This window comes from Ruditapes philippinarum, unplaced genomic scaffold, assembly GCF_026571515.1.
Source record: "Ruditapes philippinarum isolate M1 unplaced genomic scaffold, ASM2657151v2 ctg114_1_1_1_1, whole genome shotgun sequence".
In the NCBI taxonomy this organism is placed as follows: Eukaryota; Metazoa; Mollusca; class Bivalvia; order Venerida; family Veneridae; genus Ruditapes; species Ruditapes philippinarum.
In genome coordinates this window covers 570,196-641,467 of record NW_026859562.1, presented here as the reverse complement: position 1 = coordinate 641,467, position 71,272 = coordinate 570,196, and the positions used below count along the sequence as shown (strand labels likewise).

At 31.0% G+C, this 71,272-nt stretch overlaps 2 protein-coding genes across 2 annotated transcripts; both read right to left on the bottom strand.

The window, feature by feature from the left end:
* Positions 1–32,854: 32,854 nt before the first annotated feature.
* On the bottom strand, positions 32,855–52,300 carry LOC132757029 (uncharacterized). Its single transcript, XM_060748213.1, has 16 exons — positions 52,223–52,300; positions 49,818–50,238; positions 49,557–49,630; positions 48,271–48,396; positions 47,640–47,762; positions 46,780–46,857; positions 45,989–46,113; positions 45,467–45,556; positions 45,067–45,156; positions 44,121–44,192; positions 42,386–42,554; positions 37,695–37,874; positions 36,511–36,581; positions 36,186–36,264; positions 36,008–36,049; positions 32,855–35,809 (listed from the first exon to the last, which is right to left on the bottom strand). The coding sequence occupies exons 2-16, from the start codon at positions 50,231–50,233 to the stop codon at positions 35,496–35,498; spliced, it is 2,049 nt and encodes a 682-aa protein (XP_060604196.1). The 5' UTR covers positions 50,234–50,238; positions 52,223–52,300; the 3' UTR covers positions 32,855–35,495.
* A 2,432-nt stretch (positions 52,301–54,732) lies between these two features.
* Positions 54,733–70,929, bottom strand: LOC132757030 (cadherin-87A-like). The gene is made up of 5 exons (XM_060748214.1): positions 70,908–70,929; positions 60,814–60,936; positions 60,328–60,447; positions 58,732–58,800; positions 54,733–57,699 (listed from the first exon to the last, which is right to left on the bottom strand). Exons 1-5 carry the CDS (start codon positions 70,927–70,929, stop codon positions 57,455–57,457), a joined length of 579 nt encoding a protein of 192 aa, XP_060604197.1. The 3' UTR covers positions 54,733–57,454.
* Positions 70,930–71,272: the final 343 nt, after the last annotated feature.

The following is a 71,272-nucleotide window of genomic DNA, read 5'->3' as shown; positions in this document are numbered from 1 at the left end:
TTTTTCTTAAATTTATGATAATACAATTATTTTTCTATTCGGTGATGTTTTAGTATCAAAACTTCTACTTAATTGAAACAGAGCTCATATTTATTTCTTAATAGACATAAACACCATAGTATTCTTATGTAAAATGACTTGGTAGTACAAAGAATGTACGACCAGCAACGGTTGCTATAGTCAGTGCTTATCAGCAATTCTATTTTTAGAATATTTGCCACCTGTAAATCTCTCCTATAGTATAGTTTCTCAACATTTTTTTCAGTACATGCCATACAATATCAGGCTGCCACATTAATTAATGATCCCTTCCAGTTTCAGATCAATTTGATCTTAATTACCCGATATCTCTCAAACTCTCGGATTACGCAGTTAATTACAGGTCACAGTGTCATAAGTTCAATTACAACTGAAACTCACTCAATGCAGACTTTTAGTAAACTTCTGCCTATTTTGAATTAAAAGAAACTGTTCATCATTTCTCTCTGTGGCAAAAGAAGTTTTTTCTTTAATACTATGCATTTTCTTTTTTATGCATGACTCCATTTTAATAACGAACAGCATGTACAAAAAAGCTTTGACGATAGTTTTTATCACTGGTATCATTGTAATTACAGAAAGGCTTTATGCATCGTATCAACCATATATTGCATGTTATACACCAAACAATATAAAAAACAACGATCCTACGCGAGTAGTTGTCTTAACTACACTCGCGGTTGGTACTTTTAAAAACGATAAGACCAATTAAATGTGAAGAAAGAAACATATTTTATCTTTTGTGAACCTTGATTTGAACATTCCTCAAGCTTTAAGATTTATGACTGATTTATCGTATGTGTATATAGCTATATCTTATAAAAACGTCTTTTATAATTTGTATACAAGTTCTCAAAGGCTTGTGATTTCTTTTTCGCAAATGACCCTCTGATGATTTACTTAAACTGCGTTAATTGTGGCAATATCTCGTTTTGCTATCACTTAGCCATTTTGACCCTCTTTTACCCTAGTTTATACCCTACAGTCTATCCTTATACCTAGATTATTTTCAAAAACGTATTTGTTTTAATATAAATGAAAAGTCACATTAAAAAACAATAGCTTTTTGACCATAAAGATATGAATATTTTTATATATTAATGTCATTTTTTATTTCAAAGTTACAAAATATTTGTGCATTTTTATTCATACTTTATTTAATCACAAAACGTTCAACAACAAAGTATTTTTTCTCTTCAACACTTATTGACGCGTTTCGTTAAATAGAGTAGCTTTAGACGGCAAAATAAAACGTTTAGTTTATTCAATACATTTAACATTATAATTATTTTGAAAATGTATAATAACATGCAACACTTACAGTTATTTATTTTTAAACTAAACTTTAAAACATCCCTTAGGTTAAAATATTTTAAAAAGTCGTTAAGGAAATCAAGATAAGAGCGATGAATGATAACCTTTGTAATGAAATAAATAATCAAGTACCGAAAATGAGTGCATAAAATGTGGAGAGGAAAACATATGTCATGTGATTTGTTTTTGTTATAATTATATAACAAATCAACTAATTTTGTTGGACAAAAAGTTTCACTGCACAATCGGTACATGTTTTGGCCCGAAGAGCCCGTAAAACTTTCCCAAATTATGATGCTGTCCCAACATTGATACATACACGAGTACAGGATGTCACTTCGTCAAGGTAAAGGATAACTTGTCCCTAAATTAAAAGATGTTTCCATGCGCGTACGACAAAATTGGAGACATGAGCTCCACGCCCATCATGTTCCATACCAGGCATTTCTGCCAAAGTATTTTTCTTCTTTAACTGTTCAATATTCCAGGTAAATAAGAGAATCAAAGTAAGGCATAATAGAAACATTTTGTCTTTATGTTGTGTGTGTAATCATTTAAGGCGAGCGTTAATGCTACACCTTAACATTTTCATAAAGTTGGAAATCTCTTACTTAGTGCCAAGTGTAAAAGTAGCAACTCGCCTATTATATACGTGACAGCGTTGTACTCATACTTCATAAATCAGTATTGTACTTAGTAATTATAACTATCACAAACATGACGGAAAGCTATAAGTTATATTTTTTATCAAGAAAAATATCTAAATTACTACATTGAGGAAACATTGAGGATTTAAGAAATAATATGGCTTGACTTTCAACGACCGTGAAAATATGTCATATGTGCAATTTAACATTTTAAAGATCATGATATTTTGTAGAAATATAATAACAATATATTAAGCGAGGAACTTTTCATCAGTATCCAATGTCATTGTTATGTAAACACATTTGTATCACTTATCTTCTTATTAGAATGATAAATAGAAATAGAAATAGATAGTTTTGTGACATTATACAATAAGTGACTAGTGTGCCATTGAATATGATGTGATATTCACCGGCAGATGGTCAATAATTGTTTTATTATTTTAAAAGCACGTTTAATTAACAGTCTACGATATATGGTCATTGAATCATTCTCAATCTATTTTAGACTGGGAAAATCCAATTCAGCCAGTGAATATGACACTACACCCAGTGATTATGATTCTATAAAAGGTTTTGTCGACTACTTTTTGGACCAATGAGACTGCAGCTATATTAAGATCATATAATAAAATATAATAATGCACGATTTATCGTAAGTAATCCCTCTGGTATATCGGCTTATAGTACGGTTCCTCTCACCAAAATTAAAGTTTAAGATATTAAAATTTATTATTTGCTACATATCACCCTTGAATTTTATAAAAGTGTAAGTAAAGTAAATAGAAATTAAAGTAATAATGACATATATATATGTTTTTATGTCTGATACAAATAACACCGACACAATTAATTGTATTACAGACCTTTCAATATTAGATCAATTCACTTACATAAGGTGCTTTACAAAACAGCACTACTTCTAATTATCATAGGCAGGGCTTACTGCTGGTGATACTATAAATAAGTCTATGACAATAAACGTTATAAATATGTCAAATAATCATTATTTTTAGGGCTGCGTATTTTAATTTGCATAATGCTATCCAGTAACCTGTCAGAAGTCAACGGAACGTGATATGTGATGGTTGTGGAATATGCATTTACAACCAAAATGTCGCAGACATACATGAAGGTATGTAAAAAGTAATAAACATGTGTACATTTATCAAACAAAAAAATGGTGACTCGCACAGGAGAACTTCATGTATGTATACTTACAGAAAAAAATCAGTTATCATTCTCAAATTAGATTAAATTTATTAAGATTCAATTATATAATTATTAACATAAGAATGGCTTATCAGTGATGTTCATATAATGTTAATCAGTCATTAAATATAAACGTTATATTAATAAAGCTCTAATTTAAAGGGCCACATAATACTCTCATTGATATAATTCGACCCCCACATATGTTAGACGAGTTAAATTATTGGCACATATAATACACAGACTTTTTTGCAATATGTGTGTCAGAAGTCACCAGTGCGCAAATTGGCACGTGCATATTGATCTTACATTGATAACGTGCTCTCTTATAGGTCAACACATGATAATAATTATGAAGAATATATAAAATAAATGAATTTCTCTGTCACATATTCTGTTTATGATGAATACAGATTTGGAAAGTAAATAAAAATAGATCTGCAGCACACTTTTTTTCTCTGGACAACATTAATAGAAATACATAGCCATCAAACATGATGATTAATGTTACTTTGTTTCAATAAGTTTTATATATTTCAGAAAGGGGTAATTATAACATGATATTTGCATATTGGGTCACGTATTCTTAAAATGGCTTTTGATAAATTTATCTTTGAATTGTTTATTTCTGTTTTGAATTAGATACAACAAAAACCCTTAATACAATACATTGACATGTGATGTCCAAAGTATTCTAGTAATGTGGTTGTTCGTTTTGATAGTAAAGGTCTTTCTACTGGAGATCCGTTTTCGTCCTATTGATATTGTACATTACAATAAAAAAGTTGTTTTTCAGTTAATTTGCCAATGAGTAAATTAAGGATACTTAACGAGTTCAATAGTGATACACCATCAAGGCGTATTTTTCTTTTAGTTTTATAACTTGTCTTTTTTCTAATTATCGTACACGCATATATATTTGATTTTATTTAACTTTTCCGTATTGAAAGCATTTTTCATTCTACCTGTAGTTTTGCTGATTTTTTTTATATTTATGTACGCTTAAAGTCACTTGAACGATGGTAATTTAGTATGCTGTTCATTTCGTGTCAAAGTCTAAATTAGTAGAATGTGTTGTTTTGATTTTTATACTATAAAAATATACTTACTCCAATTTAAGATTAAATGACGTTCTTGTTCTTTAAGAACACAGAATGGGTAACTTTTGGCTATGTTTAGTCCATGCAATCACCCTTTAAAATTAATACTATATCAACATATATTTTTTACATAAATGATTCAAAGCTGACCTACGCTTTACACTTTATATCTCATAACTTCAGTCGAGTTAAAAATAAATTTTTACTTTTAAATGATTTGCATTAAATATTTTAGGCAAATCATTTTTTTAGAAAAAGACAAACTTTACAAGTGACAAAATATCTTTTTCAACTGTCAGAATATTTAGTATCTAAATTACTTTTGTGATATTGGAACATTTAGTTCTTTCATGCAACACACGATAATGACAGAGAGTGATCTTTATATGATAATTTCCACAGGTATAAGTTTAATGTCGAGTAGCCTGGTGCCATCCTAATACATTTGCACCCATATACATGTATGTGATTTCTTTCTAAAAACTGTTCATTTTGTAGAGACCATGAGCCTCGCTAAAATACTCCGGGGTATTCATGATATTCCGCTGCATGGCAGGCATAGTACATTCGAGGGGGATAGAGATATTTTTATGTATTTCTTTAGATAATTTGCATATGTTGCATAGTTAAAAATATGTATTTAGTTTAAAAATAATTATTTTATTGCATTTAATACATGTTAAAACATATTATACAACTAATATGAGTATATATCAAAATACAAATATGTATTTATTACGAGTTGTGTATTAGATTTATCTCGGGTAGCCTGATACCACCTTTATACATATTAACCTGTACCGGTATATGTTATTTCTTGCTGACAGGATTCATATTGTAAAGACCATAAGCCTCGTAATAAAACTTTGGGGTACCCTTTATATTCTGCTGCGTGGCCGACGAAACGTTTATGTCAAACAATTATACATGCGGACAGTTAAACGGGTTGCTCTGTTTCATGGTTACGGTTACAAGTATATTTGTATAGTTGATTAATGTTATGAATGTAAAAACGGCGGTACATACATATTTTCGTCAGCTATTTCTCGCGAAGGGTCAATTTGCATCTTTCTGTCTATAGCCGTAACGATTAATTTAAAGATGCGTGCCTCCATATCATTGCGGGGAACTGCATGTTGCAATGAAAACGCGTGCTTAAATGTTTCCGGTTGATTACAATCTTGGCAGTTCTTATTGCCCTCTTATGAATGACCTTAAAGTCTAGCATGATTTACTTATGAATATAGAATTGCACTATAAACAACCTGAATATGGTTCCATTATTATCAACATATTGTTCAAGTATCAGTTATTTTTAACAAACAATGGTCTTACTAATCTAAAAAGATTGTGTATAAGAAACTTTCATTTTGTAGAAATCTATAAAAAAAATGATGATAGAAAAAAGGTCTAATTATCTGTAATACTTTTTTCATTTAACGTTTGTGTAAGCAACTATTTATCTCATAGCGACTTGTATTGTATGTTTACTAAATAATAACATTTTAAAAAACAGAATTTGCGTTACATAAAATTTTATCTAGACATATACACATAAAAACATAATCTTTGCAATAATTTCTTGTTAAATGTCCATTTCTATCATTGAAATATTCTTATGTTATTGGACAGATGGAATAGCTACCTTTAGCACGTTTAGCGCAGTAATCGTATCGTATAATCGCTTCGGTGTAACTTCTATAATGAGATAATGAAACATTCCTGACGGGTTATTTACTATCTGGAACGAATTTAACGGGCTTTAACGTTATCTCCCTGGTATTGAAAAATTGGTGTTCAATATATTGTTAGAATGTGGTAGAGTCTTATAATCAAAAGGATTGCACTTTAATTGAGCGAAAGATTATGTGATCATCAGATGCAAATCCAAGGTATTTATTTCAATTTTTCAGTTAAGGTGAAAGAATATTTATCTTTACTTAGTAGTGATGTTATATTTGTATTAGTATTTGTAATAAGATTAAGAATATAATGTGAACATCTTAAAGCGTCGGCGGTTAATAAGTTTACTGTTTATACAATATATTGTTCCATATACATGTACATTTGTACATCACTTTTCTGTCGATTATCGATTATATTGAGACCAAAAAAAAGAAAAAGAATTGTACTTTCGTTTGGAGGAAGAAATAAAAAAAGGGCAAAAGCGGTATTATTTATTTAAAATAGAACATGATTAAGAAACATTTTCTTTATATGTGCACATTGTAAAAATCGATATTATACCCCTAAATACAAAAAAAAAACAAATAAAAAAAAAAAAAAAAAAATACGAATGAAATAATTATAACGAATGAAATAAATATAATGATATTATTAAAATATTTAGAATAAAAATTATCTAAATGCGTTTTGCTTGTGTCTATAATGAAACATTTAAAGAAAATAATGAATTTGTAAGCTGGAACTCGTATTTTTATATGCCATGTTGAAATGATACAAATTGCAGATTCGAACGAGGTCATGAACTTCAGGTTGCCATGAATGATTTCGCAGTTGACCGCATGTGGTATTCTCCGCTGTAATGGATCTTACTGAATTATCGGCTAGAAAAATTCAACTAGGCGGGGCTATTTCCTTGCTGCTTTGCTTTGTGTTATGCCATAACAGCGTGTTGTGAAATTTGTTCTTATAATCGATTCATTATAGTGCAGAAAATATATGAGCCGTGTCACGACAAAACCAACATAATGGGTTTGCGACCAGCATGGATCCAGACCTGATCAGGATCCATGCTGGTCGCTTTACAACCCTATTACAAATAGAGAAACTGATAGCGAACAGCATGGATCCTGATCAGACTGCGCGGATGCGCAGGCTGGTCTGGATCCATGCTGGTCGCAAACACACTATGTTGGTTTTGTCATGACCCGGCTCAGTTATAAAAACTATTTTAAGACAGGGAAAATTTGAAGAAGATATGTATTATACAAACCTTTTATATTATATGAATGCAAGATATAAGCTTTGAAATCATCTTATGAGAGTTATTTTATTATTGATCAAATTTCACGCTTCTTTTATTTCATTTTAATACTTGTGACTACTAAAACAAATGAAAATGATGAAGATAATACCAAGTTATTATAAAACAATTTTAATGTTGTTTCAATATGTTTTTTCAGATAAAGGATCTTTAATATGAAGAAAGAGACTTATAGAAGAAATCAACAAGATATCACACTATACCTAGATTATTTGATGTGAACGATAATGCTTTTGATTGCCTGACACACTTCATGTCATCGTGTTTTGCTTATTTATTTTTTGTTGTTTTATTTGTAGCAATTAACCTACATATATTGAACAATAGATTACACATGTATCGTACTAAAATAAATAATGAATTAGTGACATTTTTAAGATACACAAAGGAGAAAAAAGGGGAATTAATAGGCGATGTTAAAGTTCTTGTAGTATGAGAATAGATATTTCGCGACGTGTGAAATATCAGCATTTTCATGCCACAATTTGAAAATCAATTTCTGTATTTATAGAAAATAGACTTGAATTTTCTGTTGATCATTAAAATTTTCTTTTGTTCGACATTAAAATTTGAAATACTTTCCCTTTAATTTTGTAATTTGACTAAGTTTAGAAGAATGTAGTCCGAATAGACGCCAGTGAAAAAACAGAAATATGTTTCACTGTAGTCTTTAAATAAAAAAAGGAAAATAAACTCAATATTTCTCAATAAAGGGGAGCGGTGGCCTTGTTGTTAAAGTGTCTGCCTCTCAACCCAGAGATCATGGGTTCGAGCCCTACTCGTGTCACGACCATGTTTCTTCATATGACACCAGTACTGGTTGGTTCCAGGAAGCAGACTCGAAAGTGATTAATATAAGTTGCAAGAACTTGTTTTGCAATCGAGCATAAATAAATATGTTTAAACTAAATATTTCTCAATATTTCAGAATTTATATCAAGGATATTTAGGAATATAATGAAAAGGGATACCGGTACCAAGATTTTTTTGTCTTTTTTAATGTAATTACGTGATTTATTTCATCGAGTGACATGAACATAAATATTTCACCAGCTCTCTTTTTATTTATCTTTGATATGCATATTGACGACAGTAGTTGCGACACCAGTGAAATACGAAACATATGTTACACTGCAGTAAAAGAAAACTTAAACGGATAAAAATTTATTTATAAAATGTACAATGAATAAAACAGTTTTCTATTTAACTTGAAGAATCAACCGTGTATGCTTATTTGATAAACATATTTATGTTCTTATGAATACGATGAAAATATTAATAGATAAATATCATCAGTTTTATATAGCCATTATTATATTATTTTTTTATACGTACGATAATTAATATTTAATGTATTTTTGCACTTCTATATATTCTCGAACAAAAGTATGAAAACATGTAACGAAAAAAATTCAAATGTTTGCGTTAATTTTTAACCCTTCTATTTCATACTTAAAAGATATTGACCGACTGCTATTCATTTAAAAGGCTTTTTTAATCCGCATAAATGACAGTAATATTGACCCATTAAAAGTTAAAAAGTAAGAGAAATATTCTTCTATGTGTATTTGTGTATTCATCAAATAACTCCGAACAACAATTTCTAGCATTGTCCTTAGAAAATAAACTCATATAAAAAGACAGTGGTACATTATCCGCAGAACGGACAGGTACAATGCGTTTCGTCTGAGGTTTAAAAGATAGGAGAATTATTCCCCTATCTCTCTAGTCTCACTGTATGTAAATTTGTTGCTGAAAAAGTGCTTTTAGGTCGACCCCCGGAAAAAGGACATCTGGAATTTCCTTTTTTATTCTGGAACGCATTAATAATGCAATTATCATATGTATTAGCAAATCATACTGTAACAAATATCATATGTATTTAACAGAATAATTACACACTGCAGTACACTCCATGGTATTAAGTTTGAGAAAATTAATGAAGTAATGAATCAATAAATAACAATGATTATTAATAGTAACAACAACAACAACAACAACAAAATGACATGAAAAACATAGAGAAAAAGAAATGTAATTAAAAATAATTAAATGTCTATATATAAATATGATAAACACAAAATTATGCTGAAGCAATTGAAATCTTTTTATCATTTGTTTATAATTATGTTAGTTATGAAAAATTCCTTAATTTAGTGTTTTCATGTTAATATCCAAATATTTACATTAATTATATACTTATAAATGAAATATTGAGAAATATTGATGAAATAAAATGCGTATTTTCATTTTCCGTATTTTCACTGTAAAAATTTATTTTTCACTGCAGTGAAACATATTTTCCGTATTTTCACTGGTGTCTTGCCGGACTACTTTCTTTTAGATTCTGCCAGTACACAAAATTTAAGGGAAAGTCTTTCAAATTTTATCGCAAAAAAGGGAAAAATGTATATAATAAACAGAAAATTCAAGTTTTTTCTATAAATACATGATTTATTTTCATCTTGTGGCATGAAAATTACCATATTTCACTCGTGGCTACCGCCACTCGTGAAATATTTATTTTCATACCACTCGATGAAAATAAATCATGTATTTATAGAAAAAACTTGAATATCCTCTATAACTTGATATTTTCAATGTTTAATAATTAAAATTTTAATAATATTTGCATTCTTATAGTAATATTGTTTTATGAAATGTTTTCTATACTCCTTAAAATAATGACAGAACAGTTAATAATGGAATTCATCACCAATTTCATTAAGTTCACATAAACAACACTTCCTCTCATTTAGTGGTACACCTGTCGATCTACCTATTTCTACTGGTAATCTATGATTTCTAGTTCTCAATGTTTTAATAATTTCACAAAAGTAATTTGGTGCTATGTAAAAGTATTTATTCATGCCAAAATTGTCCTTAAATAATCTAAAATTAAGGCTGCTATTTGTTTTGCTTGCTAGATCATTCCATTTTTGTAAATACTGATCATTTAATATCTGTTTGAAAGCTAGAGGAAACCATTTTCTATTAATTTTAGTTTGTGTACTCAATATAAATCCAAATCCATTTTGCATTTTTCAGTTTTTAATATACATTAACCATTTAGATTTGAGTTTTCTTTGATCTTGTAGTCCATATAATATTATATACATATTATTGAATAATTTGTTGCTTGTAGGATCAGTAAGTTTACTCCAAAAATGTTTTTTTCTTGAAAAAATATAAATTTGTAGTGGCTTCACATCTAATTCTCAATAATTCTCCATATATCATTTATGATTGTGTTGATTTTTATGCTCCCCGAAAAATTTCCGGGGAGCATAGAGTCGGCGCCTTGTCCGCCTGTCCGTCTGTCCGTCCGTTGTCTTGTCTGGAGCATAACTTGAAAATCCTTGGAGATAATTTGTTTAAACTTCATACAGTGGTAGAGGGCATTAGGGGGGAGTGCAGTGTCAAAGAACCATAACTCTATTTTGCCCGGTTTTTTAATAATCTCCCCTTATAGAAAAATCTTGTCCTGGGCATAACTCTAAAACTATAAGAGATATCAACATGAAACTTTGTATGTGAATAGATATCAATGGGTAGATGTGCAGTGCATAAGAACAATAACTCTTTTTGTCCTAATTTTGGAGTTATTGCCCTTTATTAATTTCAACACTTTGAACTTTGTCCGGAACATAACTCTAAAACTGTAAGAGATATTAAGATGAAACATTGTAGGTAGATAGATCTTATTGAGTAGAAGTGCAGTGCAAAAGAACCATAACTCTGTTGAGCCTCATTTTTAATTATCTCCCCTTTTAGAAAAATCTTGTACTGGACATTGTTGTAAAACTATAAGAGATATCAACATGAAAATTTGTAGGTAGATATATCTTAATAGGTAGATGTGCAGTGCACAAGAATCATAACTCTGCCTTGCCTAATTCTGGAGATATTGCCCTTTGTTTATTTTTGAAGTTGTCCGGAACATAACTGGAAAACCATAAGCGATATCAACAAGAAACTGTGATTAGAAGTGCAGTGCAAAGAACAGTAACTCTGCCTTGCCCTATTTTGGAATTATTGCACTTTGAACTTTTTCAAGGGACATAACTCTGAAATTACAAGAGGTGTACTTTCCTGTGTCCAAAACCTATTCGGGGAGCATCACCCGGCTCAAACAGGGCTCTTGTTTTAAGTTGAGTATCATTTTAAGAAATTTCAGCTGTACTTTTTCTATATCTTGATTATTAGCAAAGCCCAATATCTAACATCTGAATAGTAATACTGGTTTATTTGTTTAATTAAATAAGTCAATTTGTAGATCAAATGTCAAATTCAGTGTCCTAATTTCTTTTAGTTAGGAAAACATAGCTTTGTCTGCTTGCTCTGTTATGTGTTTTTTGTTGTTGTTTTTTGTTTTTTTGTTGTTTTTTTTTGTTTTGTTTTTTTGACAAAGCTTTTGTTCTTGGTAGATATAATCCAAGATATTGATATTCATTTACAATTTCTAGTGTTTTATTTTTATATTTATTGCCCCTTGATCCAAACATTAGTACACTAGTTTTCTTGATATTTATTTCTAGTTTCCATTTTTGGCAGTATTCTTCAAATGTATTTATACATTTCTGGAGGTCTTCACTTATTTCTGCATAAAGTATTATAAATAGTTTAAAGAACATACCAGTATCATTTAGACTTATGTTACAAATAATCCATTTATGTCTTTATTACTTAAATAATGTTACTGGTCATTTAAATATATTGCAAATAGTAAAGGAGAAAGGTTTTCACCTTATATAACTCCTGATAAACATGGAAAAAATTTAGTGTACCCTTGATTTGTTTTTATTCTAGACTTTATTTTAGAACACATGTCTTTAATAACATTAAAACATTCACCATTTATATTATATTTTAGTAATTTTGTTCATAGTCCCTGTCGCAAAATTTTATCGAAGCTTGTTTAATATCAATAAATTCACAAAAAAAGTTTTTTTTCTTTTGGGCTCCAAGCATATCTAAAAGATTATGTAACACAAATAAATTATCAATTGTTGAATAGTTCTTTCTAAATCCTGCTTGGTTATTTTTTTTAAGATCATATTCATCTGCGTATTTAGTTAATCTATTATTTATAATTGCTGTAACAGCTCAACAGTGAAATTGGTCTGTAGTTTTCAGGCTTCTGTCCAACATTTAGGTATAATTCCAGTGTTTAGAATGAAGTTTTATAATTTATTAAATATTGGTATCATTATATCTAGAGTGCATTTGATATGCTCATTAAGAATATTTTCTACTCCAGGACTTTTTTGCTTTTTAGTGTTTTAACAGTATTTATTATCTCCATATCTGTCATTTTTGTATTTATTTCTTCATTTATTGCTTGATATGGTTTTGTTCAGAATTTAGGGTAGTATTGTCTATTTAATTTTTTTTAGTTTACTTCTTTAAAATATTCATATAAGGCATTTTGTTTTGCTTGATGCTCTTGTTTAACTTTATTTACACTGTTTATTACTTTCCAAAAATCCTTTGGGTTATTACTTTTTTAATTTTTTTTATCATGCTTGAGAAGTCATCGATTTGAAAATTCTTGATTATTTCAAAATAAAACCACAAAGTACAAATAAAATATTGTGCTTCTGCCTTTACATGTTGTATTGACATTTTCAAAATCTATACCAACTCTACCATTTACAATAAACAAATCATTACTTAAACAAAAATCAATTACCATATTGCTATATTCATTTGTTGCGTTATCAGCAACTTTTCTTACTAAAGGTACAGTATTTTGGTGCAGTGTACTAAGACTTAGTTTTTCCTTATTAGTAGATAAAATGTCATCATTACCCATAGACTCTAATATTTGTTTGTTTGTTTGTTTGTTTGTTTGTTTCATTTTACGCCTTTTCCCAACAATATTTCAGTCATATAGGCGGACTCTAATATAAACCTATCACATTATACAAAATATTTTTTGTTTCCAACTCTTGAATATAAGTCTCCAAAAAATAATATAGGTTCATTATAAAAATTGTCTTTTTCTCTTTCGAACTCTTGATATGGGTCCTGGTAGCATATTTAGTTCCAATTTAGTTTTAATATAACTCCACATATTAAATATTTATTCTGTAATTGGTGAACAAGATATAGTGTAAACCATAAAACTAATTTATTGTTTCTTTGTATAATCTTTACTTTTGATGATAATATATTTTTAACAATGAGACAAATTCCACCTGATCTGTACCTAGAATTTTTATTCCTATTATTTGTTAAGACTTGGTAACCCGCAATAACAATTGTATCCAGGTCATCTAGTTTCCTTTCTTGAATGCCAATTATGTCATTTTTGTTTATAAACTCAATCAATTCAGGATAATTAAGTCTTGATTTTAATCCACATACAATGATTAAACAAATTTTTATTTTTTCTTCTGAAATACAGTTTGTATTTGAGTGAGTCTGTTGGTTGCCCTCTTCGCGTCACTAGAAAGTATAATCTTGGTTTAATTTGGTCCCTTCTCCTTTTGCCAAGTCTATGTACCCTTTGAAATGGGATCCTTTTGTGTATTATTTTTTATTTCATTCATTGTTACTTCAATTTTTTCATTAGACCCTGTAGATGATCTAATTTACTTTTTGTATCATTTTGGTCAGAATTGATATTTTCATGTACGTAACTAATCACTTCAATCCTATTTTGGTATCCATGTATTTGTTTTGTTCAACATTGCACTTTTTCATCTAGCTTTTTTTCATTATGTTCAGATTTAGTCAGTGCATTTTCACTTAATTTATATCTTGCACCTGTTGTTTAGTAGAGGTTATTCTTGACTTTTGTGTTTTTATCAAAGTTTCTTGGGTTTGCCAGTGGACACCTTGGTGTTTCAATTGTCTGTTTATTCCACTCAGTCTCGTGTCAATTCCATTCATTGAAGTATATTGACCCAAGGGGGATTTCATTTAGATCTTGCTGATTTATTGGTGGTGCTTGCATACCAGGGGTATTAAAACGCTTGTTTTAACTTATAACTTAAAACGATTCTTTTTAATCAGGCAAAGTGTCAAAAAATTCTGTTTACAAGTATATACCGTCCTATTTTCTACGAAACTCGAGAAAGTGACTTTAACAGACACAATATGACCAAATAGTACTTGTTTGTTGTGTTGTTGTTGTTTCAAATTATTGGTGCCTTTTTTTAATTATTGTTTTTTATTTATTTATTTTTATGCCCCCGGGCATATAGTAATTGACCTGACCGTCCGTCTGTCCGTCCGTCCGCACTCACAGGAGAGTAATTATGTGGCTAGAGGGACAATAGGTAACTGTTCTTTCTCTTTGATGTCATTCATTCCGTAATGCTTTTATGTGGCTATTTTCTTTTGTGTGGTCAAAAAGAACAATAGAGAGAACAATAGAGTAGCCACATAATTACTCTCCTGTTAGAACGTCCGTCCGTCTGTCCGTACGAGGTTAACCTTGAATGGCAAGTTGGATTTTTCTTAAGTTCTACCTGTACCAATGGCTCCTTAGTTTTCACACTTACTAATCAATACAAAGTACATTATCTGGTCAAGTAACATAACTATGGCTTCCATATTTATCAAGTTATTGCCCTTTTCAGCACTTAAAAAATGAATAATGGTTAACCTAAAACGGCAAGTTGGAAATATCTTAAGTTCTATTTATACTAATGGCTTCATAATTTCCACACTTACTTATCAATACAAAGTACATGATATTGCCAAGTTATATAACTGTGTCATCCATATTTCCCTATTATTTCCCTCTTTGAAAATAGGGCCTTGTCTGATTAACCTATTCCAGCAAGTTGGATTTATCGTAAATTTCTCTTAATTGCTTAATTCATTTAATGATATTTTGCATATTAAGTGGTGGATACCTTTAATGGTCCTCTAATTTTTTTGTGGAGTAAGTGGTCTCTAGGGTCAAGGTCACTGGTTTAGAAAATAAATTTAAACAATTTTGCTCATACAGCCTTAATTTTTTGGTTGATGTCTTTCATGTTTAATACAAAACATGCCAAGGGAGGTCCTCCTTCTTTGGGTATAGTAAGGGGGGGTCATTTGGGTCAATGTCACCAATGTCAAGGTCACCAATGTTAAAAATAGATTTTTACAGGTATATTGACCATATTGTTTAGACAGATGTCATTTATAATTGATAGGAACATAAAAATTGATGGAGTTAGTAGTCAGTTGGGTCAAGGTCACCAGTGCTAAAAATAGATTTTTACACTTTTGCTCATACAGCCTTTATTAATTGACAGATATATTTCATATTTGGCAGGAAGATAACTTGCGTGATATTCCTCTTTTAAATTGGGTAGGGATCAGTGGGTCAATGTCACTTGTGCTAAAATAGATTTTTACACTTTTGCCCATACAGGCTTTATTTATTGACAGGTGTATTTCATATTTGCTGGGAAGATAACTTGCATGGTATTCTTCCTTTTGATTGAGATAGGGATCAGTGTGTCAAGGTCACTAGTGCTAAAAATAGATTTTTGCACTTTTGCCCCTACAGCCTTTATTTATTGACAGATATATTTCATACATTTGTATTTGGTAGGAAGATAACTTGCATGTAATTCTTACTTTGGATTGGGTCAAGGTCACTAGTGCTTAAAATAGATTTTTACACTTTTGCCCATACAGCCTTTATTTATTAACAAATTTATTTCATATTTGGTTGGAAGATAACTTGCATGGTATTCTTCCTTTGGATGTAGTTAGGGGTCAGTTTGATCAAGGTCATCAATGCTCAAACTAGATTTTAACATTTTGCCCATACAGCCTGTATTTATTGACAGGTGTGTTTCATATTTGATAGGAAGATAACTTGCATGATATTCTATAGGTGTCAGTGGGTCAAGGTCAAGTGTGCCAAGTATAGATTTCTTACATTTATATATATTTGATAAAGTTGAATATTTATCACTTCACAAGTCATAGCAATGACTTGGCAACTTATATTTTTCACAATTACAAAATGCCATGACTCTGTAAAGCTAAATAACTCGTGTTTACAATTTTTTGGCAATGTTTCTGTCCATTACTGACCGAATGGGTAAACATTTTGAAATATTGCTACTGACAAGAATCGGAGCCGGGGGCAATTGTGTTTAACAAACACGTTCTTGTTTGTTTGTTATTTTTTAATTGCCCTCGAAGGATTACTTAGATTATTTTCAAAACTTTTGGGTGAAATATATTCTATTACAGACTTACTAGTCTCTAATTTCATATATAAACAAATTACATGTGAGGAAAATGATGCCAAATAATTTCATAATGTCACTGGAAACATCCACAAAGATATACAACGTAACAATTGAATAACGTGGTCCCAACAATATTCTTAAATGAAACACATGCAAACGTATTTAGATGCAGATAAAAACAATTTGCTCCGCTCATAAGAAAAGGGCTTCGAGAGTTAAATGCACAATTTGAAGCGTAAACACGCATTCATTGAAAGAGAACAATCGTGAGATGGGAGCGTAAACACCAGCCGTACAATAAGTTACTTATTCATTCGATCTCTCTTCTGTAAAATAAACAAACAATCAATGATGCATTCAATTCATCAAAGTCAAATAGTCAAAACTTTTAAGGGTAAAACTAACTAGTTGTTCTGTGGAAATATGATAATTCAGAGACATGTTTTAACAATTTGTAAATAAGGTGAAAAATGCAAATCATAAAAAACTGGTTAAAAAGCACTTTATAAAATTTAATTGTCAAACACAATAATTATAAAAAGTATTTGCTTTCCGTGCAATTGGTATTCATTTTATGAATTACAGTTTACCATGGTTTTGCGCTTCAACATGCTTTTACAGTTTGTATTTGTATGATGTTAGTAGCACTTAAAGTCACCCGCTCAGGAGGGATATCTTTTTTCTTGTTTTTTCTAAAACTTGTAGTATATATGTTCCATTTCCCGTGCTTATAATAACTAGGGTAACCGAGTCTGCAATTCTCTTGTACTTTTTTTGTGATTAATGCTTCCGACGGATCACTGTGTTTTCAGATTTTTTTTCGAATCTTTACAAAATTGAACTGAACATGGATCAAGAGCGTGGTAACATTTAGAATATTTTTTTCCGAGCCAGTATCGCAGAAGAAATGAATATCAATGAGGTATTTGACCTGAAGAATCTCCAGAAAATGACATGAGAGCAGTTGCTTCATTCCAAATATAATGAAGCAGCAGGAATTCAAAAGATTTTGCGTGCAGTGACAGCCGAATTTTTTGTGATAGAACGAGGAACTAAAAGAGAACCGGTAGCCTCTGGGGTTGCTGATGCGTCCACCTCCTTTTTACCGACTTAGTTAAATTTTCGACATTAATGGTCAATGGTAGGTAGGTAGGAAATTTTCGTAACATTTTCCTCAGCAACTACTTATCAGATCCTCTTGATATTTGGTATACAGCGTTAACACGTGGTTCCATACCTTGGTATTCAATTTAACCACTTCCCTTTACCGACTTAGTTATTTTTTTCAGTATAAATGGTCAATAATAAAAAAAAATTTCGTAGCACCACAGCTTCAAATGCAACCTGACCATTTCTGTCACTGACCCATTATCTTAGACACTGCTTTGCTCAGTCATATCTAAAAAATAGTTCATGAAAAGAAGAATAAGGTGCTTAAAAATTAAGTACAAATCTGGAGTTGAACGAAAATCTGAACAAACCATGGATCCAACAATTTTATAATCAAATAGCAGAAAGATAAATAGTACAGATATAAGGGAAATGTGTTGTTTTATGAATTTAAGCCTGAACGGGCTGGTGCTTCCACACAATTAGCTAACATGTAAGGCTCAATACACTCTAATTGTACCCCGAAATGGCTATACAAATTTCACATTTTTTTCTGTATGTAAGCGAATGCATTCTTTTCAACAGTACATGACTAAGTCATTTTTTCTTTGTTTTGGGCCAACGTTGCATATCTTAAGCAGATAGGGTGTGTGTGTTTTTTAACCGACATATCACGGATAACGTAAACAATGCCGTATCTACAGAGATCGTTTCACGCAAACATTGTTTTTGTTGTTGTTTTTGTGCGTATATTGAACACATGCATTTACATTGCATGAGTTACACCGACCGCTGGTTTATTGGTAATGTGCCTACAGTGCATTAGTAAGCAAGAAGTGTGTTTTTATATAATTTGCCTACAACAAGCCTTCAGGACAAGTATTTTTGTGTTTGCAATTTATCATTTACATGTTTTATGAGTTTGTGTTCTATTGTAGATCTTTAATGTTATACAAGTGCTCTGAAAGTTGGAATTTGGGAGATACTTGGTAAAAACACATTCAAGAAAAACATAAACATTTCTAAAAGAGATCTTAAGAAATTCAAATTGAAATTTAAAAGAGATATGTCAATCAATAAACATAGAAGTTATTTCAACATTTTTGCAAATTGCATGATTTATATTCTTCAATTTTAGTAACTTGCATGTAGCTTTGTCATTTACCAGTAGTTCCAAATTCAAATTATTTAGAGTCTAAGATCATTCAAGTTCCATTTTACAGTCAATTAAATATGCTCGTAAGTTTGCAGATTTTAGTGATCCGTTTGATTTTGCTTTTGTTACTAATATGGAAATTGGATTTTTTTTAAAGATTTTTTGTACAGCCTAGATTACTAACTACGTGACAAGTGTAATTTTACTCGATATTTGTTACGTTTATGACTTATGATTAATAGTACAATGTGAAAACGGATTCACACTATTTATTCTAATAGTCTAACTCCGGAATAAATAATTTAGGTCTTTATCCCAGCTTATTCGTAGGTACCAAAAACAGCTTCGAAAATAAGCGCAACAGGGTGACGAATATATTGTGACGGGTAGTGCATCGTGAGGCTATAACGGTAAAGTGTGTAGAGCTGGGAAACATTCATGTTTGCGCGAGTTTGGGATAACATCTATTGAGCTATATATACCATATCAACGTATCAACGTACGAGTCTAAAATATGAACAAGTCATCGTTTGGAAAAATCTTAAAACAAATTGATCCCGGCCAGGGGATAATTTGATCTATAAACACTTAAATTCTATGAAAAACATATTTAAGTTTCAATGTGTGAAATAACAATGTCTAGAGACATTTAGCGTGTAACATTATCAATTCAAAAATAAACAATTCATCGTTTGGCAAGGTTTCGAATAAAAATATAATCTTCCAAATAATGTGATCTCATTGGGAATGTAATATACTTTGCAACAACTTTGATAAATATGTGTGCACTTGAGATAAAACTTCTTATCGGAGTATTTTACAAAATAATATATATGAACCAGTCATCGTTTGGCAAGAACTCAAATAAATAAATTGGCAGTTTGTCCACTTGTCAAGGTCATAAATGAATTGCTACAAATGTTGGTTTTATGATAGTTGGTGGTTAGCCTAATCAATATCAGCCTTTATTAACCACATTATACAATTTGTTTAACAAAATTCAATGATTTAGGCCATTTTAAAGCTCAACATGGCAATCTTATATTTATTAGAATTATGCATAGACTAAACTAAAAATAAAACCCCGATCAACGTTTCATGAGAATCAAAATTATGAAAAAGTACCCAAGTTAAACCCAGGGTAAAATCGGTATAAAGTTAGAAGAAAACATTTTACAGCCTGTACAAAAAGCATTCATAATTTTCAGAAATTTAACCGCGATCTTTGCGTTAAAATGAAAAAAATACTAAATCTCCGAACGGACATATTCTTCGTCTATTTATATTGAGAACATGTGTTTATAAATAAGGGCTAATTTAGCAAGAGTTATATACCTATCTAAAGCACCAATTACGTGTACCTTGACTTGAACCTAAATGATGGGGTTCTGTAAACAAAACTCAAGGATAACTCCATATGAGCCTGACATGATATTTCCAACATAGTGGTCAAATTTGATATTTTTATTCTTTCAAAGATTCTCAAATGCAATCTTTTCTAAACTATTTAAGACAAATTTTATTATTTTAGGACAAAAAAAACTTAAATTGATTTATTATGCATTTGAATAGAATATTGTTAGTGACGTCGTTTTATTTGACGATAGTGACGACGTCATTAAAAATACTACGTGATTAAACTGAATCATCGTTTTACTTGACATATACACTCCTATACACATGTATCTTTGTACGTAAAATTATTAGCAATGAAGCTCACATTTTTATTGTTCAAGAGTACCATGTCTATTGTAAGCCATCTTAAGAACATGTAACGACTTGTACCAAAACTTGTATTTTCAATAAACAAGTTTAACAGCAATAATTATTATAAAACAAGACAAAATTATTTTGGTTTATTTTTTCCCTTTAATTTCATATAAAGCAGGACAGGATTTCAGCAACTTCAAGTGTCGTACACACACATCCACCAAATAGAACAATTGTCACTTATTATTTAGTGTCCGTTAAATTTAACAATGATACCTACTTGATGTAATATCTTCCATATTCTATTTACATTTAAGTGTTTATTCTGATTTATATATTGTATATCAGCCCCCCTACATGTTACTATATATATGGATGAAGAGAAATACTTGGAAAACATCTTCACGCTGGAAATTAGATTTTTCAACTCATAAATTTTCTTGAAATTCTTATTCTTATGGTACTAAAATACGATTGAGCGAGTGCCAGGTGTTGAAGGATACCCGGAAAAGTTTATTAGTGCAGTTATTACTTACAAAACATTAGTGTGAAATAACGTCACACTTGCGGTAAAAAATATTATTTTAGTGCAGTAATTGTCATTGAATCGAGAAATTTGCTTTAAAGAACTTATTATTTTAATAATATAACATGAAAATAAATACTTTCAAATATATACCGTCAGACTTTGTCGACTATGTTCAGTTATAATTAATAAAGCATAATTATATAAACGGTTTAAAGCGAAAAATTCAAACAATAATCCTTTATGGCGGTATCACGGGAATACACATCGTGAGTAAAAATTACAGCTTTCAACGAAATAGTTTTAGCTACTTGTAGCTTTAATTTTTCTTCTGATGATATTAAAATAAATAAATAGTGTAAATTACCAATAAAAAAGCATCATGACATACCTGTAAGTCCATATACAGTATGACTTAAACTTCAAACACATGTACTACTCGTACTGGTAAGACGAGAGTGTAATGTTCTATCTCTGATTTAGACTGCGCACTAAATTAGCCAGGGAAACCAAATTTATTTCCGGACGATGACATCACCGTGTATATCTATCTTAAAAAACTCTTGACGACTGACAAAAGAATAATTGAGGAAACTAATAAAGATGACTAATTAACAAATACAATTTGTTAAGTATGGTGGCATATTTCTGCCACCAGATAACATGTTTACTAATTAGGTAATTAAGAGGTTAACTTGTAACGTAACTAGTTAACCTCTTAAATAACTAGTTAGTTTTTAGGTTAACTAGTTACGTAACTAGTTAATTTTTTCAATAAATGAAAGATCATAACGGGAAATAAATGCATGTTAGTGCCTACAACTGCCATCCTTTTATTATTTTACCAAAATTATAAAAGGATGGCAGTTGTAGGCACTAACATGCATTTATTTCCCGTTATGATCTTTTATTTATTGAAAAAATTAACTAGTTAACCTGATAACTAACTAGTTATTTAAGAGGTTAACCTCTTAATTAACTAGTTAGTTATCAGGTTATCTGGTGGCAGAAATATGCCACCATAGTTAAGAAAGACAGACTGATTAATGATACAAATGGTACATTGGTTTGTTTCATTTCTAACAGAAAGAGCATCGAAACACGAGGTTATCTGATTTGTACGAGGGGACGTAGCCCACGAGTATTAATCAGATTGCCGAGTGTTTTGATGTTCTTTCTCTTTTGTATCATAGTCAAACATAAAGACACGTTCCCTGTTGTCACAATATGAAACCCCAGAAAAAAAGTAACCAATGAACGAGCATCTGAATATGAAATTGCTATCGCTTTCTCTGTCGTCACAATAAGTAAACCCCAGCAAAAATGAGCCAATCAATTGGCCTGCTCTGCAGTGCGGGTAACTACTACAATCGACTGTGGAATTTGTATGCGCAGCTAATTATAGGAAGAGCTATTTATAGATTGTGTGGAAAACCGATATTACCTCATCAAAAACTTTTAAAAAAATATATTTATATAAATGGGAAACCAATAATTATATGACTTTACATAAGGTAGCACACCACAGTAATGAAAGCCATAGCTTCGAATGGCCAGGGGGGAGGATTTCTTTGATATAGTGAATATTCTGGATTTAAATGACTGGTTGTCTTTAAAGTGCATTTTCAGCATGGAGTTTGTTTTTGTGACTTCTAATATGATCACTGGCAAATTCGAAAACATGGCCAGAAATGATATGCTGTTGTTTATAGATGTCAGGGCCGCTATTTTTTGTAAACATTTCTTTTAAACAGCATGAACGGTAAAAACAAGTCATTTTACAGAGGGGGTACAAACTTTTAGCAACAGCAAAAAACAACAAGGTTGAGCACAAGTTTCTTTGTGATATATTGCATATATAGGGAGTTGCTAAAGCAAAGACGGTGTTACTTTAGCTTGTGTATTTGCAGGTGTTTTTTGCCAGAGGGACGAAATGTGTTGTTTTGGGTCTCGAGCCACTGTAGATTTTGGGCTTGAACGTAATGAATTGCAACTTTTTGACTGCCTGCCTATTGCAGATGCGATAATTTCTGTTTTAGATTTGCAATCTTATGTCATATATGTTCTCAACAACCCTTACTGGGTCAGACAAATTGTGTCATAAAATTGCAAGAAAATCATTCAGGTTTAACGGTAATGCTATTTAATTAATTATATCTTAGAGTTAACATTTTATTATTTAAATTTGTAAACACCTGAAGGAAGCCGTGTATGGACCGACTGTATGCATTCCCTATAAAAACACGCTATCCATGAAATAGCATATCATAAGGAAATTCTTAACAAAAAATGAATATTAAATATTGTCATGTACCAGAAACGTTATACCGAAACGAAATTAATAGAGTTGTCATACAATCATGCGGATAATTAAGTATTCATATTCATAACAGTGTGCCTCATATATACATGTATTTTTTATTGTATAGTTAAGACTTCTGTAAAGAATGTTTATTAGCTATCTATCTGTATTGCTGTAACTGGGTGAAATCGCAGCCATAGCTCAGTACGTAGTGACAAACCATATATGTACATAGTTAAAACATGTATATAATACACTATTGTTCATGATCATTGGTCTGAATTTTGAATTTATGTGTATCACATTATTTAAACAATATTACAGTTTTGTAAATTATTACAAATACAATGGTTATGATCTGGCAGAAGTATATACATAATGGACATATTTCAACAAAATGATGATATATTTCTGTAAATATAATAATGCAAATATCATATCTATTAGCTAATCATACTGTAACAAATATCATATGTATTTAACAGAATAATTACACACTGCAGTACACTCCATCGTATTAAGTTTGAGAAAAAATAATAAATTAATGAATAATAATAATTATTATTAATAGTAACAACAACAACAACAAAATGACATGAAAAACATAGAGAAAAAGAAATGTAATTAACAATAATTAAATGTCTACATATATATGTGATAAACATAAAATTATGCTGAAGCAATTGATATATTTTTATCATTTGTTTATAACTATATTGTTTATGACAAATTCCTTACGTTAGTGTTTTCATGTTAATATCCAAATATTTACATAACTTGATATTTAAATGTTAAACAGTTGAAATTTTAATAATTTTTGCATTCTTATAGTAATATTGTTTTATGAAATGTTTTCTATACTTCTATATTCCTTAAAATAATGACAGAACAGTAAATAATGGAATTCATCACCAATTTCATAAATTTCACATAAACAACACTTCCTCTCATCTGTCCATCTAACTATTTCTACTGGTAATCTATGATTTCTAGTTCTAAAAGTTTTAAAAATTTCACAAAAGTAATTTGGTGCTATGTAAAAGGATTTATTCATGCCAAAATTGTCTTTAAATAATCTAAAATTAAGGCTTCTAGTTTATTTCCTTGCTAGATCATTCCATTTTTGTAAATACTGATCATTTAGTATCTGTTTGAAAGCTAGAGGAAACCATTTTCTATTAATTTCAGTTTGTGTACTCCATATAAATCCAAATCCATTTTGCATTTTTAAGTTTTTAATATACATTAAGATTTGAGTTTTCTTTGTTCTTGTAGTCCATATAATATTATATACATATCATTGGATAATTTGTTGCTTGTAGGGTCATTAAGTTTATTCCAAAAATGTATTATTCTTGAATAAATATCAATTTGCAGAGGCTTCACACCTAATACTCAATATATCATTTATGATGGTGTTGATTTTTTTAAGTTGAGTGTCATTTTAAGAAATTTCAGCTGTACTTTTTCTATATCTTGATTATAAGCAAAGCCCAATATCTCACATCCATATAGTAATACTGGTTTGTTTGTTTTATTAAATAAGTCAATTTGCAGATCAAATGTCAAATTCAGGGTCCTAATTTTTTTTAGTGAGTAAAACATAGCTTTGTTTGCTTGCTCTGTTATGTTTTTTTTGTTTGTTTTTTGTTTTTTTTTGACAAAGCTTTTTGTTCTCGATAGATATAATCCAAGATATTTATATTCATTTACAATTTCGAGTGGTTTATTTTATATTTAAAATAGTTTTCAAATTTATTGCCCCTTGATCCAAACATTAGTACACTAGTTTTCTTGATATTTATTTCTAGTTTCCATTTTTGGCAGTATTCTTCAAATGTATTTATACATTTCTGGAGGTCTTCCCTAATTTCACTTAATAAGACTGTGTCATCTGCATAAAGTATTATGAATAGTTTAAAGTACATACCAGTATCATTTAAATTTATGTTACAATTAATCCATTTATGTCTTTATTACTTAAATAATGTTCTAGGTCATTTCAATATATTGCAAATAACTCCTGATAAACATAGAAAAAATTTCGTGTACCCTTTATTTGTTTTTATTCTAGACTTTATCTTAGAATACATGTTTTTAATAGCATTAAAACATTCACCATTTATATTATATTTTAGTAATTTTGTACATAGTCCTAGTCGCAAAACTGTTGTTAAAGCTTGTTATAATTAATAAATACACAAAAAAAAATTCTTTTGGGCTCCAAGCACATCTAAAAGAGTATGTAAAACAAACAAATTATCATATAATTGTGGAATGGTTCTTTCTTAATCCTACTTGGTTATCTTTATATGACCATATTCATCTGCATATTTAGTTAATCTATTATTTATAATTGCTGTAAACAGTTTTCCTTAACAGCTCAACTGTGTAATTGGTCTGTAGTTTTCAGAAATCTGTCCAACATTTAAGTATAATTCCAGTGTCTAGAATAAAGTTTTATGATTTATTATATATTGGTATCATTATATCTAGAGTGCATTTGATATGCTCATTAAGAATATTTTCTTCTCCAGAACTTTTATTGCTTTTTAGTGTTTTAACAGTATTTGTTATCTTCTTATCTGCTATTTTTGTATTTATTTCTTCATTTATTGCTTGATATGGTTCTTGTTCTGAGTTTAGGATATAATTGTCTATTTCATTTTTTTTAGTTTACTTCTTTAGAATATTCATATAAGTCATTTGGTTTTGCTTGTTGATCTTGTTTAACTTTATTTACACTGTTAATTACTTTCCAAAACTCTTTTTGGTTATTACCTTTTTATTTTTTTTAATCATGCTTGAGATGTCATCGATTTGAATATTCTTGATTATTTCAAAAATATTTGGAGTACAAATATAAAAACTATTGTGCTTCTACCTTTACATGTTGTATTGACATTTTCAAAATCTATACCAACTCTACCATTTACACTAAACAAATCATTACTTACACAAAAATCAATAAGCATAATTCCGTATTCATTTGTTGCGTTATCAGCAACTTTTCTTTTTAAAGGTACATTATATTGGTGTAGTGTACTAAGTATTTCCTTATTAGTAGATAGAAGGTCATCATTACCCATAGACTCTAATATAAACCTATCACATTATACAAAGTCATTTTTGTTTCCAACTCTTGAATTAAAGTCTCCAAAAATAATATAGGTTCATTATCAAAATTGTCTATTTCTCTTTCGAACTCTTGATATGGGTCAGGGTAGCATATTTAGTTCCAATTGGTAAGATATATATAACTCCACATATTTAATATTTATTCTGTGGTTGGTTTACAAGATATAGTTTAAACAATCAAACTAGTTTACTGTTTCTTTGTATAATTTTTACTTTTGATGATAATTCATTTTTAACAATGAGACAAATTCCACCTGATCTGTACCTAGAATTTTTATTCCTATTATTTGTAAACAATAGCAATTGTATCCAGGTCATCCAGTTTCCTTTCTTGAATGCCAATTATGTCATATTTGTTTATAAACTCAATAAATTCAGGATAAGTCTTGATTTTAATCCACATACAATGATTGAACAAATTTTTATTTTTCCTTCTGAAATACAGTTTGTATTTGAGCTAGACTGTTGGTTGCCCTCTTCGCGCCACTAGAAAGTATTATCTTGGTTTAATTTGGTCCCTTCTCCTCTTGCCAAGTCTATGTACCCTTTGAAGTGGGATCCTTTTGTGTATTTCTTTAATTCCAATCATTGTTACTTCATTTTTTTCATTAGACCCTGTAGATGATCTAATTTACTTTTAGTATCATTTTGGTCAAAATTGATATTTTCATAAAGGTCACTAATCATTTTAATCCTATTTTGGTATCCATGTATTTGTTTTGTTTGACATTGCACTTTTTCATCTCGCATTTTTACATTATGTTCAGATTTAGTCACTGCATTTTTCACTATATTTATATCTTACACCTGTTGTTTAGTATAGGTTATTCTTGACTTTTGTGTTTTATCAAAGTTTCTAGGGTTTGCCAATGGACACCTTGGTGTTTCAATTGTCTGTCTATTCCACTCAGTCTCGTTTCAATCCCATTCCTTGAAGTAAATTGACCCAAGGGGGGGTATCATTTGGGTGTTACTGATTTAGTGGTGGTGCTTGCATACCAGGGGTATTTGGGATCCTCGCTTGTTTTAACTTATGATTCTTTTTAATCAGGCAAAGTGTCAAAAAATTCTGTTTACTAGTATATACCGTCCTATTTTCTCCACGTAATATTGACGTAACTCAAGAAAGTGTCTCTAGCAGACACAATATGACCAAATAGTACTTGTTTGTTGTGTTGTTGTGTTTCAAATTATTGGTGCCTTTTTTAATTATTGTTATTTTTTTTTTTGTTATTTTTTAATTGCTCTCGAAGGATTACTCAGATTATTTTTCAAAGCTTTTTGGGTGAAATATATTCTGTTTCAGACTTACTAGTCTCTTATTTCATATATATACAAATTACATGTGAAAAAAATGATGCCAAATAATTTCATAATGTCACTGGAAACGTCCACAAAGATATACAACATAACAATTGAATAACGTGGTCCCAACAATATTCTTAAATGAAACACACATGCAAACGTATTCAGATGCAGACAAAAACAGATTGCCCCGCTCATAAGAAAAGGGTTTCGAGAGTTAAATGCACAATTTGAAGCGTAAACACGCAGTTCAAATGTTGCACTCATTGAAAGGGAACAATCGTGAGATAGGAGCTTAAACACCAGCCGTACAATAAGTTACTTATTCAAGGAACTTGTTAAATACTCTCTTCTGTAAAATAAACAATCGAATAATGATGTAGTAAATTCATCAAAGTCAACTTGTCAAAACTTAAATGGGTAAAACTATCTAGTTTTTTTCTGGTTGATTAATGCTTCCGGGGGATCACTTTGTTTCCAGAATTTTGTACTTCACAACAGCAGGTGTTAAGTGCCGTGTGGCAGCCGTAAAAAGTTGCCCCGTACTTCACTTCAGTGTTGTTATATTTTCTGGTCCTTCGGGATCATTGATGCCAACACTATAAAGTGTTGAGAATTGAGTACCGCTCAAGCCGGTGCTAGGGGGCGTGAGGGATGTTGCACTTATTCATTATCCCTCATGTACAGACTCAATCAAACCGAGTCTGCAATTCTTATGTTATTTTGTTGTGATTAATGCTTCCGGGGGATCACTTTGTTTCCAGAATTTTATTTGTAAATAAGTAGAAAAATGCAAATCTCAAAAAAGGCTGAAAAGCACTTACTTGAATTTAATTGTCATTTATAGTTATAAAAATATATTTGCTTTCCATGCAGTTGGTATTCATTTGATAAATGTTTACCATGTGCACTTCAACATGTTTTAACAGTTTATATTTGTACTGATATTAGGAGCACTTATAGACCTGCTCTTGAGGGTTTTTTTTCTAGTAATTTATAAAACTGGCTCTTCTTCAACGCATTTTAACTTTAAAATGCTGAAGTTTTATATATGAGAAAGGAACAAAGATGATTATTATGTTGAAAATGAGTGTGCCCGGACCCCAGCTGATTTCAATAAATATATAGTACTCAACTGTTGCCAAGCACCAAGAGGTTCTAACTATATTATGAAAACTATGCAATATCTTTAATTGTTTATTTTGCATAGTCTGATTCAGTCTGATTCAGCAATGGTTTGAAATGCACTAAATGCAATATGTTGCATCGTGAAGGCCTCGCTGGCCACGGAAAGCATGCGGTTCTTGTTTTAAAGTTTTATTTTTAATGGGAGCAGAAACACATTGCTAGTATAATCTTTCTACACCGATATTACAAATTTATGGTCATTTAAATGTCAAATATTTTTGCGTCGGTAACATGGCAAACGATATGATAAGATGGCATTTGAGTAAGGCATGAATATGAAGGGCTGTAGGGATGTTGGAGCAGGGGGATACACACCTTGGTGTTAGTTTGTAGATTAGTGTTCACCACCCACACCATTTTCACCAGAGACTTGGCAAGATACCAACAATATAATACACCTGACAGTAGGTATGGCGGAGGCAGACAACCGATTACAACAGCAGTTCAAGACCGATTCTTGATTATCCAGGCCCGTATAGAACAGTTTGCAACAGCAACGCATCTTCGTTAGTACCTTCTTGATGCTTCAAAGGTCAATTATTGTACTGAAATGGTGTGTAGAAGGTTGCACTAGAGTAATATGCGATTAAGAAGACCTTGTGTAAGAGTGCTATTTACTCGTTGTCGCCACAGACCCGTTAAGAATGAGTGAGGGAGCATGCTGGGAGGACCAATCGAAACTGGTTACATGTACATGTCTACTCAGTAATGAGTCTAGGTTATTTGACAGGCCTGCGAGAGTTTGGAAAAGACATTTTGAATGTTTTAAAGCCGGTATATTGCTGAGCAGGACCGCTATGTGATGGGTCGTGTATGGTGTGTGGAGGCATCAGCTGGTCCTTCTTTACTCCATATCAAATCCTTTGTTGTACTTGAAATAGCAGATTTCGGTTAAAATGTCAAAAATGATGGTATGAAGTAAAGAGGTCATTAAACATTGCTGGGAACAAAACTGATTCTATTAGTACAAAGCTGCAAAACCTATATAAGGTGCAGATAGAGTCTCGTTCAATTTAGGTTTGACAGCTCTGAATTCAGTATTGTACTCAATACAGTATAATACCTCATATTAACTTCATATTATTTAACATAATATTTTTAGTTTTGAGCATTTGAATGTGTTAGGTTTTGTGTAAAATATTATCTTGTACCAAAACATTTAAACGTTGCTATTCCTTTGAGGTATCCCGTGTTTCCAAAGTTTTCGTAGCGTATACTCAATCAAAGTTTTTGAAGTGAACACTACCAATATGTTTCATATGTTCGTTTACCAAAATTAAATTGGAAAATAATAGAAAAGAAAAATGAATTAAACAAATTGATAAAACACCAGCATCAAAACAAACGAATAATTAAGGTGTATAGTTATATTCTCTGACATAATCTATAGAACAATATACCGAACAAAACTTCTTGCTTTTACGTATATAAAAACGGCCTCTTGGTCCTCTGGTAATATTCTACGAAAGTATACAAACTTGTATAAAATGGTTATTAATGATCTTTAATGAAATCAAAGTCAAATTTTCTAGATAAAGTAAAGATCCCTCGGAAGCAAAACAGACATCAATAAACATGTACATCGAATACTCGGTTTTGCTGAGTCTGTTCATGAAAGATAATGAACAAGCGCAGCATCCGTCCCCCCTCCCCCGTTATCTTTCCATTATCCTATGTATGTTTTGCTCAAATTCAATTTTTATTGTGTAACTGATGTGTACAAAAGAACCCTGTTTTGCAGTTGATGATTTCATCATCTCTTTTCTCATTTTTGCAAGTTTCCTGTTTCTTGTCATGACATTGAATGAATGTCTTTCCGAAAGTCATATGTTATTGAAAATAATCTAGAAATATGCTGTTTGACAATTACTCAATTCATTAAATTGTATGCAGCGTCATTGAGATTGATGGTCAAACAAATATGAATTTCTTATATTTAACACTCGAGGATAGAAAAATCAAAAATAAATAGTAAATATAGATTGATTGATTTTACTTATCAACGTTTCGGCTTACGCCTTCATCATCAATTGATTAATTGCATTATTATTATATATTACATAAAATTTAAGTCAATAGTGTGATATATCTTTTCTAATTATCCTCTTTGTAATGGATGTAGTATACATTAAACGATAACTAAAAATAAGGAAGACCAAAACAAAAAACAAAAAGTAAATGGTTAAATCATTGCAAATCAAACCAATCAATCAACATTGTTGAAATTATGCCTAATTATTATTCCAATTATTTCGTTATTAATTTTGAAATTCATCAAACACGAAACTATCTTATAAAAAATTAGTTGTTAAGAAATATTTCAAAAAATCAAGTAATCAGAAAAGCGTTGTGCGATACGGCATCTCGGTTCAGGAATACAATATACACATGGCCATGAATGTTAAGGCACGTACAAACCTTTTGTACTTGTATCATCTTACAAAATTACAATTGTTGTTTACTTTCATTATGTTGTTAACAATATTTATAATGCTTCGTGATTACAAATTTCTTATTAATCCTGCTACTTGTTTCTGATGAAGATTTTTATTTAAAATGCACCTTTAAAGATAAACGGTTTTCTTTATAATTTACTTCCCTGATACAATGCATTGTATGGCAGTATGGGAGATAACAAATTTATCATACTTAAGACTCTCAGTCGTAGATAATTTAACTTTGTCACTTTTAGTTAACAATTATACTATTTTGTTACTGTCAATAAAATATAAAAGTAAATTTAGTTAAGTTTTGTTCATATTAACTACACAAATTGAACTATTGTATTCCATTGAGAACATTTCAATGAAAATGGGTTTCAGTTAAAGTATTTAGACATAATCTTTTTTATTGAAAAGTATTAAAGAAAGGTTGCTTCATTACTTTTAAATTATAAGACAACATCAATTATTTATCATGACGTTCACGTCCTTGCTTTTATTTGGGTTCTGTTGGGTTATTTTATTTTAGTTTATGTTAATATTAAAAGCTTAAATTAAAGAAATGCATTTTTTGTAATGGCTCTTTTGTTCTGTGTCTATTTTTGTTTTACCAATCTTGGTATATAGTCGGTATTTTTCGCTCAATAACTACCGATAGCGCATACCGAACAAAGAATCCTATATTTCTCAGGATCATTTCATTTATTGGAAAAACATTGTTATTTTATCTCCGTACACAAATGATAGACTGTACAACTGTCATGCAAAGCGGGTAGTTTACCGAGACGAACAAAAATGCATCACTGTAAGAGCTGTTGCATTGCATTGTCATAAAACGTCTGAATTTTTTTTCAATATATCCATTTGTTTACCTTTAGAATCATCTAGCAAGCAAGCCCGTATAAACGAAATTCACAACTTGTCTTTTTTCAGTTTTGAATTTTTCTTCTGAGATGATTGGGATAGTTCTGTGCGGACATTATATTGGCTTCCAAATCTTTAATATCCGCCTTTCATATAGTAAAGCGAGGTCACGCGTGTGCTGTTTTATTTTGATTAAATTATGTGACGAGTATGGTCCCTTTAATGCCTTATCCACTATGTTTATGCTCAAATACATATAGTTAAATTGGGATCTGAAATTCGTTACTGGAACCAAACCAGCACAAAGCAATGATTCTCAAGTTACTTTTTCAAGGAAACAACGGCTTAGAACTGACAGGATATGAACCCACGCGGCCAGAAACCATCAGGTTACTAGTCCGACGCGTTAACTACTCGGTCACGCCGCCAAAAGAAAAGAGAAATAAGAGATATGGAATATTAACGTTTTGTATCTCGAAGACTTATCACCGTTGTAGCATTCATTGTAATGATATGCTGAAATTGTGAATGTTCAAGCAAATAATCAGCTTTATCAAAATTTCAAAAATAAAAACAGAACGATATATGAAAGTAGAACATACATTTATTCTGATTAACTTCATTAGTAGCAATAAGGCAATTTATTAATAACATTTTAATACACATTTCGAAAAATCTTTGTGATGTGATAAAAAACAAAACAAAAACAACAAAAACTATATTATTCCTCTATAATGTTCAGTGCTGCATAAGATAGATATGTAATAAAATTCCTTTTTTCATTTTCCTGTGACTATACATTAAAGATATGCTATCCCCATGCTTGAGTAAAATATTTTGCTCACCGAAAATTATTGAACTCTGTGAAATTCTTACTTAATATGTCTATTTTTGTTAACATAAATCATCTATGGACAGCTGCGTGCCCTATTTCAGGTCAAGTTAAGTAAGCCTTTACATAGAAAATGCCAGTTTTTTAATGACACTATATAATCATATTGTGACCACCTTTAGTGTGTACAATTTTAAATGTCACATATCTCATTTGTGTTGAGTCAAAACATGTTTATTTCATATTTACAAACAGACTTTGTTGCAAGTATCAGTATTTCCTAATATTAAATTTGAGCATAATATGTATTTGAATTACATGCAAATGTCTGCTTAATAATTACACTAAAATAACTTTTACTTTAATTTGTATCCAATTAATTATAAACCAATGTTTCAACCTTTGACTGTCCATAAAGCGGCATTCCTTTAATTAATTGAAGACAGAGAATCTACCGTTATATTTCAAAATATCTCTTTTAAATAAGTTGCAAGAAATCAAAATGTCACATTAAAAACGTTCATATTTTAACATTTTTGCTCCATAAAAATCACCAGGATATACTTTCTTTAATAGTACAGAATTATTTCATCCGGGTTAGTTTTAGTACCACATGATGGCAAAAGGGAATATAGGGGTACGTGATCCGGGAAGCACGGTATTTGGGATCGAATAAAACACATTGCAAAACGAATAAACTGCCATGGTTTTGATATTTGTCGACATTTGTGGAAGTAATAAATAACATTAAATATAATGACCAGTATACCGATTAGAAAATTAAGCAAAAGATGAGAGCTTTGTCAGACAACATACGAGTATTTAATGAAATGGATTATGAAAAGGAAAACGCGTTTTTTTTTTCGGTTGAATGAAGATGTTATAATGAATAAACGATTTAACACACTAAACCTTACCAGATCAGTATTTACTATTACCATGAAATTTCATTTTTTTTATTATATAATCTGGAATCTTAGTTTCTTACCATCTAAAATCGTTCATACATGCAATAAAAAAATGTAATTTTCCTTACGAAAACATGATTTAACGTTGCCGAAAATAATGAATATAGATTGGAGCTCGGTGAAATTTAAATAAATTTTCCGGTATTAAAGCTAAGAACTAATATTGACATTATAAAATAGAATCAACAATTTCCAATTTGGAAGAAATAAAATCAAATATCAAGAGCAAAAGAGTGTAAAAACATGAATAAAATGTAAGAATTACAATGTAATGGAGATGAAGTTTCCAACGAGAATGCACTATTCAAAGTTATAAGAAGAATAATAATATAACAAAATATGTTATCCTCCAGCTTTAACTACAAATAATAATTCAAACTAAAATGAATACATTTCAATGTGGAAAAGATGTTAATAGTTAGATTAACAACGAAATGAATATATTTTAACACGAATACACTATTCTGAATAATATAAATAGAAAAAATAGATAATTCACCACTTTAAAGAAATCTTTGAAAAACATACAGAATATTCATTTTATTAACTTGAGTGAAATGACTAAAAAAAACCGACTCAAGATTGAAAATATGTAAGTATCATTACTAAAATCGTCCCAACAATACATAGAGAATGTTGAATAAGTGAAGGTTAAATCCTGAATCAATTTAATAATAATTTGAATAAAATATTTTGTATTATTCAACGAGTTCCATAAAATCAGTAATGCAACCGCACGTAAGTAATATTCTATTTATGGCATACCCTTAAAGTAAAAAAATAAGTTTTTTTTAATAGACGAAGATATAGTGTAACCCTAACATAAGCGTGTTTTACACAACGTTTGAATAACGGAAAAGACGTCATGCTGCATAGGCATTATTGATTTCCTCAAATGGGATTATAGGATACATGCGCCGTGATTTATATGATATACTTTCATTACAATTATCTATCTCATGCACCAGGTATATTTATTTTTTCAAAAAAAAATGTATATTACAAGTTACAAGTTTTTGTTACATTTTGAGTAATATCATACTTTTTTTTAATTTTGTCTACATTTTCTGATGAAACCTAGTTACCATTGTTTGACAGTCAGTAAATAGTATATGAATAGTCTCAAACAAATCTAGAAATGTGATGTCATATTACATTAGGTAAGAGTTATAACCTGTAACATATAAAGTTATAATATGAGAAAATAAACTAAAACGTTCAGTAATTTTGATAACTAACGATTACCGATAAGGTTGGATCTGTCTAAACTGGTTAAACTTATCAAACTCTGCTGTAAATTTAAGAAGTCCACACATTTTATTTCGATGCATAAAATACATTTATATGACATTACTTTTAGTTCTGTTTAGTGGAAAGTACGAAAGTGAAAAGAAAGTGAAAAGAAGTACTGAACGTAATGGAGAGAGTCAAATTTCTTTTCCTTTTTTGGCAGCTTCAACAATTCTTCCCAGTTCATCAAAATCGAATGTAACACCACTTGCAAGAATGACTTTTACAAGTACGTCTAATGTACGGTTCATATCTTTTTTTATCCAGTCGTTTAACATCGCAGTTTTCTGCTTGATAATTTCATCTTGATTTTCTTCTGCTACATGTATATCAGTAATAAGCGCACTTTTGACAGCAAATTCCTCGCCCAAATATTGCAAATCGTTCCCGATTGCACTTGCAATCAGACCTACCAACTTATCGTTCATCTTCAATTTGGGAATACGGCGGACTGGAAAGATAATTAGATAAATTTTAGTACGTATTAGTACTAAAATAACAAAACAGTCCCAATATTACATCCGGAGAAAGCCACGCGATAGTGGCCGCCGCTTGAATTTGCATTTTGTATTAACTTTTTCGTTGAGTTGAAGTAAAGAAATATCGCTGTCGCTGTTTCTTTTGATTTTATAAACGAAACCGTACTTACATGTTAGATTACTTGTAATGCTTTTTCGACGTACTTTCCTCCCTAAAATAAAAATGCAAATGTTAATTGCGAATGATAATTTAATGGCTAAAATTTATGTCGGTTATGATTTAACGAAGTTTTTATTTACATTTATATAATTCTCGTATGCTCATTTTGTCTAAAAAAGATACTTTACCTGGATCCATCTTAGGTACGACCTCTGATGAAATGTCACCAAAACGATATTTGTCTCTGGTTCCGTCATCCCATCGAACCTTAAAGTCAATTTTAATACCGTAAGAGGCTGTTGCTTATAAAGTACTTATTCATTCTGAGGTTTGGAAACATTCTAATCCTATTCAGAGATATATTTTACTTACTGGCATTTAATGGTATAATTATTTAGATATACGAGATTCTGCTGGTAACTTTATTGTAAACTCAACCTTAAATTTGCAAACTAACGCATTAAGCAAAGTTATAAAATGAAATATAAGTTTTGTACTCTGTGATACAAGTACCTCCACGAGACTTCTATGGAACCTTATCACTGTCCCCTCCATGTTAGTCTTATCTCCAGTAAACCCTTTACCTGGAAAATATATATTTAAGCGTAAAATAATCATGATGAATTGTACACAAGCTGAAAAAAGGCCGAGACCCCTTTAATGTCAATTATTGATTTTTTTATGATAGTTAGAAGGATTGTATTAATGTTTGGTCTTTGGTTAACACCTTCAAGAGTATAATTCTTAAATATGATATTAATTGAATTAATCCGACAAAGCAACACTTATGAACCATGAAATTGCCATGCTGAGAGCAATTAAGACATGACATTAAAATGATCTCGACAGTCAGTCAGAATCCTTATTTTTTTTAAATCACCATTATTTATTATTAATGGCGTTTCTTGATTCCTATAAAGACTATCCGCAACCTAGGGTATAATCGTCACGTATTTACATATAAGCTTGATCTTTGAATATCACTGTCCTTTAAAGTCAAATTATTGATTTTTTATTAAATTGGCCAAATCTCATTCATGAATGTGAAATAACCCAAAGAATGACCATGGCCTTTGATATTCCTAGGGACAAATATGAAAATGTATTTAAACTCTTTACCACTTGATTGATCGATTAGTTGATATTTGGAGCCATCTTATGAATATTGATGCAACATTTTGTTTATCAATGTCTTTGGTTGATACTTGGCCAAAATGATATACCGGAGCAAAATTTTCAATTGTGATATTCATATATGACATTCATCCTTTAAAGACCTTCACAAAAAGAAGCTTCATAATGATTTTGTTTTTATTTAAAAAGTGTCCTGTGATTGCTTTTGTGGAATTTTGCTTCAAATAATTTTAGCTCTTAGGATGGGAAATAAAAGAAAGTAAATAACGATTATGAAGCACAGTTGTTGTTACTATTATCGTTCGAATCTCCCATCACTCAAAACATAATCACAATACTGAAAGAGTTCCTAAAGGACGTCCATAAACGACATAATTATTTGAAAATTATTGTAGGCTTTCTTGGTTTGACGTAGCCTTTTAATGGAAATGGGTAGTGACACGTGAAGGCTTTCGCCACCTAACCCTACCTCTCCCTGTCATCCTTGTGGAAAGTAGATAAAAGAGACGTAAGAGGATACGAATTGGCAATACATTTTGAATTTTGATAATCTAAATACAAACCTTGTATCACTCTGCAACCAACGGCTAAAACTGTTCCCTTTGGAGGTATCCGATCTTTCATTTCCGCCTCGCGTACATCTTCCGCCATGGTATAATCCATTTTGTATCGGTAAACATTTTGTATTCCCTTTTTTGGAGAACTTTGATCGTCCCATTCTACTTGAACCCAACATTGTTCGTCTTTTTTACAAAAAAATACAACATTTTCTTTTATTATACTTTATGCTTTAATAAATATCTTTCTGACATCGAATGTAATGTTTAAACCATATTGACATAACTACATGTGTAACTACTCCATTTTCAATTCATATTATAGAGCGGATCGTGATCCAGTTGTTCACGGTCCTCTTTAAGGATTTCTCATAAAGATGGTACTTAACAAGAGATCATAACGATGAATTTATCACAAAAGCAGATTATAAATACTCAACAACATTTCTGATAGGTCATCCCTTAAGAAGTATTAGCTACATATGTGTTTTCTTACATATTGTTCTTAGTGTAATTTATATTATGCAACCATGACGAAATCAATTCACCTTTTAAAATTAACCTTGCGTGACTAAATTACAAAAACACACTTCGTGGAAATGATGTTTGTGTCAAATGTGGGGATAAATACATATCATAACGATTTAATTACTAGGAAAAAATAATCTGAGAGAATAAAGTCAATAAAGGGCGAGGGTCGAAATTCTGGAATAATTGCCGAAAGATATATTGAAATCCCTCTCAATATTAATTCAACAGGACAGCAAAATCAAGTTATCTTAAAAAATAGCGTTTAAAAATTATAGAGCGGACACGAAAGTGTTACAGATGGACAGACGGAGGTCTATCCTTTAATCCACATTCTGCTTTGCAACAGGGGGTGCAGAAGAGGATTAATGAAAAAGTCATTTTTTTCTTTCGAAATTTGCATGATTGAACAGAATGACAATTGATACAAAAATATGAAAAGATGACCATCCTTCTATCTTTATTTATTTATTTACTTGAAAGTGAGTTTGCTCTTATATTTTATCTAAGAAGATAACCCAAAACTCATTTTCAGGAACTTATACAAATTCTAGTTTTAAAGTTATTTTATTTTGAGCCATTTTCCCAAGTTTGAAACAATTCTAATCAACAATATTGTATTATGCTCATGTGACTGGTCCGAATTTTATCAGAGTTATTCTGTGTTTGGTAAATATATAAGTTTTTAGCCTCGTTCTGAATGGTTCTATTTTCAATTCTTGATTTTCATTGGTCGAGGCATCGTATCCGCCTTACTGAGTTAAGTTCAAGTTTTTGGAGGTTAGATGTCTTTTACATCTTCTGGTTGTTTTATTTTGGTTTACATGTTTGATATATTGTAAAATGGATTGATTGTATTGAGGTATGTTTTGACCTACTGTTGTTTACATCCAATATTGGTAATGAGTGTTAATTAAATCGTGAACTCTTGGTAATTTATTTAATACATAGAATTTATGCATATGAAACTATCTTAATGGCGGTACGGGACAACTTTCTTTAACAAATCTAAATATCACTCGATATCTTCAATATCTTATCAAATGTTATTATATAACCTCTAAATTTACAGTTTTACTGATAGTACATGTGTGAAGAGGCGACTGGGAGTTGTGCAAGTGTTTGTTATTATTGTGGATAGTGTCAAACACTGGTGAGTTAAATTATTGTTATTGTACATGTGTGATGTGACTATATTGTTTTTAACAGATGATCACTTTATATGTAAAATGTAATATTTAACCTTCTATGTTAGGATTTAGTTAATATGAGTGTAAGCCACACGATTCCACTTACTTTATATTAAAGGCATCCTTTAATGTTTATGTATGACTTATTTGAGAAGATGAATGATTTTCTTCAGAGATTGTAATGTATTGTATTGACAATTATATATGTATTACTTGAAGTTAGGATTTGTTATGTTTTTACAGGTCACCTTGTAATTTATTGGAGTATTGGAGTGGAGTTGTTTACCAAGTGGAATTGACATGACTTGTGTGTAAATATATGTGATGTGTCAGTTTTTATCTAAAGAATAATATTAAGTAGAACTGCTATATGGCGTTTCTTTTTTATGTTTTGGATCCTTTTAAAGTTAGCGGTTTTCGCGGTAGGCATGATTCCGCGAATCTTTATAGCCGCGAATATGTCACTTATAACACTTATAACATTTCTAGCTTCAACCAAATATAACATAAAAAGTGCAGAATATTTATTATAATCTACTTACACAAAACAACATATAAAAATAGGTGTTATAGAAATGTGTAAAGAATTATTTATGTATGTTATTGATACTAGTTTGCACGCTGAAAAAAGAAAAAAAAAAATCATTATTAGTAATTAACATGGCGTTATTTGCTAGTTACCGGCGTTGACAAACGCATTTACAGTTTGCGAACATTGAATGTCTTGGATTTTATTTGTTTGGAGTAGGTGTAATCCTTTGTTAAAAGTACAATAGGATCAAGTGCTACATTGATAAACAGCTGTTATGTTGTTATAATGAAAGCGATGTACAGTCCGATAATGTGTAAAAAATACGTATCGACATTTTGAAGATCAAGTCAGTTTTGATTCAAATTAGAATAAAAGCTAACGGGTCTGACTAAGTCTTACTTAATAACATTATGAAAAAGGTAAGGAAATATGAATGTGTTCACGGAACAACCATCCTTGTTCGAATAGTCAATAGATGAAAATGTATCGAGTAACATTGCGCTTAAGCCGAGACTTGTCAAAAAAAAATAATTAAAAGCACCCAACAGGAAAGGTCAATCATAAAAAACGTAGCTCCAAAAACTGTTATTTAGGCCTTAGCGACTTAACATTCGCGGAATTCGCGGTTACTACATAACCGCGAAAGTTTGTCTCCGCGAAAATGGCGATGTTGTGAAAAACGCGAAATATTGTATCCGCGCACATTTCTAGGAATACAGTAACCAGAACCTAACCAAAACAACACTTATATAAACAAACATTCTGCATTCTTAAAATTAATTGCATAACTGGCATAAATCTTAAATATTCTGATAGGCAACTAAAGAAAAAAATCTGTTACATAGAATTTCAGAAAAATCTGCAACATTACAGGAAATTAATTGATAAGCAAATAATGCACTGCTTGCCATGGATTTGATTCAAGTTTATTTGCTCTTGAAAAAGATTATAAAGAGCTATAAACTCACTGTCAGGGATCGATCACTCAAAAATTTAATAATTGGACCCCTTTTTAAATTTGTTTCAATTATTATTTCTTTTTTACCATGCAAAATATAATACATTAGAAAAGTCTCTGCGCTAGTTTAAATTTTCCTTATCTGTTCTTTATAAAAAATATGCAGCTTTATAGGCTTTTGGCAATTTTAACAATCGGTCTTTGAAACATTATCATTTTATATTTTTATCCCCCGCCGAAAAATTTCGGCGGAGGATATAGAAATAGTCTCCGTCCGTCCGACCTTCCGTCCTTCCGTCCGTCCATCCGTCCGTCCGTCCTTCCGTCCGACATTTTTGTCCGGAGCATATCTCTAAAAGTATTTGAGTTATCAACTTGAAACTTCATAGGTGGATAGACCTCATTGAGGAGGAGTGCAGTGCACAAGAATGATAACTCTACCTTGCATGATTTTTGAGTTATTGCCCTTTGTTATTTTTCATACCAAATTTTTCACCTGAGTGGAGCATAACTCAAAAAGTGTTTGAGATATCAACATGAAATGTCATAGGTGGATAGATCTTATTGAGGAGGAATGTTGTGCGCAAGAATGAAAAGTCTTCCCTATACAATTTTTGAGTTATTGCCCTTTTTTTTCATGCTATTTTGTCCAGAGCTTATCTCAAAAAGTATTTGAGGTATCAACTTGAAACTTCAAAGGTGGATGGATCTCATTGAGGAGGAGTGCAGTGCTTAAGAATGATAACTCTACCCTGCATTATTTTTGAGTTATTGCCCTTTGTTATTTTTCAAAATTAATTTTTGTCCAGAGCATAACTCAAAAAGCCTTTGAGATATCAAAATGAAACTTCATAGGTGCATAGATCTCACTCAGGAGGTGTGCACTGCACAAGAATGATAACTCTACCTTTTATAATTTTTGAGTTATTGCCCTTTGTTCTTTTTCATACTTAATTTTTCAATTCAATTTTTTTCTCAAAAAGTATTTGAGGTATCAACTTGAAACTTCATAGGTGGATAGATTTTACTGAGGAGGGATGCAGCACACAAGAATGATAACCTACCCTGCATCATTTTTCAGTAATTGCCCTTTGTTATTTTCAGCCATCAGTATTCACATAGGTTTCAAATCTGTAATCACTATAGCCATCAGTTTTCATTACCAAAAGACCTCTTAAAATGGAATTATTCCGCTCTACTACATATACATTCTTCCAATGAGCAAACACATTCGGCGGGGGATGGCCATGTTGACATGGCTCTTGTTGTGATAAAGTTACGCAATATTTACAAACAATTAATCGACTTAGATTATTTATTTACTTTTTGGTGGAAAAATAAGATTTAGGTGACCAATTAGAAATGTGGCTCAGTGTACATTTTCAATTCTTTATTAGTTTTAGTTAAAAGGTTAAAAGTACTTTCAATTACGTTATAGCTTTGTCAAAATTATAAAGTAAGGAAAATATTATAAAGTAAAGAAATTTACCGTCCGTGTCAGTGGCATGGCCTATAATTGTCCCGTTTTCACCGTTGTTTTGATTTCCCCATATCCAATCATCCCCTTTTTCAACCCGTGTTCCTATTGTTGGATATTTCCCATCTATTATTTCTTTATATACATTTATAGGACGGTCGCCTGCCATTGTTATTGTTGCCTGAAATAGGTGAAATCAGTTAAACTCTTAAAACAAAAAGTTTTTTCAACAGCGTGGTATGAAAAATAAGATAAAAGGTAAAAAGTGACGTTCACAGAACGCAGCCCTTTTCGGCAAGACATCCAATATGGCACAGAACTAAATACGGAATAGTACAATAGGATGTTGTTGTTGCAAGTTATATATTTGAATCACAAGTGTAATAGCAGATACCTAAGAGCACATAACAAGAGAACTTATAGAACTGAGACATGAATGAAAAGGGGTTGCAATATAGACAGCAAGGAGATGGCAAGGAAATACTTACCGGTAATCATAACTTAAAAAAGTTTACGTACATCATAAAACGTGTAACCACACAAGCCATATAACAATACATGAAATAAAAATTCAAATGAAAAACAAACAAACACAAAAGGCACACATTGGAACGGCAAGTAGGAGATTCAAAACTTGGATTTTTTAGTCACATGAACAAGATAAGTTGATTTTTCTACGCCCGTTCATTTACGGCATATATTTTATCCCTATTTATGCATCAATTCTTTAACAATTCTGTACAGCTAATCAGATGGACAGATTTTAAAGAATAGAATCAACATCGATCGTGAGCGAATTTAAACATCCAAATCCAAAACAATTTGTCAAATGTTCTATATATATATATATATATCAAAGCTTTACTTTGGAAAAAAAAAGAAAAATAATGTTTTTTATTATTTTAAAAAGCTTAACCTATCTCCTTTGGATGTTTTTTGTTCTTCTTTTGTATCCACAAGGAACTAAATAGTGAATTAATTAATATTATAAAAATCAAAACTGCCCTTTCTAAAATCTTGTTATGAGTTCGAAATGAAGTAAATTATTGAAAATCATTTTTTGTTAACATACATTGTATAAGATTTATCTACGTACTGTTTTAAACTTTTAATCAATAGGACCAAGAATAAACTTAAATTTAGCCAGTTGTACTTGCATCATAAGCGAGTATTCATTAAATTCTGACTTCGCGTTTGTGTCAAAGAAAGTTTTCCGCTAGGTGAGTACCCATTTGCTATCTAAATGGTAAAAGAAACCGCATCTTAAATTTTAAACATTATAAAAAAATATTTTTTAAATATTATAAGGGGCGTCTGGTGACTAATTTGTTAAGTACGGTGACTTCATCTGTGCCCTGCACAGATGCAAATATAAATTTTACATGCCATAGTCGATTTTTTAAAATCCATTTGGGACGTCCTAGGCCATGTGGTTAAGTTTTGTTGACTTTTAAAAACTTGCCCCTTATCGCTGTAAATTCAAATCCTGCAAGGGACTTTTGATTTACTTTTGTAAGGAGGCTATCCAGGTAGCTTACGGAAAGTCGGTTAGTTTACGAAGGTGCCTGATCGTGCCTAAAATGATGCATTGAAGGGCATCTGAGATCGTCCAACACCAAGAAAGTTGGAAGTTATTAAACCTTAGAAACATATAACAATATATTTAGTTTCACTTACGTTTAGCTATACGTTACAGGTTAGCTATAATTTTCAATATCTAGATTCATTGAAAGATTAATTCTTTTACCCCTTTTACATCCAAGCTGTCAATGTCAGGCGAATCACAACGTACATATTTCTGATTACCTTCTTTCATGCACTGAAAATTACAAATAAAGTGATCGTACTGATTTGACTAAAATAACATTTATATATAACTAGACATTAATGTTTTAGATTATAAGTATTTGAAGGAAAACGTCATTGCATATTGGGTTCGGCTGCTTTATCTTCTAAAGTAATCATCTCTATTTCTCTAGCTGCTCGGTCGTTTTGAACAAACTCTCTTTTTCTCATTAAATAAATATGAACACGTGGTCCACTTTGGTAATATCGGAGAACAATTGTGTGTTCGTTTATATAAATAACTGGTTCCATTTTAGATTTTGTTTGGATAACATTTGTGAATTCAATCATTTGTATCATGCATTGACCTTGAATGTCGTCGTAAAATTCAAATAAACAAGACCAGCGCAAAAGATGATTGATATCAATCTGTGAGGATCAATGCAAAATTCCTAGACATTGTTGCTTTGCAAGTGACTTAAACATGTTAAAGGAGTCTATTTAAATCATGGGACCAGTTTTCTTTTTAGGCACTACCCTCTATCCTGCTATTTTTCTTATTATAAGTAACGTTTCTGCCAAAGAGTTTTAATTTCTTTCCATCGATTCAAAAGATACGAAACGGTATTTTGAATTCATTCAAAGTGTGACCTAACCTTGATCTTTCGAAGGTAAAACCTAAGCCCTGCTCATTGTCTCCTTTTGGTATACATTTCTGCTAAGTATTTTTAATTTCTTACAATCGGTTCAAAACACAGACCTGGTGTGAAATTGTTAACAGAAGGACGAGATGCATAACAATATATGCCAAAATTCTTTCTCGCGTATAACATCAGACAATTACCTTAGTTTATTTGTATGCATATCAATGTTGCTTTAGTTTAGTTTATAACACCAAATGTGCTTACTTTTATGACAGTGTAGAATGCCATCCGTTCCCCATCTGTGTAATACATCAATTCTTTAACACTTTCGCTTTGTATTACACTTAGAAAATCCTAAAATAAATTCAAGCATCTTACATTATGAACTTCTAATTTTAAATAACAACTATCCAATAGCATCCATATGTAACACAATATTAATATTATTTTAAAAGTATTAAAAACTTATCAATTAGGGAATCAAGAAGTACATGTTACTTGGGAAGGTTTTTATAAAATATTATTTTTAAAAGAATATCCCATATCAAATGGTTTCAATCTCTAATATAAATTTAATTATTATATTTGATATTTTAAATTACTAAACTTCTAATACTAGGTAAATGCATAGGTTTCTAACTGAGTAATGATTTTCCCAACTTACACGATCAGCATTTTTGCCAACGGAAATGCAATGTACATCTATTTGGTCTAATTTCAACTTTTCAGCTTCTTTTAATATGGTAGCTTTAGTCTAAATAAAGATTAAATTGCTTTTAATTTGCTCTTTGTTTTCAGTTTTATATCTTTTAAGAATTAGTTTTGAAATAATACTTTATATATCTACGACTATAAATGAAAATTGTTTGTAAAAACAAAATATGAACAATGTTTTTTGATATCATAACTTGTTACAATATGTTTAATGGTGGCCGTCATATACCACGTCTTTGTAATGTAAACGTTTGCCAGTTTGATTGTGTTCATTATGTTGTAACGACCTACTACGAGTAAGGTTTAAGGTTGTTTTGTTTTGTTTAATGGAGTTATTTTCTTCTTTTTTTTTCTCTCCTTTTTTTGCCGTTAAGTTTAGTTTAATATAAGCATGCTATTTATAAAAATAAAAAACAACAAATATTTATTTTTTTTATTAATCAAGAATAGCAAAAGCCATTAACACACTTACCCGTTCAATCTGCTGTGGATCAGCAACATCAGGGCCATCTTGTAAACCTAACTCTGTAGGTCTACCATCAGACACCAGAATCAACTTAGGCGGAACAAAAAGATCATTCACCAATGCAAAGGAATCTTCAGAAACGTACATAAAGCAGAATTACAAACATAGTAAACTATACATTTAACAACTAGCATGTTATTTTTTATATAATTATTACTTATCTTTGTCAAAAAGTGAAAGTACGTTTGTAAAATTTTGCTTTATATTTTACGCCGAACCTCATTTTCACTATATATCTAATGATGAAATATATATCTAATGATGTAAAAAATATTATAGCATTATGTTTTTGTTCAATAAATAAATAAGTTTGGATGTATTTTCTGTGCCAAGTTGTTGGTTTGTTTGAGATAACAGTTGTGATCAACCCTGTGTCCCATCGAAGTCTTATTACGACAACCTTAAACATGTTTTTTCAACGTATGAAACAGTTAACTATGTACTATGTACTGACCTTATAACATACGACTGGGGATAGGAAATGTGCAGATTGGCATGTGATTGGAATGTTATTTGAGCAGAAAATAAAACTACACAGAAAATTGAAATAGATTGAACTTTGTTTTCATTTTCTTTAAGAAGGGAAGTGCTCCTATCTTTCCAAAGATCACCAGGGAAAAATAAAATCAATTAAGAATATTTGTATTGATCAACAAATGTTTCAAGCAACAATTATTGTTTTTTGTAGTTTATTAAGAAAATTATGTTTTTGTTAAACTGCAAAAAACATTACTTACAATTTGATGTCTTTGCTGCGGCGCCTGCCATAATTAACCCTCCAAAGAAAGGACTTGGTCCAGATGGCGTTATATTATCTGGAATTATTTAAAAAAAAATGATATGTTGCTTTATTGCAATTATGTAATAGTGTGACGTTATAAAGTCGCCTGCCATAACAAGGTGGAATGCTTTAAAACTTATATATACTGATTGTACTTGATTCTAGCAATACATAGTTGCAAACAACTGGGAAAGTTACCCCGTTATGTATGATAATGGCCTTACACTACTGTATGATACGAAACGGACTGGAAACAAATTTATGTACGTGTGATTTACGTGTTCTGGCTATAATAACTGAAAGTACCTTTCTATGTATTGATTTAATTGCTAAAAAGTAAATAAAGGGATGTTGTATTTGTTGTGAATACTTCTTACACCGATATGTTGCCTATCGATTTTGAAACGAATATGAAACGTAGTGGGTACGAACTTACACTTAAGTTAAAATAAAAACTGTATTAACAAAGTCGCAAGCGGGTAGGGTTTACTAACTTGCCCTGTGGTTATTCCATTTCTATAACAAATGTTCATAAAAAAGCTGGATTTTATCAAAACATTACGAGAACGAATAGACTGAAGGTAAACACACCTTTTTGTGTGTATTAACATCTGCAGAACACGAGGACACATTTAAAATTTGAGCCCACAGGGCAAGAGATTCAAGTCCAACGAGGCTGTTGATGATAATGCACGAAAATAAGGTCCATTTGCGCTTCTATGGTTTCATCGATTAATGTATGTTCTATTTTCACCGTTAATGTATACCTGCGTACGTAGCTTTTATTTAATAATAACATATAAAGCAATCACTTACCCAACAAACCCCTTAGATTTTTTAAATCTTTTGTAAGTCTTTGCCGGACTTTCGTTTCTTGACCAAATGTAACCACAGCAATGTTGTCATGGTAGGCATCATGATCCTTTAGTTGTTCAATACCTTAAAAATAAATTATTTTATCAATATAAGAGAATCACTTATTCATTGGGCGTTAAGTTGATCTTCACTTAACTATGTGGCTGATGAATCGATAGAGTGTAAGTGTCAAAATATTCATCGAATTAAAATTGGAATCGTAAAACGTTAGATCTTTCAAGACCCCCTCAAGCAGCAAAAATTACAAAGTTGCTTACATGGTTTTATTGCATCTGCTTATTAAAACAATGACAAATGACACATGGCTGCCTCTCATACCAGAATCATATAATCTTTACATGATTACAAGTATCCAATTTTAAATACTTCAAGTTAATTATAATCTCAACATGGTCATGATATACGTCTGTCACAAGTATTGTGATGCTTTTGAGATTGGAGCTGGATAATAGTGGAAGTATTCACAAGGAGACAGACGCTGAAAAGGAAGTAATAATTCTTAATGAGCACGTTGATGTCAACATGATTTATCATATTATTTAGACGTTAATGTATAAAAAGACTAATATACCGTCTAAATATTCCTCATAAAACTGCTTCACATGGGACCAGGCATTTCCATCATTCATGCTTCCAGACGTGTCAATGCATAGGACGGCATGTGTTCCAGTTCTTTTTCCATATCCAGCTTTTCTTCCTTCGATGTGAATTGACAACATTTAAATTATTACAGATGCCTTGTTATTGGCATTTGTTTAATATCGTTAATATATAACGGTGATAAAAAGGGACGTTTCATTTAGAAAAAAACAACACATTTGTACATCATTATTTAATTTCCATCAGTGAATATTTTTAAGTCATCTGCAGTCAGTTAAAAAAACAAATTTGATGTCAATTTCGGTACACTCTTTAGTGTCATTCTCTGTGACATACACCTAATTCTTGTAACTTCATTTGACGGCATTTTTAATGCGTCCATAAATATTGCTAATGCCGTTTTCATTATCACTGTGAAATACTGTGGCAGAAATATCTATCTCTTGTTAAGTTTAAAAAAAAATATGATTTATAAGCTCTGCGTTTTGTAAAAGAGATTGATGCTTTGTAATGACCCTATCATCGTCGTTGGCGTCGGTAAATAAATATTTATTGACTATCTAAGGCATATTAATAGAGAAAAACCGAAGTCTGCAAAGCACGTTTGCAAACTTATGCCCACCTATTATATGATGCTTTAATTTAACTATTTAACTATCCAGCACTCCGAAAAGTGAAGCGCCTTTGCCTCGGACAGGCCCTGTTTTCAAGATATTTTTGTTGTTCTTGCAATGTTACGGTTAAACATGTAAAACTGATAATAAAGCATCAACGAAAATATATATGTGTTTGTCTGAGATGTTGTCCCACAATGTCACGTGATCACGTGGTTGTCAAAAAAGTTTTGCAACTGTCCACTTTACAATCTTCATTTTCAAGGGTAATTATTGTCTTATTAGGCCTAAATTAAACAAATAATCAACTGTGGTCATTCAGTTCAAGAGATAAAATAATCAACAAGCGCCTAATATGTAGAAAGGTGGTTCAAATTAATTTCGTCTCTTTTTGTAAAAGACTCCGGATGATAAATTTATTTCATGTTTAACTACGCATATCCTAATTGGCTATGTTCTAAATTTCAAATCCTTTACACCTACTAAAATCTGACACTTGTTTTTGGTTCCGATGGGAATAACCGTCCCTCGGTAATGCGCCTTTTGGCGATATCGGGCGGATATTCTGGCCTGATCAGCAACATATGACAGTGTTTATTAACATACTGAGAAATATTATTTTATAATTCATTTAATGGGTTACCTTCATCTATTTCTTTACCAGCTAAGTCACGCCATATAAGTTCAAACTTATCTTTCTCAACTTCGGGTGAGGACCTAGAAATATTTAACATGTGTAATGAGGAATCAATTAATACCTAGAAAGTTGGTCTTTTTCAGAGTAATGACAATTATGTCACAATGGTTTTAAATTAATCTGCATGAAATATACAAAAATATTGTTCTGAATGAATACAGTATGAATTCTTTACATAACACCAAAATATTTTACTAGTATACTAACATGACATCAACAGTTGTATTTGATTCTTGAACTTCATTAGAACCCCTATCACCAGAAATTGATTGCAAGGAACTTATCCTGCGTTTTTCACTACTTTCAGGATAGTTCTTCGTGCTCTTTTCATCGGTAGTATCCTCTTTACTAAATTGGCTTTGTTTACCATCAGCAGATTTCAGCAAAAGTGCATTGATTAGTCGTTCATTTTGATCCATCGCTTTATTTACCAAAGTTTGACTTTGTTCCAGGCTTTTAAGCGCTTTGTCAAGATTTTCAGTATAGCGTCTGTCCATAATGTTTGCAACAGATTCGGCAAGTACAGGTTTTAAAGTTGGTGGTCTTGATAATTCAGCATTAAGAAGCTCTTTGTAAGACGCTATCATGTCGTCTTTGTTCTCAGAAACCTTTTGACTTTCCATGGTTGCTGTAATAAAATAAACGTTTGTAAACTCATGCATATCTTCAAAATCATTACACATTTATTGCTCCTTAAGGTATGTCCACACTAACGGGGACTACAATGAACTGAAAAATTGTCATCATAGGTCAGATAAATACTCTAAAGTGCACATGTATGTAGAATCTGAACAAACTTTACCGTACGGAAATTGAGTTATGGCCACATTTTTAACTGAAGCTATAATGTTATGAAGGCCCTTTTTCAGAAATGAGGAACCTTTAAATAATCTGCAAAAGCATCCTAATGAAAAAATAATTTCCTATTAATTTTTGTTAAGAAACAAATAGTACCATTCAGCTTACTATCCACATAAGTAAAATTATTGTTTCTACACAAAATTATTGAAATATGTATAAAAATGTTACCCTACCCCACCCATTTTTAAAAGGTGTTTGACCATTTTCATACTTAGAGAGCCTGATTTAAAGAAATCATTTAGATTTACCCGAATGGGTGCCTGTTTTCAAAGTTTCACTAAATTTTCAAAGAAGAATATCGGTTGATCTTGTAAAATATTATTAATAAATACTTTTACTATCAAGTTTCAATTTTATTACACTTTAAAAAAAATATCAGGTACCATATTTAAACTAGATTAGCATTATTTAGCCAATAAATACCTATATAAATTAAATAATCAAAATTAAACACTTTTTTATTCTCAAAAGGGATATGAGAGATACATAAATAGTATTAAAAGAAACAAAAAGAAAAAAAGACCCTTCTGGCTTTTGAACCCACAGTCATCGGTTTCAATGTAGTTAACAGTAGTTCTAGCCAATTTGAATACACTTCAAAGCAGGATGGTCATACCTTATGTACACGAAGGAAAGTACCAAACTTTGTGCAATTGTTTATTGCTGTGATAAATAATGCTTGCATATATCTTGGATAATTTATTTAAAAGTAATGGGCATTGCAATAGTCGATATTTATTATAGAAACCTAAGTAAATTACAAACCAAACTTTACAAAAAAGCATTTGAAGTTGAGCTAATTCGAGAAGTAGTAAGAATAAGAACTTAATAGTCATAGTTTACTTTTATTTTAGTTAACATACAGCGCGATACCAAGAGTGAAGGTAATTGACTCCACTTTAGTTACTTTGGTGTATTTGAAATTTGATTTATCTAAAACATACAAGTTATGTTAAAGACTTTTAGCTTTGATAGCATTTTATGTAAAAATCCTTATTAAGTACATACATGTCCTGTCCCTTTGATTGTTTGTTAAAGGGTGTTTAAAAAATTAAAACATCAGTAAATTTGATCATTCGACATTGATCATGAAATATTTTCGTGCCTTTTCACTGAAAACTGGTTATGGTCTTGTATATGAGGCCAGCGTATCGCAGACAACTTCAGAACTATAAATCTAACAAGAAATATCTTAAATTCCTATTCTAAATTCGAGTCTTCTTCGTTTATTATTTTGGCTTTTTAATCTATTTTTTTTTTTTTTGAATTTTTATCTAGACAATAAACTAATTTTTTTCAAGATTATTTAATATAATGTAGGAGACGGAATCTTCGAAAATTTCCAAGAAAATTTACAACTATATTGTAGTTTCTTCATATGCAAGATTTAATGATTTTTTTTAAGTGTTTAACGTAACAAATTTTCCTCTAATGTCCTATTTAATTTGTTACCATTTCAGCCATCACGTCTAAACAAGTTGTTGAATGTATTTTTTTTTAATATGGATGACATTGACTTTTTTTGATACATCTATTTTTAAAATTGAAAATATCATAATATCATAAAAGTTTCGAAAAAAGTAAAGTGACAGCTTTTTTGAAAGACAAAATAATATAGTTGATTAATTAATTTAATTAATAGATAACTTAAGGCAGATATCTATTTATCAATACGCAAGTATATGTAAGGCTAAGCATATTTTAGTTCGAAAAGAAAGAAAAGACATAATCTATAAAGTATTTTGACATACCCTTTAAAATCTTTTTCGGTGTATATTTTCTTACTCCAAGCTACACTTTACGACTGCACTGCCTAGTTATGAAATATATTGACAAATTTGGTTTATATAGCGTTTAATTTCTAATTTTAAACCAAATACCTACCCATATGATGTTTTTTTGGAAACATAATTTTGAGAAAGTGTACATGATGTCTTATGCAAATTAAACAGGACAACCGTTTTATTAACCCGACCTTCGCTTTATAAATAGCACAAAATAGCTTAAGTAAATAAAATGCTGCATTGTGCAACATTTGCAAACTTACTACAGTTTTGTTTCTTCGGGAAATGTTTCTTCTTCATAAAAACGTGATAACGTAAACAGGATAGGTCTATACAATTTAACGCTACACAAAATCTTTGCCCTGTAAAAAGTCGGCACTTTCGTTGTTCAGGTTGTTTGTTTTGTTCGTTCGATCGATCCATCGATAGATTGTCTGTTGGTTTGGTTTTGAAACCAAACTAATTTTTTCATTGTTACAAATGATTGTTTTTGCTCATTGCAGCTGTACACATGAATGAAAGAAAGGTACTAAACCAGTAAGAAAACAAGCTCAAAAAAGGACTTGAGGTTATTTTGAAATACTAGTGTAATGACCTACATGTTTCTTCTTTAATGAAATCTCTCTCGCTGAATAATTTATATCACGCCATATGCCATGGCAGTAAAGTAAGGCAGATATTTTTCCTTGTGGGTGACATTACGGTGAAATCTACTCTACCTATCTTTACTGTTTTTGAAATACTAAGAATTGATATACAAGAAAGCAACAAAAAAGTCACTGTTTATTCATTGTCGCGTGATAAGAAGTATTACGTTACTGCTGGTGAATATGTACTTCTATTAAATTGCTACGGAAATATTATGCATTGCATGATACCGACGACCTATTTCGACTTTCTATGAAATTTGCAAATACTAGGAATTGAGGTAAAATTGTAGTAAAATACCATAACATGTGGAGTATATCTAGTTCACGGCCATGCCGTTTTATAAGGTGAATATTCTGCGGACAGGTAAAACTCGGGTGAAAATAAATGTATCAGTGTAGACTATTGAAAATTGACACCATGTAAAGTAGTATGGTAAAAAATGTCAACTAATATCAACCCAGTCCCAGTTTGAATCACATTCGTGACTTCCCTTGTAAGTACATTCCCATCTTTCTTAATAATTGTTAATTTAGATATTCTAAAAAAACTGATTTGTTTCATATAAATAAAATGTAAAGCTGAATTAAAAAAAAATAGACATCCAAAGTATATTAAAAAACGCATGGATTTATTATTATTTTGAAAAGCAGTCGCATTTTGCTTTTTATTTAAGGCTTAAGTGCATCTTCTTCTGTACGGAACACGTTAGTCAGATACACCTATGATGATTTCTATTTTAGTTTAGCTCGAATAAAGGAAGCATATGGAGAACTGTTCTACTCACCTGAGTCACCTCGGCGTCAGCGTCTAAATCTTCGTTAAGATTTTTTATTATAAATTTTGGGGGGTTAACTATTTTTACTATAACTTTTTAGTATCAGTATCAACTTGAATTTTATGTTCTGGATCATCAAAACAAAATTTTTTGATAAGGTTCATAGATTTGAAGCAGAATGTTTGCAGAATTATCTTTCTTTGAACTTTTACTTAAAAATGTTCTGTTTACTCATTTGTTTATGAGAGATTTATTTAAAACATCAGATAACGGTTTACGTACTTTATCATCAACCACATATGTGAAAAATCCCAATATTTCCAGAGTTATCTCTCTATAATCTGACAATTTTCAAAATAATTGTTATTTCGTACTCTGCCCTCTTTATTTATTGATGAATTAACCTCAAACTTTTAATTCAAATTTGATATCTTTTCCAATATCATTATAACATGGAAAATTAAAAATAACCTTAAGAGCAGAAGAGTTTCTATTATTTGACATGATCACAAAAATATCATGTGATACAAAAAACGCTGAACATTGAGTGCTTTATAGTGCTCTATTGATACTTAAACAGAAATAAATTTATATCATAATTGATTGTTTTTTGTTGTTGTTGTGGTTGTTGTTGTTGTTGTTTTCATAGTTAAGACTCAGTATTAAGGCCAGTGTTTAATTATTCGAGCATGCTGTCTCCTCTAACAGCTATTATTAGAATACTGGGAACTAATTTGCAAAACCGGTATATATATAAATACGAAATAACATCCACATGGTAGAGAATAACATCGTTAAATATCATTTTTCACAAATAATGCGCAATATAGTGTTTCTTTACATAGGTATATTGACCGATATAATAAAAGTATACAATGTATGTCAATGTCTTATTTCTTACAAACAAAAATAAAATAAAAAAAAAGAATTTCCATGAAATGTCTTATTTTTAACAAACATAAATAAAATAAAAAAGAATTTCAATGAAATGTCTTATTTTTAACAAACATAAATAAAATAAAAAAGAATTTCCATGAAATAAAAAGGACGTTCTAAGTAAAATAAAATTTTGTGAAAAGGCTATTTTTTTAAACTGAAACAGATAAACATAATAGAATATTTTCTTTCACCCTTACCAGCAGTGTTAGATTTGAACTAAATCATAAGTTACAAGGCTTATCTGATTACAATTAACTTAATCATTGTATAATTTTTTCTGACCTTACAGCAAAAAGTTTTTTAAACAATCAAAAGAAGCATTTATGACTTGGTTTTTTTGTTTCTTTCTTTCTTTTCCGTTTTTCTTTTTGTTGTGATTTACACGTAAATTTCTTCTCATGATACCAAATGCATTGTGAGAGTCAAGTATGCATGTTTGTTGCAGGTATATATTTTTGTATATTATTTTTGAAAACATAAATTATTTTATTGGCTAAAACGAAATATTTTATGATAATAATAATCAAGATTACTCCGAATGACTACAAAGTATTGGGTACTGACTACGAAACTCACTGATGTATTACGGACATACATTGGGAATTCTCGCTGATAAAATAAGTAAATACTATATGTCTATTCGGTATTTCTTTAAACCTGAAACAAATTAAAATGTTTTATTATAATTTTAGTAATGACAATAGGAATAACAATACAATGTGTTGTATATACATAGGTCTTTATTTTCAGTCTAAATAGGAAACATATAACTAGACTGAAAATAAAGACCTAGGGTGCCGTTAGTCCTTAGGGATCTTTGATTATCGATGATTGAATACCTCAATAACTCGTGAGTCGGTGCTAGGTTAGGTATTGCACTTTACATAAACTTTCATAAAGAGCCGATTAAATTGAGCCTGCAAATTTCAACTATTTGCTTTGATTGAGTTGCTCCTAAGATAAGATAATTATCTCCCCTTGTCAATTTTTTTGGACTTTTTAATTTTTTCTCTTCTTTAAGTTTGTGGATGGTGAAGTTGTGTCCTTGCTGGCAGATATAATTGATAAAACTTACAATAAACATATTGCGCAGTAGGTCAAGTAAACTATCAGTGGACTAGTAATGCAACCAGAGAGGCATAACGTGTTCATTTTAATACTTGAAATTAAATAGCATTTATAACATAATATATGTGTACATTATGATAATGATATGAAGGTATTAAGTCTCCAAATAAAGTTTGTTGTTTTTTTTTCGAAAAAGAAATAATATCTATTCTTATCATACGTTATATTAAAATTTCAAACGATTATTCCTGATGCAAGGAGATTGGGAGGTCATCATTTATCAATTAATTGAATCAAATATGATATGTTTGGCTTAATAAATAAGCAAGTAAAAAAATATATTGTCAAAAATAAACAGATAAAAACAAAATGTAGTTTAACAATGGGGCGTTAGGGATGTTTCACATTTTCGTTCTCCCTCATTTACAGACTCAGTCAAACCGAGTCTCCATTTTTCATGTAAATTTGTTGTGATGGATGCTTCCGGGGATCAGACTTTTTCCAGATTTGTTTCATATATTTGAAGGTGTTGATTATTTATTATTCCAAAACCTCTCATGAGAATGTTTCAGTCAATTAAAAAAGCAAACACTATTGAAGCTTTAATTTTAACCATATTTATTCCATGCCTTCATATACGACTTGCAATTCACGGGAGATAATCTATTCATTACACTTCAAACTACCATAATTTCAGAATTAATCTTCCTTACGTAATTTGACTCAATGATCTCAACGTTCCGTTTAACTGTTATAGTCAGGAATAGAGTAACTTACATTGTTTTGAAATAAAAAGAATATGTATCATTTGCAACATATAACCACGCACCCACCCATTATAATTGACAATTGATTTTAAAACTGAATTTTTGATAATAATACAGTTGATACAATAGTGATCAACAGTAATGCAACAGCCAAAATATTGTTAAATATATTTAATGGTAATTTTCATATTTTGTGACCTTCTTGTCAGCTACCTTGGATTTCTCAGCCCGCCAGCTTTTCCGAACAAAAATGAAATTCTATTCTCAGCTAAACATTTTTGTATATAAAACCCTTTGTTCATGTAAGAGACTAGTAAGATATTCACAGTTGTCATTGTACAGCACTATTTGTTACAAAGCATAAGAATACATTTTATGATAATCTTTCCCATGAAAGAAAAATTTCAATTTTATTCAACATGTACGGTTGTCTCATTATCCGGATATATCTTGATACTGATCGAGTATGTAAATCCTATTTCTAATTTAGTTGTTATTCGTTTAAGATAACGATTAATGCTAAGAAGGAAATCCTTGTATTTAATTATGTTAACTTTTGTTAACTTAAGTTTTGATTTAACATTAATTTATCCTATGTACATGTGAAGACAGTTACACGTAAAAATATTATGATCGGACTATAAACGAAAATAAAGGAAACTATACTGTTTCAGTCACATTTTCTTTAAACAACACCTCGCCATAAAAAGGCAAAAGAGAAAGAATTAGGCATACACAATTGTGTTAACATAACGACATGTTGTTATAGAAATAGAAATCTGGAAAGATAAGATTAACCGTGATCAATTGGATAGAAAATAAAAAGTAAAAAAATAATTATTTAGTCGATTCACGAGATATAAATATGACGAAAAAACACATTTAAATAGGTCCTAGCGTTAGCTTAAGTATTATTCAGTCCTCAACGCTTAAAGTATTGAAATAAATGATCTTTTAGGACCAGAAAAATATAACAACAATTGTTGTCAATGTATATTGTTAAAGTCGTGTGGAAAGGAGGGATAACAGTATCGCTGACAAACTGAGTACAGTAGTCACGGCGTCACTACATGCTGATTGAACGGAGACATTCACTGTGGCAGTCGATGTGTGTTCTGGTGAACCACCATCTTTAGCTATCACGAGGAGGGTGTACTTAGCTGTTGTAGACATATCTAGGACTTTTGCAACTGTGATAACGCCTGTTGTGCCAGCAATGCCAAAGTCATCATTCGTGTTGCCATCTGTGTTAATATAATAAAATTAAATTAATTGAATTTATCGCCAAGAAAACCACAACTTGTTTATGGGGTGCAATTGTAAAGTGAGCAGTAATATTTATTATTTATAGATGTATGACGCGGTCCTGTACAAAACTTCATCATCATAAACTGTTTAAAGAGAAAACATATCTAGAATTATTGTTATATTTGTGATAACGAAATGAGTAAATTTAACTATTGTCTGTCACTGACAACGTGAGAAAGTAGTTCCTGAAAATAATGAAAATAAATATAACTCATCCATTTTCATATTAATATGTTATGTTTTTAACTAATATGAAATATTTTTGATTGATGTAGCAACATTTTTCATGGGTTAAAGTAATATTTGGTAGAACAATATGACCTTAGTTTTTGGTCTCCAGAAGGCGAATGAAGCATCTGTTTGATTGGCCATATTTATATTTTGTTTTCGATCTTCGAACTGTATTAAAATTATTTGCTCAACTTCCAAAACTCATGGAAGAGAACCCAACTTTAATTTTCATGGATATGATAAAATGATAAGGATAAATGTTTTTCCTGTCGTTATCGTTTATTTTATTGTGAGAATCTCTCCTGTAAACGGTCAAAGAAAATACATGGAAAATTTAATAATATTCATGACCAGTTTCGATAAATGCATGCCAATTTTCAATAATTTTGTCACATATAAAAACTGTGATTGTAAAAGTCTAAACGATCTTTAATGAAATGAGCGAGACAGCACCACACTAAATATCGCATTCCGGTACATACCGGACAAGACTCTTGAATTATTAAATGATACAATCTCGCCTTTTCGCATTACGGAATGAACTTTAAAGAGTGTAATTCATCTTTTCACACCGGTTTATATACGATAATGAATAAAAAATGTAAGAACCGGCGATAAAAACGATATTTGTCTATTTTGTGATCATGATTTCTGCAAAAGTTTAGAGGTACTGCTCCAATCCTGTATTGAGTCAAATCCTAGTAAAAATTATAAGATGAAGTGTTCAGTTTACTTACTTTCTATCACATGTGTCACTGTTTCTGTTGTGTCGGCGTCGGTTGCCTTTACTGTAATCAATTCAGTTCCTATGACAATATAAGACATTTTTAAGTCAGTTATTAGCATCTGGTAAAGCATGTTTTGAAGGAGGATGATATTATATTATCATGTAACGTTAAATTCCTTATAAATGCGTATTCTGAGAAAACCTTAAATATAAAAAATTATCAGTCCGCTCAAAATATACAATATATATAGAGAAAATATACTACTGTTTTATGCGAGTTTAAATGCAGTCTTCCACACATTTAATATTTCACTTCTGATAATTCACTCAAAACTTTAATAAAGAATCATTAATGATATTATCTAAAGTACATAATTGCAACTCATCATGTTTTGTTTACCATTTTTGTCCGGCAATGTTTTCAAATTCGATCTGATGGGTGTGTTTAAGGTTACCGATCAATCTATTTTTATAAATAAAATCGCATGTGTCGCCATAGATCAGAAACAAAAGAAATTCGTTTCGAATTTTTGCCCAGACAAACATGAAATATTTTCTTTTTCTTTTTTTAAATGTTCACATTGAAATAGGTAACAAATCTAGTTTTTAAAATGATAGGAACGTTATTTAAGATATATTGTGTCATCCTTTGGTAAAATATGTTATCACAGGAATTAATTGAAATCTAATTGTAATTCTTACCGGTATGTCCAATTTGAATAAAAGAATGACTATATTATGTATCGGAAGCTGCGTTCCCTATTACAGGTCAAGTAAAATAGATCTTTTCTTACAAAAATGCCAGGTTTTTTTATACCACTATATATTCATATTGTAACCACCTATAGTGTGTAGAATTTTAAACACACCATATCTACTTTGTGTGAAGTTAAAACATGTAAATTTGGAATTTACAAAGAGACTGTGTACCAACTATGAATATTATCAAATATTGAATTTGAGCATAGTACATCTTTAAATTTTATTACAAATTTAATATGATTAAAATTTAACATGATAAAAGTCTCAATTTAAACATATATATCTTTCTAATAAATAAAATGTTTTCATCGAAATAGAATGATAACATGACATTCTACACAGCAATGAAAATGACAGATAAAATGTCAGATATATCATTATAGAATTTGAAATAGTCTAAGGTGGTTCCAGATGGAAACTGAATAAATTTGGTTTAACTTGTAAAATTATATTGATCAATAATTTGTAAAATAATTATTTTGCAGCTTGAATTATTTTACTTACACTTATATCTGTTTGTCAATATAAAATAAACATGTTTTGACTTCAAACAAAGTACACATGTTATATTTAAAATTCTACACCCTCTAGTTAGGTGGCCACAATATGTATATATAGTGTCATTTAAAAAACTGGCAGTTTTTTTTATAGAAAAGAGCAACTTGACCTGTAATACGGAATGCAGCTTCCCATGCATAGTTTATTCATATTGTTATTTAAATACGACATATACAAGTATTTCATGGATTTCAATAAATTTCTGTGATTAAAATATATTACTCAAGGATGAGCATAGTATGTCTTCGAAACTATAAACATGTACATGCATGTTGATTTCACTTACCAACCGCAGATTTGTCTACGATACATTGATCGTATGAAGAGGCGCTAAATGTCGGTTCATTGACATCAGTTACTGTAACAGTTATCGTTGCTGTGCCCGTAGATTGACCGTTGTAGGTCGCTCTAAAAAAAAAACATTAATTGCACTTTAGTTAAGCATCTTACTCCCGTAAATTTAATGTAAGACTGTTGTACAAAAAATTACATTTGTTTGTAAAATTAATTTCAAAGCTTTAAAAGACAAAAAGTCTTAGACTTATGAATATTACGACTAATATTACATGTATCTTCAGTTAAATATGACAATTAAGTAACAGATTCTTTTGATGGTCACAAAAAAAACCATTAATTTTGTTTTGAATATGAACATACTTACTCTACTACGAGTACGTAGGAAGTTTTTGTTTCGTAGTCAATAGCTGCAGTTATCTTTAAGTCTCCACTGTGAAAGGGCTGACTGCATTTGGAACATTTTATGTTATCGTACCGGTTCCAGTTGCAGCGAGCTTTTGTATTGTTGTAGCCAATACTTGGTCCTCAGCAACACTAAAAGTTCCATTGCCGTTTGCACTTTTTATATCAGGGTTTGTCCAAGCAGTAATTGCTGCATCTACAAAAATAATGAAATAACTTCCACTATTACCATTTCTCTAAACAAATCTTTGAAAAGAAAAAAAGATACCACGACGACGATATCAATATATCAGTGGTTAAAAATTGTAGCTGCATAATAATATTGAAAATTTTGTCTCAAAGTCTTAACTGGTTAAACTCATTTATCCTTAGCATTTACTGATGAATAATTTATATCATGATTTTTTTTTCATTATATGTATATGTGATTGATTATGTTACATCTTTAATTTCATTTATATAAGATTAAAGAAACGTTTTATGTATGTGTTCATTATTTCATTCCTTATAGATGTCTTTTCACTTTTCTTAATGAATGCCTTTTAACAACTTTTTACAGACTTATTATTAAATTATTAAATGTGAGCTTTTCCCGATTTAAACTAACTTTTATAGTAACGATATTTTAAAAATGCCTTAACCTTATTAATCTCACAGATGAACCTGTACAGCTTACATTTTGGAAATTTCCATTATAGATTTTTAAATATTATAATGGGAATTTGAAGCTTGCCAGCAAACAGAATTTAGATGGAATGCAAATAGGCTATTATCGTTCGATTATAACTGGGTAAAGGCTAAATAGAATCTTAAACAAAGAAATCATTTTCAACTTAATTTCCATGAAGACAGATAACTTATTTTAAAACAGTTATTTTTTATCATCAATTCCTTCTTAAAAATATATAAATATGTCGAATTGTATTTGACTCTGATTTTAAGCCGTAGAAGATGTCAACTTTTTGAAAACATTTGTGTTGTTGTTGTTGTTGTTGTTGTTGTTGTTGTTGATATACCCAAACGGCACAAAATATTTAAAATGGACTTGTCCATCTTTCTTTAAATCTGGACATAACAATTGTCTTGTTAAAAGAAAATGTATTTTGTTAAAATTTTTATTAAGTATTTTTTATTAAGACATGATCACTATTTTCTGCTTGGCACAGAATCTTTCTAGATGATCCTTAAAATAATATTCATTCAATTGACATGATATCAATGACGCAGTTTAAATAGAAAAATATGTTTATGCGTATGATAAATCTGAGTAATAATAGAAAACGAACTCCAAGAGAATTACACCGTAACTTATTCGCTGTATTTCATCGTATTGATATATTACTTTAGATTTTATAACGAGTAAAGAATACCTGCATTATCCAATAGCCATAGGCAGGCAAAACTGAATACAAAACTTAAGAAAGTCCTCATAGCGTTTTAAATATGGTTTCAGTGTTATTCAACTCGACTGTAGCAGTGAGTGTGACAATATCGATAAGCGCGTCCCTTTTATGTCAAAACGTCTGCTAGTTTTAAGTTGCGATAGCATATGCTAACAAATCAAGTAACAATTCAAATTCCTTGCCTTATTCTCTTTTATCTTCGCTTAAACCTTATACGTTCTGGTTAAGGAAATTTGAACAAAAGTATTTTAGTGAAATGTGCACACATGTATTTTATGTAGATATGTCGACGCAATATATTCATGTATTTTAATTATTATTATCATTATTATTTTAAGCTCACCAGAGCTAAAGGCTCAGGGTGAGCTATTAGTATCATAGGGGGATGCTCCGGCGTCCATCGTCCGTCGTCATGCGTCAACAATAGTCTTCTTCTCTGAAACTACTGGGCAGATTTACTTCAAATTTGGTCTGTAGCATCCTTGTGACAGTCACACTCATGTCATTCCAGTTGGCCCCTTTTAGGGGTCAGCAGAGCTAAAATAGAAAAACCTTTAAACGTCTATTTCTACAGAACTAATTGATGGATGATCACCAAACTTTGTCTGTAGCAAACTTAGGTAATCTGTTATTAAATTTGCTAATATTATTTTGATTGGCTTCTTTTGGGGGTCTCTAGGACTAAAAATAGAAAAACCTTTAAACATCTTCTCCTACTGAATTGATGGATGATCACCAAACTTTGTCTGTAGCATTCTTGGGTAGTGTTTTATCAAGTTTGCTCATATTAATTAGATTGGTCCCTTTTAGGGGCCGCTAAAGCTAAAAATAGAAATACTGTTAAATGTCTGTTTCTAGAGAACTAATTGATGGATGATCACCAAACTTTGTCTGTAGAATTGTTTGGTAGTCTTTTATCAAGTTGGGTACTATTATTTTTATTGGCCCCTTTTAGGGGTCTCTAGGGCTAAAAATAGAAAAACCTTTAAACTTCTTCTCCTACAGAACTAATTGATGGATGATCCCCAAATTCTGTCGACAGCATTATCGGGTAGTGTTTTATCAAGTTTGCTCATATTAATTTGATTGGCCGCTTTTATGGGCCACTAAAGCTAAAAATAGAAATACCATTAAATGTCTATTTCTTGAGATGTAACTGATGGATGATCACCAAACTTTGTCTGTAATATTTTGGGTAATCTTTTATCAAGTTTGCTTATTTTAATTTGATTGGCCCTTTTGGGGGCCACTAAAGCTAAAAATAGAAAAAAAACCTTCGAACATCATTTACTACTGAAATAATTGATAGATGATCACTAAACTTTGTAGCATTTTAGAGCAAGTTTGCTCATATTAATTTTGTCCCCATTTCAAAGAAGAGGGGGATATTGCTTTGCATTTGTCGGTCCGTCGATCTGTAGACCAAACGGTTTCCGAGTGATAACTAAAGAACCCTTAAGCCTAGGAACTTCAAACTTGGTATGGTGATTGTTCATGACCAGTAGATGACCCCAATTGATTTTGGGGTCAAGGGGTCAAAGGTTAAGGTCACATTGACCTTGTAGGTAAAAACTGTTTCCGATCAATAGCTAAAAAACGCTTAGGCCTAGCAACTTCAAACTTGATATGGTGATTGGTCATGACCAGTAGATGACCCCTATTGATTTTGGGATCAAGTGGTCAAAGGTCAAGGTCACATTGACCTTGTTGGTATAAACGGTTTCCGATCAATAATTAAAGAACGCTTAAACTAAGGAACTTCAAACTTGGTATGGTGACTGGTCATGACCTGTAGATGACCCTTATTGATTTTGGGGTCAAGGGGTCAAAGGTCAAGGTTACATTGGCCTTGTTGGTAAAAACGGTTTCCGATCAATAACTAAAGAACGCTTAGGCCTAGGAAATTCAAACTTGATATGGTGATTGGTCATGACCAGTAGATGACCCCTATTGATTTTTTGGGTCAAGGGGTCAAAGGTCAAGGTCACATGTACCTTGTAGGTAAAACGGTTTCGATCAATAACTTAAGAACTTTTAGACCTAGGAACTTCAAACTTGGTATGGTGATTGGTCATGACCAGTAGATTACCCCTATTGATTTTTGGGTCAAAGGTCGAGGTCACATTGACCTTGTAGGTAAAAACGGTTTCCGATCAATAACTTAAGAACGCTTAGGCTTAGGAACTTCAAACTTGGTAAGATGATTGGTCATAACTTAAATTGCTGCACACAACCTAGGGGGTCACAATAATTATTATCTTGTGACTAGTCATGACCAGTAGATAACCCATATTAAGTTTGTTCACTTGGTCAGAAGTCATGCATAATAACCTGATCACATGACTAATTGGCTGCCCATAGGGGGCATACATGTTTTACAAACATATCTTGTTTGATTAGCCCCGTTTAAGCGAAAGCTTAAATGCCCCAGGTCATGTCATTTCTTCAAATTATTGTTCAGACATATTCTATGCTCAAGTTAAATATGAGAATAAATTGACATTCCAACACTGAAAAGTAGTAAAATTTTTTGGTGAGCGACTCAGTGCCATCATCGCCCTCTTGTTTAGATTTTAACTTTTTTTTTTATTAGTTTTTTTATGTGCTTGTAAAATGTGCAATAATTTGTCGTAAAGGTAGCAAAATGTAAACGAAGTAGTATTTTGACTTCCATACAAAATACTTATTCAATACATTTTTTCCAATTACCAACATAACAAAAGGAGAAAACCTTTGTGGCAAATGAGTACTGTTTAGAAGCTCTAACCAGATGTCAAAAACTAACATTTATTTTTTTTGAGAAATATAAGTGAAAGCACTTCTGGGGCATAATAGATCTGGATTGTTAACAGCAGCAAGTGTTGGAATTGTAAAAACTGCCCTTAAATCTCTTCGGGATTATTGATTCCAATTTTTTGTTTCGAAGTGAATGTCGTTTTCTTTTAGCCAGTACAAATGGACTTGGTAGATGTTCCACCTTTTTCTATAAGCAGACTCAGGGAGAGCCTTAAGGATCTTTGAATTTCCGCCGTCCGTTGATTGTCATCCGTCCAAATTTAGTTCATTAACACGAGTGGTCACATTTTTGCTTCAATTGTTGCCAAACATGGTCATAATGTTTGTCTTAGCAATTGCTCGAACGAGTGCAAATATGGTTCATCTTGGTCAGAGGAGCCAAAAATAGAAATTTCGGTCTAAATATTCTGGACAGTAGGAATGTTTTTGATGTTCTTAGGTCAGGTTAGAATATGGGTCATCTTAAGTCAAGAACTAGGTCACACAGCCCAAATATGAAAAACAACCTAATAAACTCTTTACAGGAAACATTTTAGCTCAAATATGCTGCAAATGGACCACAGGGGTTGTTTATATGATTTCTAGGTCAAGTTTGAACATGGGTCAACTTGGCCAAGAATTAGTATACATAGATGAAATATGAAAAATAACATATGGTTAACACTCTAGTGAAAGCATTTTAAGCTCAAATATCATGAAAATTCGTTTAAAACGTCAATTTAAACATTTCTAAGTCAAGTACAGATATGGGTCAAAAACAAGTTCACACCCCCGGAATATTGAAACCCTAGTTAACACTTTAGAGACATTTTTCTTGGTCCAAACGTCTTGGAAATCGTTTAGAAGGATTTATTTTGATGATTTCCAGTGCAAGTTCGAATATGTGTCATATTGGGTCAAAAACTTGGTCTCACAGACGAAATATAGAAGCACCTAGTTAACACTACAAAGTTAACATTTTAAGCTCAAATATCCTAAAAATTTGTTAGAAATGTAAATTTTATAATTTCTAGCTTAAGTTAAAAATTGGTTATCCGGGGTCAAAAACTTGGCCACAGAACCTAAATATTAAAATAAAACTTGTTAACGACATAAATGTAATATTATCAGCCAAAATATGCTAGAAATGTGTCCGATTTTCATTCATGCTAACAACATTTATTAAGAGCCTTCATGCTCAGGTAAGCGATATAAGGGCCATTATGACCATCTTGCTTCACCTTTGATTATAAGTGTCATTTCTCTGGAGATAATTTCTTTTCAAGACCTTTCTTCTTATCAAGCTTTTATGGCGCCATATCTTAGAAAAATACATTGCCAAAAATATTACCGTAAAGGTTAACCAAAAGGAAGCGTAACTAAGAAATTCAAACCAATTTTAAAATTGAACAAGAAATGGTGTCTTTTAAATGCAATTAACTTGTTAACTAAGTTTGAAGTAAATAATAGTTCCAGTTTCTGAGAAAATGAACCTTAAAAAGGTTTCTTAACGCCAACGCAAAACAACAGGAGGGTTTTGGCAATGACTCCACTTTACTCCGATAAATCGAGCTAAAATGCGCTGTTATGACTGGACGATTTTCATTTACATCAATAAAACAATAAATCAGAGATGCCCCCTTGAAAGTTTGCAATATTTGTTCTAAAATTAAACTTAACGGGTCTTACCTGCTTATAGAGATAGCATTTTATCTATCTGTTGATTCAAACCACTCGTTTATGCTGCGCTTGAATTGGAGATTAATGTATTAGTGTAAATCTTATTTAAACCTTATTGAAAAAAAGGTCCAGTTTTCATTAATATGACATTATGCTCATGTTTTCGTTGTGAAGAAGAATAAGATGAACGATATATTCCGAAAGATTGGCTTTTATAATGATCATTGATAAATTATTGAAAGCAAACAATGTTTGAGATGAAATATAAAAACTACCTCAAATATAAAAAGGTATGCCCCATTCTTTTTATAGTAGTTTAACGGTATATCAGTACCGTTACAGTAGAGTAACATGATCTTTGACTTTGATCTGCTAGTATATAGCCATCCCTTGAAGAATGCAGTTAAGTGAAACAGTACAAGAATATCATCCATCTGTTGTATACAAAAGCTAAGTGCATCTTTAAAAATTCATTTTTTTTTGTTCCAATGGGTCTTATTTAATCACAGTTGCTGGGAACATTTTAAAACTTCTGCGATGGGTAAAACATAATCGCGTGTTACTATGTGTATACCCAGCTAAAGAAGACATCTAAATTACCTCTAATTGCTTCTACAGTAAAGAAAAACGAAGCAGAAATCTCATAGGTAAAGGCAAAATGTTAAATGAATTTATTTATGTGTGTGTTTATATGTTTTTCAATTAAAGCATCCGCCAAATACTATGTTACATGCAACATGAAAGCTACCATTGAAATATGCTTATTTAAAAAAATATAGTTGTAACATAAACCATATTTATTCATCTGCAATGCAGCTGCTGAGTCTTATATCATTTTGAAAAGCCGCATGATTCATTTGGGAATTACACAATTTATTTTGTGAGTCCTAAATAAAGTATATAAATAATTCACATATCTAAGCTAAAGAAACGGTTACATAAAGGTGACATTTGTGCGTTTTTATTTATCTCGTGTGCACGAAATACTTTGGAGTGGCCAGGAGTTACTTAGTCGTGCGCATGAAATAATTAAGTAGTGCGTACAAGATACTATAACGGGGACACGTGTCACATCGTCGTGGGAACGAGATAATAAATGATGCGCGCGATATATTTTGTCGTGGGCACGAGTTACTAAGTCGTGTGCAGGAATACTTAAGTGGTGCGCAAGAGTTACATAGTCGTGGAAACGAGATAACTACCGTACTTAATACTTCGGCATCCATTTTAAAATTTCTTGCTTTGTTGCAAACCATTTTATTTACATTTTCGTCAAATTGAAAGATAATGTTTTCTAATCTCTGTACAAAATAATGGACTGCACAACTGTCTATATTTCATATATTGATGGTAGTTTATCGAGACTTTGTATCGTGGCGTCAATTAAATCCTGCGTATAACACGTTGTCTCCGTCTTGAGGGGCACTGTTTTGCAATGGACAAAATGCATCGGTGTAATGCTGTTCCATTCCATTGTCATAAAATAGTTTGTTGTTCTATTCATCTATCTATTGACCTTTAGAAACTAGAAAACAAGTTTGTTTTGAAGAAATTTGAATATATTTTTATGTTGTGAATTTTTCTTTTGAGTTGATTTGAGATTTGGGTGTGCGGACAAAGTTCTGACTTCGTGTGTATTAATGGATAAAGGAAAAAGCAACATTTTTTTCATACCATTGAAAGTATTGAAGTAATAATATAGCTAACTACTTTGCTTATTCTCTGCAAAACAGCTGTACACCGCCACAACACTTCCAAACACTGTGTGATTCAACATTTTATCTAATTGGTTCTATACTCGCGCTTCTTCTTTTAGAGCTGAATACAGTAATGAATAATGAAGAAACCATTTATCTTAAATATATACTGGATAAAAAGATCATATGGTGTTATTCTCATCCGCCGTGCATATTGACAACTAATTAAAGATCAATCACTTGACGACGTTGTTAATCACCTTGTCAAGATGGCGACTGAGGGCTTAACTTTCAGAAATGTCTGAAACATTAATGATTAACTTAATCCTCAAACTTAGATCTTTATGATTGATATTTTTGTTTTTAAACATCTATTGATCGTTTTATCGGGATATACGTAAGTAATGTCAAAAGCATTATGATAAATCAATGCAAGTGCGGCAAAACTGTCTTGATATAAACAAGCAAAGTCGATGGTTAGATGTCCCCCGCCGAGTTTTGGTTATTAAAAGCGCGACAACTGAAGACAAAAGACTTAGTTCATAAATTTATCATTGCATGCAAGCTAATTTCCTATTTCGTATTGATGATTCTCATAAACTTTTGTTAAAATCAATCTAGCAGTTGTAGGAAATAACAATATTACTCTATATGCAAATTCATAACTAATCAAGAAACATAACTCGTGAAGGATGTGACCGGAACAAGGCGACGAAATGCCACTAAGTTTCGTTGAATAACAGTCAGAATTTGCAGAAAAATAGGACGGAAACGATTATTGCTCTAAATGCACACTGCATAACTTATCAATGGTCATAACATGAAGGATCTGACTGGAACAAGGCGACGAAATGCGCTTTTCAAATTGGTATTGATGGTTCCCATAAGTTTTAGTTTAATTCTACCCAATAACTGCAGATAAATAGCGAGGAAACGATTATTGCATTATATGCATACTGCATAACTTATCAATGGCCAAAACTCAGTATTGAAGGGTCTGACCGGAACAAGATGACGATATGCGCATTTTTTTTTTTGGTATTGATGGTTCCCATAAAGTTTCATTTAATTCGAGCCAGTACTTGCAGAGAAATAGCGCGGAAAGAAAGAATTATTGCTCTGCTCTATATGTAAACTGCATAACTTATTAAGAGCCATAACTCTTTCTTGAAGGGTCTGTCCCGAGCAAAGTGAAGATATGTGTATCTCTTTTTGGTATTGATGGTTCCATAAAGTTTCTCTGAATTCATGTCAGTAGATTGTAGATAAATAGCGCGGAAACTATAATTACTCTATATCCAAAATGCATAACTAATCAATGGCAAAAACTCTGTCTTAAAGGGTCTTACCGGAACAAGGCAAAAGGCAAAAATATTCGCATCTCCTATTAGTATTGATGGTTCCCATAAAGATTCGTTGAATTCCAACTAGAAGTTGCATAGAAATAGTGCGAAAATGATTATAGCTCTATATGCATACTGCATAACTTATCAATTACCATAACTCTGTCTTGAAGGATCTGACCAGAACAAGGCGACGAAATGCTTATCTTCAATTGGTATTGATGGTTCCCATAAAGTTCAGTTGAATTCCAGCTAATAGTTACAGATATATAGCGCGGAAACGATTGTTGCATTATATGCATACAGCATCGATGGCCAAAATTCTGTCTTGAAGGGTCTTACCGGAACAAGGCGACAATATGCGCATCTCCTATTAGTATTGATGGTTCCCATAAAGATTCGTTGAATTTCAACTAGAAGTTGAAAAGAAATAGCGCGGAAACGATTATATCTCTATATGCATACTGCATATCTTGTCAATGACCATAACTCTGTCTTGAAGGATCTGACCAGAACAAGGTGACGAAATGCGCATCTTCAGTTGGTATTGATGGTTCCAATAAGGTTTAGTTTAATTCCAGCCGATAGTTGCAGATAAATAGCGCGGAATCAAGTTTTGCATTATATGCACACTGGATAACTAATAATAGGCTAAAACTGTTTTGAAGGGTTTGACCGGAACAAAGCAACTATATGCGCATCTCCTATTACTATTGATTGTTCCTAAAAAGCCTCGTTGAAGTTCAGCCAATAGTTGCAGAGAAATAGCACAAAAACGATTATTGATCTATATACATACTGCATAACTAATCAATGGCCATAACTCTGTCTTGAAAGATCTGACTGAAAACCAGGCGACGGAATGCGTATCTTCAATTGGTATTGATGGTTCCATAAAGTTCAGTTGAATTCCAGCTAACAGTTACAGATAAATAGCACGGAAACGATTATTGCATTATATAAATACTGCATAACTAAGCAAAGGCCATAACTCTGTATTGAAGAGTCTGACCCCAAACAAGGCGATAATATGCGCATTCCGGAAAATATTATTGCTTTACAGCTTATATATAGAAACACATTTTTATCTTTGCACTATTTCAGGTGCAGATATGAAACTTTTTATATCAGTTTAAGACATTGACATTTTATCTGCTTTTCGTAGTTTGCTTACAACATTTATTAAGAGCCTTAATAATCAGGTGCGCAAAATAAGGACAATCATGGCCCTCTTCTTTCATCGCTGTTGACAAAGTTTATTTTACATACCTTTCTTCTCATCAAGCTTCATGGTGCCATATCTTAGAAATATACCTTGCCAAAAACATTACCGTAAATGTATATCAAAAAGAAAGCGTAACTAAGAAAAATGTGACCAGGCCTTTTGAAGTGCTAACCAATTTTAAAATTGAACAAGAAATGGTGTCCTTTAAAGGCAATAAACTTGTATACTAAGTTTGAAGTGAATAGTAGTTACAGTTTCTGTGAAAATGGGCCTTAAAAAGATTTCTTAACACCAATGCAAAACAACAGGAGGGTTTTAGCTATGACTCCACTTTTTTCTTCGAAAAGTGGAGCTAAATGTGTTGTAATGAGTGAACGACTTTCATTCATAGCAATAAAATAACAAATCA

Bases quoted from the DNA above. Each gene is read 5' to 3' on its own strand.
- LOC132757029 (XM_060748213.1), bottom strand. From the start codon at position 50,233: ATGGAAAGTCAAAAGGTTTCTGAGAACAAAGACGACATGATAGCGTCT. The intron at 49,631-49,817 runs GTTAGTATACTA...AAATATTTCTAG, and splicing joins AATACAACTGTTGATGTCAT to GTCCTCACCCGAAGTTGAGA. The intron at 47,763-48,270 runs GTATATTAGTCT...TTTATTTTTAAG, and splicing joins TTATGAGGAATATTTAGACG to GTATTGAACAACTAAAGGAT.
- LOC132757030 (XM_060748214.1), bottom strand. From the start codon at position 70,929: ATGAAGCTTGATGAGAAGAAAG. The intron at 60,448-60,813 runs GTACGATAACAT...TTTTTTTTAGAG, and splicing joins GCTCGCTGCAACTGGAACCG to CGACCTACAACGGTCAATCT. The intron at 57,700-58,731 runs GTAAGTAAACTG...ATATTAACACAG, and splicing joins AGTGACACATGTGATAGAAA to ATGGCAACACGAATGATGAC.